This window comes from Ochotona princeps, chromosome 2, assembly GCF_030435755.1.
Source record: "Ochotona princeps isolate mOchPri1 chromosome 2, mOchPri1.hap1, whole genome shotgun sequence".
Lineage (NCBI taxonomy): Eukaryota > Metazoa > Chordata > Mammalia > Lagomorpha > Ochotonidae > Ochotona > Ochotona princeps.
This window is the reverse complement of record NC_080833.1, coordinates 112197501-112269589: the sequence shown is the minus strand read 5'-3', so window position 1 is coordinate 112269589 and position 72089 is coordinate 112197501. Positions and strand designations below refer to the sequence as shown.

Here is a 72089-nt window from a genome sequence, read left to right as displayed (position 1 = left end):
GGTTATCCTCCACTGCTTTCCTACACACATCAGTAGGAAATTGGATCAGAAGCAGAGCACTCAGGACTCAAAAGGACCCATATGGGATGCTGGCATCACAGAGGCTTAAATCCCACACACACCACAATGCCAGCCCCCAAAGGGTAATCTTTTGTGTCAATTTAATTTTTATTTTATTTTCGTGATAGAGTTCCATAGGCTTACAGCCTTCCACCCTTCCCAATCCTCCCTCCTGTTTTCCCTTGTAGTATTACAATAATAATTTTAGTCCACGTTTAGTATTAATCCACACCACCATTAAATTTTTTATCACTTTTATTTTTGTTTCAATGTTATGAGCCATTATAACAAAACTTATCAAACATCTAGCATTGGGTGTATCAGTTTGTTGTGTGTATTTGCTGTCGGTAGGGTGATTTCTATTAAGCCCATTTACTCAAGTGTTGGCCTCAGCTGTTTTGTTTCCAGAAAATTCGGACTGGGAACAAATTAGCCTAGCTTGTTTCTCCTGGGAGCTGGATTTGTTACAAGCTAGTCCAGTGATCTTTATCTCCTGCAGCCTTGGAGTTGAGATTGCTGAAAATCAGTTGCAAAACCTTGTGGCGTGAAGGACTGAATTACATCACAAGATTAACAGCTTGCAGAATATCTGGTTAAAGTGCAGTCCCTGAATGGAAATAGGGCGATCCTGTGAGCTGAGTTGGCAATATGTGGGAGATCCTGATGCTGCTAGGGATGTTGAGCTCTGGTATTGTGATGAGCCATTGTGTGTTTTTGTGTGTGTGTGTGTGTGTGTGTGTGTGTGTGTGTGCAAAGGAAACCTTCGTAAGAACAGTGATATTGATCTCTATACCTCCACCTAAAGGGATTGACCCCATATTGCTTGAATAAACTGTAAAGATCTCCTCTGCAGAGCAGATCAAATAGATAGGAAAGCTATGAAATTAGCATTTGATATGTATAAGCAGAAACATTCTGGAAGAAGGAGGGAAGGTTATCCCAACTGTAAGGACAGATGACATAGAACACGATACTTACTAGTTCTCCAACTCTTCACAGCCAGTCCTCCTTGCTTCTAGACCCATAACTAGACTTGCATCCCAGATGGTACTGAAGATAAGGCACAAAGCATGATCAGAGTGAAGGGTCACTTGCCTCTACAAGAAGTACTGTTCTTTTTGATTTCTATAGGCATAAATCTGGATAATGTGGGTAGGAAGGGTTACCAAAGACGTAGGGTCAAAGTACAGAGAGCACAAAGTTGGACCAGGCTCAATGTGTTGATACGGGCTCACTGAGACTGTACCTGTGGTAAAGAGGGTAAAGCCACTGCCTGCAATCTCAGCATCCCATAGGTGCTCCTGTTCACATCCTGGCTACACTGTTTCCAATCCAGTCACCTGCTACTGGCCTAAAAGGCAGCAGAAAATGGTCCAAATGTCAGTCCCTCTGCTTGGCCCACTGCTGGCCATCACAGCCATCTAGGTAGTGAACAAGCAGATGGAAGATTTTTTTGTCTCCTCTCTCATCCTGTCTATATTTTCAAAACAATCCTAGAGCAATTAATCAGTTTTCTGGGTTTTTACAAATGATATTATGATACAATTCCATAGACTCTGGGTTTTTCCTTCCTTCCTTCCTAAATCCCCGCTCTGGCAACTGGTTTTCCCTATATTATTACTAAAGTAAAGTCCTTCATAAGCATTCATAATTCTATCACTCTATTATTTATATGTATTTAGACATTGCAGGTCTGAAAAACAGCAGAAAGTCTAGCATCTTATTGTCAAGATAGATTTAACAGTTTCATTGGGCATCCATGTTTGCTTTGGAAGTAGAGATGCATACTGCATTGTATCTTCACATGTGGATATGATCATCTCTATTACACCATCACTACACATTCCCTTAAATGAAAAGCCATGAAAGAAAGTCAACAACAGGAATGAATTCAAGAACCAATAATTTACAGCACCACAGAGTTAAATAACATGCTACTGAGTAACTATTTTTAAGGTAACTTGCTTACTGCACAAGATATGTACACATAAAGCCCTTCCCTGAATTCAACCTTGGTAATATTCAAGGGGATCTACAGTGGAGGAGCTCATTCTTCCAGATGTTTTGTTGTTCATGACCACATGGTTCACTGCACATCTTATCTCCCACAGCTGTGCTTACATCTGCGATTCCTACAGGATCAGATCAATTTATATAATGCATCTGTCTCTATATCACTGTAACACTAAATGAAGTGACTTTCAAATTTCAGCACTCAATGAATGGTTGCTCGATGAAAGTCATTCTGTTGCAGTAATTCTCTAGAGGAAGAAACAAATCCGTTGTTTGACACTTTATTCAAGCTTTGAGTATAAAAGCAAGACAGACTAACTACATAACCTCTTAAAGTGCCATGTATACCTCCATCCACCAATTCAAATCTCTTTTGCTTTATCAAATCAGTTCCCATGTATATCTTTGTAAATCTCATGATTCTAGGCCTTAGCTTCTACAGTTACCTCAATGTTGTGCAACATTTTTATCAGGAGGTAACTAAATCCACCCATAATGAAAGAATACTTATCTGTATTCTGAGTGATTTACAAAGTTGGAAGATTTTGGGTTCCTTTGTTTATTTTGTTTTTGCAACATGAATTCTGGTATTAGATAGATGGCCTTGTCCAAATTATTTCATTTATTTCCCCTCTTGTATAAGCTCTCCTTAAATCTCAGAGGTCATTAGTACTTAGAATTCCAGAAGGCTATAAATGCTATCCAATCCAATTATAGAATGTGAGTTGATATACAAATATAGATTGGAAAATTTTCTTTCCGTTATTTAAGGCTTAGATTTGGATCTAAGCACCCAGGTAAATCCTTTTTGAAATGTTTCAAGTTATTTCCTTCCAATCACTCAATCTCACACTATGGATGTTAATCCTCTTACTACTTCCCTCCTGTTGCTTCTTTCAACATCAGAAAGACTTTCAAGACTGAATCATCAAAGCCAAAGTCACCTGTAACCTTTCTGGATATTTTGGATTTAAGTGGGTAAGTGTAGTTTCTTTGCCATCTTATTTAAAGATGAAAAACTACTTTTTAAAAATTTTCAACTTCCAGTACACTGCATAAATAATTTGCTATGAAAATTTTCTGGCCATTTCTTGAGATGAAAGAGACGTTCACTCTGAGTAAGTGCATGGTCACAAATAGATTCACACATTACCTTCACAGAGCAAATTAAAATGCCACAGAGCCAACTAATTGAATTAATGTAGATGGGGGACAGGAAAGCTCATCAGTGTACATTTGCTTAATTAAAAATGATTTTGAGAAAAAACATTAAATGAATTATAGAGGAACAGAAAACATATTCTAGAAAATCAGTCTTCTGATATATGAGAAAGTGCACAGAAACAAAGAAAAAATGTTATGTCTTTATTAATTATTCAGATTATAATCTACAGACAATATCGGTATACAGACTTTAGATCATTTAGAATACATTGCTATAGTCTCTGCCCCTGAAGAAATTATTTCAGTTGGAATATGAAGCATGTATGGGGCAATTTAATTATTCATAAATGCAAGATAATTTCTAACCAACTTGTAATAGAAGTATGATTTTTAAGGTCTCTGAATGTTATGTATAAAAAAAATCTAAATGGACTGAAGCGGTCATGGAAGGCTCATTGAAAAACATGGAGCATAAAATAGTTTGCCAAAAACAATGGGGAAAATCATAGGCAGAACATTAGTAATAGTACCGTGGCAGAAATAGTACTGCGGCGGATTTGAATGGGAAAGCAGTACTATGCTGGTGGCAAACAATTGAGGATGTTGGAGTGAGTGTTTGGAGTACCAGCAGGGATACACCTTGAGATGGACCCAACCATGTTGGAATCTCCTAATTATATTCAGATTCTGCTTCCAAGTCCAAGCTATATTTTTCATTTCAGCTTTGTTCTGTTGTGCATCATGGGAGGCAGCAGCAATTTATGGTTTAAGTATTTGGGTTCCTTCATCCTGTGTGGAACTGGATTTCTGGATTCAGCCTGGTACAGATGTTGCATGCACTTGAGAAGTGACCCAAAGGACTGACGTCTTTCTCTGTTTTTCTGTATTTTCCAATATTTTTTAAAAAGTGAACGTTTTGCATAAAATCAAGAATCTCAGAAAAAGAAGCTCATTAAATTATGGGGCATAAAATTACTTGGTAGAAAACTCTGATTAAAATAAAAATCATCCTCTTGATCTCTAAGTGTGTTCAGTAATCATGCCTCTCACATACTTAATTTCCTGGCCCTGTGTCTTTTTCTTATTCTCATCCTGCAGAGAAAAATATTCCATATTATACAATGTAGTAGTTTTAGAATATTGTATTATTTCAGAAATATCAGCTGGCAAAATAGATTTGACCTGAACAAACAGTATTGACCTATGCTTTAACCCCTTGGGAGAAGTACATAGAAAAATAATACTGTGTCAAGATAAAGAAAGTGTAACATGAAAAAGTGGATATTAAGTGAAATGAAGATTTGACGACTCAAGTTATGCTACAGAATTTACCACATGAAAGTGTGTTTGAGTGTGTCCGTATATTTACAAATATACACACACGTGATTGTATCATTTAGATTAATTAGATACACTTATGTCACACAAAGCTGTGTTGAAAACACTGTGAAAATGGAGTTACAAATAACTTCACTTTTGCCCCCCAAAATTGCAACCCATTCATAGATTTTTCATTATGCATATTTTAAATACTTGTTGAATACCATACCATACATAACATGATTTGTTATTGTTTGCATTCCACAAGTAAAAAAATAAATAATTTCGAGTAATAATGAAGTTCCTGGATATAAGTAACAAAGTTAGGATCCAAACTCCTGCCTGATGGCTTCTGAGTCTGTACTGAGACACAATGTTTTAGAGCTATTACATTAAGGCTAATGTAATGTGATGTGGATGTGGATGTGTTGTGATAGTGGGAAAAGAAAACAACATGTTAGAACAGCACATACATGTTAGGATACAGGGAAACACATACCTTAAGGAAAATAATGTAAAATTTATCGTTTATAAAAATAATCTTCTTAAACTGATAAACTGAAAGAATGTTATTGTATTAAGTAATTTTTTAAAATAGTAAATGCTTTCGTTTTGCTTTTCATGTTCCTATAATGTAGGTAATTGTTCCTCTCTTGATACAGATCAATAATTTCCTTCACAAAAAGGATGCATATATTCATATTTAATGGAAAGGTAGATTTACTGAGTGATGGAGAGACAGAGATTTTCCATCCTTTGGTTCCTTCTCAACTGACTGCAATGGCCAGAGCTGAGCCAATCCAAAGCCAGGAGCCATAGTCCCAGGGATTTGGGCCATCTTCCACTACTTTCTCAGGCCACAATCGTGCAGCTAGATGGAAAGTGTAGCAGCCTGGACACAAGTAGGTTGTTGCAGCTTAAAGGGGGGGAGGATTAGCCAATTGAGCCATCGTGCCCGGTGCCAGATTAGTTATTTCTTATAAAATAATCAAAAGGTGTATCTATCTAAGGCTTTGAGACAAAGAGACATTAGTATGTTGTCTTATAATACGCACAGAGTGAAAGTATTAGAAAATGCTTTCATTGCAATGACAGTTATCATTTTCTTTCCCACATTCATGCACAGAAGTTATCCAGATGCAAGGTTTTAACAGGACCACGACGGTGACTCAGTTCATCCTGGTGGGTTTCTCCAGCCTAAAGGAGCTCCAGCTACTGCTCTTTGTCATCTTCCTGCTGCTGTACTTGACGATCTTGTTGGCCAATGCAACCATCATGGCTGTCATCCGCTTCAGCCACACTCTGCACACGCCTATGTATGGTTTTCTATTCATCCTTTCATTTTCTGAATCCTGCTATACTTTTGTCATCATCCCACAACTGCTGATCCACCTACTGTCGGCAACCAAAACCATCTCCTTTGTAGCCTGTGCAACACAGCTGTTCTTCTTCCTCGGTTTTGCCTGCACCAACTGCTTCCTCATTGCTGTGATGGGATATGACCGCTATGTAGCCATCTGTCACCCCCTGAGATACACACTCATTATGAACAAAAGACTAGGATTGGGCTTGATTTCTCTATCAGGAGCCACAGGTTTCTTTATTGCGTTGGTGGCCACCAATCTCATCTGTGACATGCCTTTCTGTGGACCCAACAGGGTGAATCACTATTTCTGCGACATGGCACCTGTTATCAAATTAGCCTGTACTGATACACACGTAAAAGAGTTGGCTCTGTTCAGCCTCAGCATCCTGGTAATCATGGTGCCTTTTCTCTTAATTCTCATATCTTATGGGTTCATAGTTAACACCATCCTGAAGATTCCTTCAGCTGAGGGCAAGAGAAAGGCTTTTGCTACCTGTGCCTCACACCTCACTGTGGTCTTTGTCCATTATGGCTGTGCCTCCATCATCTACCTTCGACCGAAGTCCAAGTCTGCCTCAAATAAGGATCAGCTGGTGGCAGTGACCTACACAGTTGTTACGCCCCTACTTAATCCTCTCGTCTACAGTCTGAGGAACCAGGAGGTTAAAACTGCACTGAAAAAAGTAATTGGAATGACTGAGACAGCCAAGTTCAGGTAATGAAAAATTAACAAGAAAAGTCATCAAAGGCAAAAATTGTTCTCTGATCTTTTAGAAATGATTTGTGCAGTTTTTCTTGACTGCTGTTTTTTTTTTCTTTTCATTGTAGAAAAATGAGCAAATCAATTTGTGTAGAATATTATGAGATGTTTGCTTTAAAAAATATACATATGGAGCTGGCATTATGGCTCAGTGGGTTAAACTATGCCTGTCAGTTTGAGTTCTGGCTACTCCACTTCTGAAAAGCTGTCTGCTAATGTGCCTAGTAAAGAAGTATAAGATGGTCACCCACTTGGCCAACCTAGACAAAGTTCCAGGCTCGTGCTTTCAATGTGTCCCAGTCCAGGGTGTTGTGATTGTTTTGAAAGTGAACTGAGAAAAGTGAAAAGCAAAAGAGCTTTTTCAAGGGAAGATAATAATTTAAAAATCAGAGCAAACATTACTTTTCTGGTTAGAGAAAATATTTTCTAGCAACTGGGAGTAGCATGTGCAGGACATACACACTTATCTCATAAACTTACTGTGTGAGTATCCTCGTGCCAAGAGGAAAAAGTAAGATGAACACACACACACACGTAAAGATAGCTTATGAACACAAGGAAACAGGTAGACAGAAATAAAATAATGAAGAAAGAGTGCAATAGACAATGCAAAATGATTAGGTCTGTCAAAATACATTCACAAAGAGTTAAGATAATCAATGTTACATATCCCTGTTGAAGTAGGGAAAGGTTTGAAATGAATGAGTTAAGAGGGGAAAAGAGAAAATTTAAACTGGGCATTCAAGGCAGAAGAAGCTGCCAACACTAAGGAACTATGTTGACTCATGTCAATTTTTCAAAATTTAATGTTAGATTGATGACTTCGACATTTATACTTCTACTTTGTATTTTGTTTTTCTACTGTGATACGTTTAAAGGTTTTTTTGTAGAATATAAACTTGTTTATCATTGTGTCAAAAAAGTTATGTCAAAAAACTAATAATGACTTCCTCATGCTTGCTACCAGAAAGTATATTGTTTTGAAAAGCAGACAGCGTTATCTTTCAGTTGACCCTCTCAATGTTGGACCTCATGTAGAACCCTAGTCAGTTTGTAAGTCAAAACAGTTTGTATCGGGGCTGGCAGCATGGCCTAGCTGCTAAGATCCTCACTTTGAACTCTCTAGGATCCCATCTGGGCTCCAGTTCTAATCTGGCAGCCCCGCTTCCCATCCAGCTCCTTGCTTGTTGTTTGGGAAAGCAGTCGAAGACAGCCCACCCTGTGCCCCTGTGGGACCAGAGGAAGTTCCTGGCTCTTGACTTCGGATCAGTGCAGCTCTGGACGTTGTGATCACTTGGGGAGTGAATCATAAAAGGGAAGATCTTCCTCTCTGTCTCTCCTCCTCTCTGTATATCTGACTTTGCAATAAAAAATAACTAAATCTTTTTTTTTTAAAGTTTGTATTATGAACACTAGGGATGACTGATACTCAAATCCTAACTTATCATTTTCAAGCCATTTTGTTTGAGACACATTGAATCATGACTGAACCCAGTGAGCATTGACTTGTCATCGGAACCACTGAGTTGTGTTTCTGATTGTAGTTGTGAATTTTCTAGTTGGAACAATGCTTATTAACTATACCTACTTTCTGTCCACTGAGATGCATAGTACAATAAAACCTTTCAATTTAATGAAATTATATTGGATCACACAATTTAAAAAACATGCTACTATTTATGTGACTGTGAAACTTAAATATAGATGAGGAAAATATTTTTATGTAACAGATTAATCAGCATGTCCGTTTCTTTTACAAACACCCTCATTCATGTGGCACAATGAAGGCTCTTTAACAGTTTAATTTCTAATATGCCTGCTGTATCTCGTCTTTTACACGTAGAGTAGTATGTTTCTGTTCTGAAAACCATTTATTATTCTAGTTCATTCTACCAAAAATGTAACTTTATGCTAGGCAACCTGATGAAATACAATTGCAAAAAAAAAAAATACTATTTGTTTCTATTTAAACCAAGATGAGTGCTTTGTAAAAACTAATGTGAGAAATAAAGTTAAATAAATGAATGTAAAAGTATTATTTAAATGGATTATTTTGCATTTCCTGATCAACTTTAAATTTGCCAGTATTTATACAATGGCTTATGAGTGGGCTTAGGTCAAAGGTCCCCTGAGCAATTTCAATCAAGTATGATACTTCTCAAAGTATAAACCTTACCTCTAAATGAAAACAGAGGTATATAAAAAGGGTTGGGCATTTGATGCAGTGAACAAGATAACACTTGGAATACCTTTGTCCTATAATGGACTGTCTAAACTTGACTGTGCATCTGATTTCAGCAGTCTATTAATGTGCACCATGCAAATGTTGCCTGGAACATTCGGGTTTCTGCCACTCATGTAGAATACCTGATTAAGCGTATGGTTTCCTGGCTTCAGTCTGCCACAGCCCTAACTGTTGTGGGCATTGGGGGAATGAAGCAGCAACGATAATATCTCTTTCTTTAGTACATGTGCTGCCGAAGCGAGCACTCAACAACAATCCCTCTCTCTCTCTCTCTCTCTCTCTCTCTCTCTCTCTCTCTCTGCAGCCCTCATCTAAATTATATATACATATGTTTAACCACTTTTGTTATAATAAATCATTTTCTTTATAAAGATATTTTAATTACAGTATTTTGGATTGATCAACTAATTACCTACTAGGTCAGGTGAGAGGGTTCTTTTTTATGTCTGCAAATAAGCAAGAAATATTTTCTATAGGTGAGAATTGTAACACATATGTGAAAAAAATGAAGTGAGCTAGAATACATAATTATTATTTCCATATAAACTAAGCCATATGTGTGACTGTATTCATTTTGTATTATTCAAGGCACCCATACAATTCCAATTGCTGTTTGTCTAAATTGTTGATAACTTCTCCCTGTCTCTGCACCCATTCCTGCAATTTATGCCTTGTTAGAAAAGAAATTCACAATGTGCCTTTGGACACTTGCCCAGAACTTTCCAGAATCCCTAGGGAGTTACCCATTAATTAAGAGAGGCAGGGTGTTCTCGTAACGGAACAGAAAAAAGATTGAGTCCACTGCGTTGGTGGCCCTGCTTGCCACCCACGATTCACTGTCAGGGCTAGCACTATGGAATTACCAGGCAGAGCTGCTTCATTCACTCCTTTTGACAGGATTCCCAAGGCGCATGCTTAGTTGAGCAATATTCATCTACTTCTGGCACACAGATATAGTGACTCACTATCACTTATGCTCCCTGGGTTTTAGCTTAAATTTCCATACACAACGGTGACCAGCCAGCTGCTGCAGGAATACTGAATAATAAATTGTTTTGTTGTATAGATGTCTCAGAATCAAGATGCCACCTCCGACAAGGAGAGGTGCATGCCTGTACTTGCGAGCTTTCCTGTTCAAACACTCAAAAGACAAAGGTAGAACTGCCCCTTCTTTCTGACACACCAGTCCTTTGAGGTCTCCTTGCAGTTTTTATATAGCCTTAAATCACATCAAATGTGATGGGATCTAAGGCTACAATGCCCAATTTCTGCCAGTGATTTATAAGCGCTGTCTTAATAGAAAATTTGGGAAATTATAGGTAAAAAATAATTTAGATTACCTGGCACTATGCTGTCTCTATGAGGATATTCTATAGTAGCTGCCATCTTATGAGTAATACACAGCTAAAATATAAGCTTGAAAGGGAAAAAGACTAAATGTGATCTATAAAATATTACTAACTAGGATGTCTCTTTTAATTAACCCAAGAAAACATCTGTTAATGTCTCAAAAAAGGAAATTTGTTGTAGTCTTTTGCTTTGAAATGCTGTTCATGGAAGATATGTGTTATTTAAGCATGGTGTGATTGCTTAGCAGCTAAATCCTTGCCTTGCTTACACCGGTATCCTGTATAGGTGCCCGTCCATGTCTTGACTGCTTGGGCCTGGAAAGACAGTCAAAGATGATCCAGAGCCTTGGGACTCTGTACCCATGTGAAGACTCGGAAAAAGCTCTTGGCTTTGGATCTGCTCAGGTCCAGCTCTTGTGGCCACTTTGGGAGTGAACCAATAGACAGATCTTTCTCTCTGTCTCTCCTTCTCTCTCTAAATATGCCTTTCCAGTAAAAATGAATTAATCTTTTTAAAAAAGATTTGTGTTATGGAGAAAGGTAAGCTTTTCTTAAGAAAAGACCGTAAGATTCTTCATTTATCTCTATCATACTTTTAAAAAATTATGCAACAAATCATATTTTTATAAGATGTATAGATAGTTGATTTATAGGTATTTTGAAATGTGAAGTATTCTTATGTGCTTTTATTCTTTCCAACTTAAGGTTAATTTTTTATCATCTTTAAGTTGTTTTTAAATAAAATTAATACATTAATTTTGGACCTAATAAGCAAATTAAGAAGCAATCCATTTGTGTTGCAGCATAAATGCAGAATAATGTCATCACTCTATCATCAGTTATTTTACTAAATAATACTATGCTTATTACTCATCTTTAATAGAAAATAAAGAACCAGAGGTCACCATCAGATAGTTGATTCATACATATAGCTTTGCAGCATTTAGTCTTGAGAGAATTTCATGTGATTTAGCAAAGTTCATCGTATCAGCATGTATCCCACACCCTCAGAATACCTCTTTGATGTTGTTGAAACACACTCCTACTCTTCTTTCAGTCCACAACTAAGGCAGTGAAGGGAGTTCCAGGAATGTATGTCTAGCCATGAAATCCCCAAGCCTGGGGACATTCCCATACAATTCTAGCTGTTACAGCTGCATCTAGAGGATTGGTGATTACTCAGATATGTTACTGAACAAAACTGAAAAGACCTTTAAGTAGAATATATTTTCTTGCTTCCTTTGGTGAAATTTAGGGGTGAGACCACATCAAATCCAAGCAATCTCTTGTAACTTCTTTGCTGAATTATAAGAAACTTGGAAGAAGGTTCAAATAATCAAACACTCGTGGAAAATACAGATAGTAATGTCTCTAAAAACTGTTCTTGTGTGAAGTATACTGAATCCACATAAATGGTCACCAGTAGACTCCCGACAACACAACAAAGTTTTATAGCCTAAACTCGGATATTAACTCATTCTGAAAATATCAGTCACTCTCCTGTCCATCCAGCTAAGTACATGTTCAGTGGGACGATGGACAGATTGGCCAGATTAGTAATGGTGAAGCTATCTGTGTGCCCTGCAATATTTGCATGTGAAGCCCTAAGCACAGGACAGGGCACAGAGATAAATAACCTGAAAACACAAGCATCTACTGCTCTTAATTCCCCATGTAGCAATGGCTTGCCTGGCTTGTGTAGCTGCCCCTTGAAGCAGCAGGGTTCCCTACTTCGATGATTCCTGCTGTAAAATGTGATTCACCAGTGTCTGACTTCACTTTGCTGCCATGCACTTTCCAGGAAGTAAGTCAGAAGGCCTCTTTTTTAGAGCAATGTTCAAGAAGAAATGTTAAATATCATAAAAATACATAAAGTGCTAGATCTGAAGTGCCAAGAGCAGACATGGCATGCACATGCTGCTACTTGCTTCCTTTTTAAGCTTTGTTCCAGCCAGGGTGACCAGAAATGTGTCTGTGTGTTTACCACAAAATGATGGTAAAATTATTACAAAACACAACTCTCACTTCTCCTTTTCTATGACTTAACAGAAAAAAAAAAACATGGTAGAGGAGTTCACAATCAGGACAAATCATCATTTGGGACATGATAAAAATAAGTACATAGCCGTGACAAGCGAGTTGATGTTTTCTTAACAAGAAGTTTTTAATGTAGTACCTGTTTAATTTTTATTACCTTAGATGGTTAACTTGATATTGTTATGATCTTAAGGATGAAGCAATTTTATGAAAACACACACACAGGCAGACCTCGTCTTCCACAAAATGGATTATTTTACTTTTATTTATCAGTCAGTGGGGGAACAAATCAGGACTACAGCTTAGATAGATTTTTATGGGTTTTCAAAGGACTTGAAAAATATATGAAAAAGTATGCAATGTTTCAAACTTTTTCTGTGAATGTAAATTTATTTTTTAATTTCATTTTCTATGAACCTAAAATATCCACTTAAATCCATGGGCTTGCCTCTGCTCCTCTCAATTTTGTAAGCATCAAGAATACACTACAGCACCTTTTACTGATATATCAAGTTGTGAGGGCTCGTGTTATGGCACAACAGGTTATGCCAAAGCCTGTGGTGCTGGCTTACATATCAACTACCAGTTTGGGTCCCAATAGCTCCATTTTTGATCCAGCAAAAAATTTCTCACATACTTGGGATTCTGCCACCCATGTAGAAGATCAGGATAAATTTTTAGACTTTCAGTTTCAGTCTGCCCTAGCCCTTAACGTTACAACAATTTTGGGAGTGAGCCAGTGGATGAAAGATCTCTTCTTTCTCTTTCCTCTATAACTCAAACAAATTATTTAAGTCTTTTAAAGCATCAAGATAGCTCCCAGCTAAAGGATTCTTTCTAGAATTACATAAAACCTTATATAAGAAAATCAAATATATTAAGATATTAACATTTTTCCACTAGGCTTTTTCCTAACTTTCTGGAAAATATGTCACACTGAGCTTTGCAGAACTGATTAACACTCTTCATCTGAGTTTGAACAAAGGATGAGTGGTGCAAACAATGAATGGTGCAGTAGTATAGTTATTTGTTATTTCTTTTAAAATCAAGTAAACCAGAGCCATGTTTGCAGTAAAACAATTAGGCTGCCCTTAAGCACTGGCATCCACTACAAGCACCTGTTCAAGCCCTGGATGTTCCATTTCCAGTTCAGGTCCGTGCTAGTGAGCCTAAGAAGACCTGAGTATGTGGGGACCTGACACCGATGAGGAAGATCTGGGTAGAGTTCCTAGCTCCTGGTTTTAATCTGGCCCAGGCCAGGCAGTTGATAACATTGGGAGAGTAAGTCAGCATTTGGAACATCCCACCCTTTCCTCATAACTCTACTTTTCATATAAATAAGTCTCAATTAAAAAATAAAAGTAAGGGCCCGATATGATAGCCTAGAGGCTAAAGTTCTCACCTTGCCTGCTCTGGGATTCCATATCAGCGCAAGTTCTAGTCCCAATGGCCTTGCTTCCCATCCAACTTCCTGATTGGAGCCTGGAAAAGCAGTCGAGAACAGCCCAAAGTTTTGGGAATCTGCACACATGTGGGAGACCAGGATGAAGCTCCAGGCTCTTGCCTTCAAATTAGCGCAGCTCTGGCTGTTGTTGCTGCTTGGGGAGAGAATCAACAGACAGAAGATCCCCTTCTCTGTCTCTACTCCTCTTTGTATATTTGACTTTGCAAATAAAAATAAATATATTTTTTTAAAATATGAAAGTAGAAACAGAAAATATAATAAAATAAAAGCAAGTTAACTTGATCAGATATAAGTATTTAACTATTGTTGGTGTACTGTGGTATGAAAAATAAATAGCACTTTCTGAATTTATAGAATCTCAGACTAAATGGTAGCATAAATAAAATAAAATAAATGTGGCAGAGTGAAATAAGAACTCCCTACGTATGTTCTTGCTTAATTCAATCATAGCCTTTTGAAACTAATATTGCTTCTCCAACTCCCAAATCGCACAGGTTTAAGATGAGCAATTCCCCATTACCAATATACTAGAGCGTCCTGGATTTAGAGAACTCCATCCGCGGGAGACGTTCTTCACCGATCTCAACTGCATATTTCTCTCAGTCCTTGACATTGTTTTACGCACAGATGTAGACATCTGAATTCTAGACAGATATAAATAGATGGATTCAGTATTATTTCGCATAATTACTGTGAGACAGAGCAAAGCAATGCAGATGAACCCTTCACAATTATCCCTCAATGGTCTAGACTATAGGAGGCATCACATCTCTAGCACGTACAAATACATACCTGCAAAACTCAAAGTTTTCTCCACCATGATTCATTCTGTTCACTGATAAATGGTGTACATTTGCACATTATTGAACATTAAAACCCTAAAGTTTTTTAAAGATTACTTTATTTTTATCTGAAATCAGATACACAAAAGGAAGAGAGACAGAAAGATCTTCCATCTGTTTATTCACTCCCCCAAGAGGCTGCAACAGCCAGGGCTGAGCCAATCTGAAACCAGGAGCCTAGAGCCTCTTCTGTGTCTCCCACACAGGTGCAGGGTCCCAAGGTTTTGGGTAGTCCTCAGCTGCTTTCCCAGAGCACAAGCAAGGGGTTAGATGGGAAGCATGGCCACTGGGATTAGATAGAACTTGTACCCATATGGTTTCATAAATAAAAAATAAAATTGAAAAAATAAATTAATTAATTTTAAATTCAAGACTCTGACTTGTATATTCAGTCATGTAACCAAACCACATTCAAAATACAGAAGAAGTCTGTTAACAAATCTCTGGCACGTGAGATCAGATATAAATGAAGTCATTTGTGGTGAAGTTCCATGTCACAAATCTGAAACTGGTTTAGCTAATCTTCTAAAATTAGGGACAGTGGGAGATTGGCAAATTTCCACACAGGCTGGTCATAGTTGGCACGATGGGTAAGTTCCTTCTGTGTTAACCTTTACAGAAAAGCGTAACTTTAAAATGCTCAGTAGGTTTTTGTTCTTTTCTGCTTCCCCTCGTTTTTCTGTCTATAGTGTCAAACACCTCTGCTTAACGCAATCGAATCCTCATTCTTCTTTTTACCATGAGATGTTGTCTAATTAGAGGAAAACACGTAAAAGCCAAGGAAAACCTTTGAACCTTTTTTCTTTTAAAAAGATATAATGTTTTTTTCCAGTTGCCTCATTGCAGTGTTTCCAAGCAGCCTTTACTCCCCATGGCTTGTTCTCCTTATGGCTATAAACGCTGATCTGCTTTTCACTGCAATTTTGCCTTTTGTAGAAGTTCATGTAAATTAGAACACTTGATGTGCACCTTAGGTGTCTGGATGTTTTGAGTCAGCCTGATGTTTTTGAAACCCATACATTTTTACTGAGCATAGCAATTTCAGTACTTTTTCCTTTTTATAGCAGAATATATGTATGAATATATATATATACACACACAAATATATATATATACTACATACGATATATATACATGTATTGCATTGTAATTATAAATTTGCAATTTTAAGCTTCTTTGGGACATGTCTAGTTTGGGATAAGGTGTCAAGAAAAAGCTGCTATGAATATTTGCCTAAAGGTATTTGGGTGCAGGTTCTAATGGTGCCATTTTTCAAGTGAATGCATTTGTAACTTATCATGACACTATCAAACTGTTTCCAAAATAGCTGAATCATTATGCATTTGCATTAGCAATATATAAGAGTTTCTACTGCTTTACACCCCTCTTCTGCACTTCATGGCACTGTGAGAAATAACTGTGTTGTTTAGAAGCCATCCTGATCATGTTTCTTTGTGCAACAGCCTAAATAATAGTTTCAGTCTTTTCAGTTATAACCATTCTAGTGGCAGACTGTCATATCACAATGCATTTTTCAGTCAGCATTTACATAATGACTAATTATACTGACCAACTTGACATGTGCTAGATAACCACTCACCCATCTTCTTCAGTTAAAAAAAAAAAGATCTGTGCAAGCCTTTTGTGATTTTAAAAAGAGAGAAAGTGTATTCTCTTATTGATTCCCCAAATAACATCAACAGCCAGACCTGTGGCAGGCTGAAGTCAGAATCCATGAAAACTCTGTCTGAGTTTCCCACAATGGCAGGAATCCAAGTACTTGGGATGCTAGGGATTATGGTCCAAGTACTTGGATTCCTGCCTTTGCGGGACACTCAACTCAGATAGAACTTTCATAGGTAGAAAGAGAGAGAAGTATGCCCCATGCATGCAGTACAAGGATGGACTCACAGCGAAACAGCAGATAATCTCCTACCTTGTTGGGAGGCACCTCAATCGCAGTATGATGGACTTCTGAGGGTACATGAAAGACACCTATTGTAAGACTGGAGGAAAGAACAATGGGGAGGGGAGGGGAGGGAACATAGGGAGGTGGAAGGCAGACCACAGTGCCTATTAAACAGTGTCATAAAATAAAGGAAAAAAAAAAAAAAAGAAAGTACAAAGTAGCTGAGTCTTGAACCAGCCCTCCAACACACAGTCACAATACAAGCCGCAAAATGTGCCAACAATTTTACATAGAAGTTATTTCATGTGTGTCTCTTCTGTCTTTTCAGAAGTTGTAAAGTGTTGATGTTATTCTTTTCTTCAATGTTTAGCAGACTGCAAATGCAACATTAAAGACACCTTGACATCAAGCTTCCTTGAGTTGTATATTTTCACTACGAATTTAATTTTATCAACAGAAGCAAGGCTATGCCAGTAAGGTTTATTTTTATTGAATGAGTTTTGTGTTTATAAGGTCTTTGCTTATTTAATATCATGTTAAACTTACAGGCATAAAGTTATTTATGTTTTTCCTCCAAATCTTTAGAAAGTTTATTCGAAAAAGGATGATGAGAGAGAAACAGAGGAAGAGACAGGGAAAGCGGGAGGAGGAAAAGATGGAGTGCTCCCTACATTTACTGCTTCACTACTGAAAAGTGGGTGACCCTTAAGACTGGGGATGGGGCTGGTAGGAGTTCAAGTGTGGGAATACAATCTTGGGCTCCCACCTAAAGGACAGAGATAGACTAAACTACTTGGGTCATTCTAGTTGCTTTCCGGGAGTGCACTAGCTGGAAGCTGAATTAGTGGAACCAAGGCAGGTCTCCAACCCAGACAGCCTCATATGGAATATAGTCAGTCTAAATATTGGCTTTACTGCTGGGTTGAAAGCCCACATCACCATCATTTGATGGGATATAAATAGTGTGCCAGTGGCCTTATTTTATAAATAAGCAAATGAAGAGAATGATATTTCCTAAAAGAAGGCCAGGTAAAGAACCATTTTTTTCCAGAGTATTTGTTTATTTCAAGCATGAAGTTGAGAATTCCTACTCCTGATTGCAAATCAATGAACCCTCCACAATGTTTTCAGGGCAGGCATTTGGTTCAGCAGTTAAGATGCCCACATCCCTCATCAGAGCACCTCAGCAGGATTCCCAGTTGTGGCTCTAGTTTCCAACTTCCTGCAAATGCAGACTATTGCTGCCTTCAGAGGTGACTCACATGGTTCAACATCTTTCACAATGTGGGAGACCTGGAATCAATTCCCCACTCCTGGCTTTGGCCCTGGCAATCACAGGCCTGAGGGAAGTAAATCAGTGAGCGTAAGGTCTGTCTCTCTCGTCTCCTCACCCCCACACATACACAACATGCATGACTTACAAAGGAAAAAAAAACCGTTCAGTGTTTGCAAAGTAGAAACCATGTACATTTAAGCCCACAATCATGCATTAGATCATTTTAGATAATTTAGGGTATAACAGTAGATGGAACAATTAAAGGAGGATAAAGATTATTATGTTAGCCCTTGAAAATGATGTTTAATTGTTAAGCAATAAAAATTTCTTTTGGAAACTGTTTGCACCTCAGAGACTTTAATTCAGAAAGTAGAAACCCATTCCCTCATTCTCTGGTTGAAGGTCCCATTGATTGGATGGTGATTGTTTTAAATTGTGACAAAGTTTCTTTCATATGAATAAAAGGTAAAATTTTCTCATATTCTTCACCAATGCAGCAGAAATGTACAATAATCTGATTACATTAACAAACTTTTGTCTGATGTTTTGTATCTCCTGGATTTTTTTTTGGTAGAAAGCTCAAAACAGTTATCTTACTGTTTTTCCTGGCACATCTATTTCTGACAGTTCATTTATTAAATATTTTCATATTTTCTGGTAGACTTGAGACTAGAAATCATCCTCTTTATCACAGGCAACACTTGATTTGAAATAACTGGAAAATTACTTTCAATATATTGTCAAATCTTTTATTTCTTCAATCAGAGAAAAACTTCAAATCGGCTTTCTGCTTTTTCTATTGATGCTTTCAAACATGTTATCTTGGGGGGCCCTTAAGACTTTTTTTTCCTGCAGAAGAATAATTCTGATGAAAATAGTCTACCTTGGATCCAAGTATAGACGGTGATCCTTACCTTAAACTCTGCTGCAGTGACTGCTGAGACGGAATTGAAACTCTTGAAATGATTCATTCAAATTTCAAGAATGAGGAAGGCAGAAACCACAGGGTAACTCTTCATCCGTGCAGTGGCTGGCATCATTTTTTGACAAGGTGCTATTTAATGAATAAATTAAATCAGATTGTGTAGTCCAGAGTTATCAGCCCTATTTTTTCAGGTTTCTTTCTCTAGCTGCAGCATAATTACTGCACAGGTATTTTATCCACACCCTTAAAACTTACCCTATATTGAACGTCCATTTATGTTCCTAAGAAACAGCTACTCCCAAGAAGATATTGTTTCATGGGTCAAAAATTAAAACAAAATATCCCCCAAGGAAGAAAGAGGTCACCAGTATACTTACGAGCAAAAACTCCATGACAATGATGTGCTTCAGCAAGTTACATTCTTTCGTATCTCTGTTGGACACAGTTGTATGCTCACTCATGAGTGACTGAGGAGCCAGAACCCTTTAGATAGTTTAAGACACATTTATATCTCCATAACTTGCTTCATTTTTTTCTCTCACACTTGAATAAATGCATACTTGGCATCTCAATCTTTCTGTTGCAGACTACCTGTTTGAAAGGGAGAAAGGTATACCATTACAGTTCTTTCATGACCCTTTGAAGTGAAATCACAATCATTCTTACTTCAGCAGCATTATTTCCTAAGTTTATTAATACTCCATGCTTGATTCATCTCCGAAATTTGTCCTTCTTAACCTTTTTCCATCAGCTCATGTTTTTCTTTAAGACTTATTTTTATTTTTATTGAAAAGGCCAATTGTGAAGGAGAGACAGAAAGTAATATCTTTTGCCCACTCGTTCATTCCCCAAGTGGCTACAATGGCTGCAACTGAGCTGATCTGAAGCCAGAAGCCAGGAGCATCTTACGGGTCTTTCATGCATCTGCAAAGTTCCAAGGATTTGGGGCTGTCTTCCTCTGCTTTCCCATGCCAGCAGCAGGGAGTTCAAAGGGAAGTGGAGCAACGAGGACACGAAGCTGGACCTTTATGGGACCCTGGCACTTGTAAGGCAAGAATTAAGCCACGGAGCCAGCATGCCAGGCACTCAACCCGTGTTTTGTTGTTTTTGTTGTTGTTTTGGTAAGTTTGACAAATTCTTGAAAACAATTTTTCTATTTTTGAAAACTCTTGTAGGGATGTATGGCTTTTGATGACTTGCAGGATCATGTAACATGTAATGACTTTATGTCCTATCCATCATATCTAACCTTACGTATGGTGATACTCTCACAGTCAGTATCTGTGCTTCTTAGCTAATAAAAAGCTGAAGAGGGTGAGAATGAAGGCTTTCCTCAAATTCATTTGGACTTTAAAAGCACAATTAAAACTAGTTATTTTTAGATGACATAAAACAGAACATATAAGAGCCTTTCTTGTTTTATTGCTAGACTACCAGACACAGCTACTTTTCAAAAAATTTCTGTAAATTTCCTGAACTTTTGGTTTTAATTTCAATAGTACCTTGTTGCAAATGAGTAACAAATATTTCCTAGTCTGGCCCTGTCCCTTGGGTCGCTGTAGAATTTCACTGTTCTGTGCTTCAGAAATTTCCAAATTCTTAAAATTCCCATGATAATGAAAGGTAGAAAATTTTCTTTTCTTTCCTTTTCTCTCCTTTTTTTTCTTTTTTAACAATCTCTGGCAGGTTTTATTAATGAAAAATCATGATTTACTTTTCATCAATCTGTTCTGGCAAGCTTCTAATATCAGTCACTTGGATCAATGACAGAATGAGTACACACTCCCTAGTGTTTTCTATGTACTGTGGCCAGTTCTGTATTATTGCCATTGTAGTGCTGGACACCAGTTTCGGCCAACACGGGATAATAGTCTATTTCAGATTTCCTCAGGCCTTTTATGTCCAAAGACTTGGATGTAGCCCAACAATAGCTCAGAACTCCTTCCAAATATGCTCAATTCATAACCCAAAATGTTTGCTTCTGACTAGAAATAAAAGCCATTTTATCTAACTTATTTGTTTTCCCCATCTTAAAGTATTTCTAAAGTTTCTTCCTTAAGTGTATTCAGAGTAGATACATCATGATTTCAGAACTGTGCCTCATCATGTTGAATCCTGGCAAGCATCTAATGTTAATAAGATTCTAAAACTACACATCAAAAATCACATTGTACTCCATGAATATGCATAATAATTTGTGTCAATTTGAAAATAAATAAGTTGAATATCTAAATTCTACTTTAAAAAAAGATATTTTATTTTTATTGGGAATTCAGATATACAAAGAGGAGGAGCGACAGAGAAGACTATCTTCTATCCAATGATTCACTCCCTAAGTAGCCAAAACTGCCGGAGCTGAGCCAATCTGAACCCAGGAGCCAGGAGCTTCTTCCAAGTCTCCCACACAGAGAGGCTTTGGGCCGTCCTTGACTGCTTTCCTAGACCACAAGTAGGGAGCTGGATGGGAAGTGGAGCCACCGGGATTAGAACTGGCACCCATATGGGATCCTGGTACATGCAAAGTGAGGACTTTAGCCACCAGGCTACCTTGCCAGACCTCCAAATTCTAATTTTAAATTTGTTTTTTGAAATCCTTCATTTATAATTGTGCCTCACTTAATTGTAATTCTAGCTAGAATCCCTGTGGCTCAGAATGAAAACTTAGAGTCATTTTTCACTCTTTTTTTTTCTGTAAGGACAACAAATAGAGCATTATCTTATTAATGCTATTTTCTCATTAAATATTTAATATTTATTTAAAAGGCCAAGATGCAGTGAGAAGTAGAGACAGAGAGAGGAAGAAAGATGTGGAAGAGAGAGAGTCTTTCATGTACTGATTCATTCTCCCCAAATGACAACGCCCAATGCTTGAAAGGTCAAGGCCAGGAATCAGGAATTTCACATGTGGATGGCAAGGAACCAAGCACTTGGGCCATCTTCTGTTTTCCAACATCCATTCACAAGTAGCTGTTTTGGAAGTGGAGCATCAGGAACCAGAACTAGAACTCAATCATATGACATGTTTCCATCATAGGTTACAATTCAATCCACTCACCACAACATCAGCCCCTTAAGTCACTTTTCAAGATGCACAGTATTGTCTCTTTTGCTATCTACACATCTAATGACATAGTGTACTACTATGATTATCTCCCTAACATAATTTATCCTTTTGCTGCTGTCCCCAAGTCTATCTGAAATAAAGAAATAACAATGATCCTTTAAAGAGAGGGATTATATTTCTTTGCAGTTTGAGCTCTTCCAATGATCTACACTATATTCAAAGAAAAAGGAGTGTTTCTGGAGCCAGTATTGCATAAATCGCTAAGCCTGTGATGTTGGGGTCACATATGGATACCAGTTGAAGTCTCAGCTGTTCCACTTATGATCTAGCTCCCTGCTAATATGCCTGGGAAAGCAATAAAAGATAGCCAGCTGCTTTAACTGCTGAGCCAACATGGGAGATCCTGATGGTGCTTTGGGCTCCTGGCTTCTACCTGGTCATGGTTTGGCGGTTGCAACTACTTGGAAAGTGAACCAGCTGACTGAAGATTTTCTGTTTCTTTCTTCCTCTTTTTGTAACTGCTTTTCAAATTAAAAAAAAAAAAAGAAGGAAAAGGAAATAGATGTATGAGGGATCTATCATGTCAAGAATTACATGCAGACTCCATTTCTGTCAGCCTCACTTTTAATCGCTGTTCCAGATAGAAGTTGCAGTACAAAAGGAGTGGTGGAGAGAGTGGCTTCCATCTACACGAGTGACTTTGTACTAGTTGATCAATTTTTAATTGTTTAATGAGGATTTTGCTTGTGGATAGTAAAGCTCAGGAAATTTGTGCTTACTTAATGTGATACTAGTAATGCATGAATGTCAAACTACTTTCCTTCAAACATCAATCACATCCGTTCAATGTATTGACGAGTTTAGTATTCAGTTATGAGGTATAGAAGACAAGAACAAAAAGCAGTGAAAACAAGGAAGAAAAGTCTAGAGGAAAATAAACCAGGAGTTGACATGAATCTCCTATAATGAAAACAGGAATGGGAAAACGTCCCATTTGGGAACAAAATGCTGGTAAAATACTACTAAGCCCTTAAGAGGGGAAAAAACAGATTTAATGAGAATTGGCTAGACAGATCTATTGTTCTTGCTCATCAGGTCAATTTGACTTCAGTTATATGCACAAAATATCTGTTTTTCCTAGTCATTTTGGACAATACTGCACAAGTATATGTTGGATCTATGAACATCCTTTATTCATTAGCAGAAAATGCTTTTCTTAAATGTAACCAGCAGGCTTCTTTTCAATAACTCCTTTTAAGAGACAATATCCCTCCTTGTTCCTGAAGATGTTTTTAGTCAACTGTGTTCTGTCTGAAATCAGAAAGAAATGTACTCCCTTTTTGCCAAACCATTGGATTTTTGCTATGCAACATATAACTTCTGACTAGAATTTGGGGACAAAAGGGCTATAACACCAGTTTTGTGTGTGAAGAAAAAACATGAGCTGTATATGTACTCATTTACCAAGTGACATTTGAAAAATAGAACAGAAATAAAATTCTCATGCTGATAAGGGTTTTTCCAAGAGAAAATAGCCACCACATGTTGAGTACAGCAACAGAATGGATATAGATGTTCACTTTGGTGCAAAAACCAACCAAGATCTGAAGAATGATTATGGAAAATGTTGAAACTAAGGACATGATACAATTTTGTGGCTCTTGTCAATAGACTCAATTATCCTCCCAAAAGAAAATTAGGACACAATAGTCAAGGGATAGAACTTTCATGATTCTGTTAGATTGGTCATTTCAAAAACCCTTTGCACTCAGCTGAGTGCACTCATGCTACCTCACTGGCATTTCTGGAGGCATTGGTATTTACATTACGTTTCAGGATGTGGGTTGTGGAACTAACATAGAACCCTTTAAAACCTTATGTCATACTCTCATATACTCTTCGAAACTTTTCTCTGACCAAGAATATACCAAGAATTCTTTTTTACAGTTCAAGCAAGACATACCAGGTTTATTCTCAAAATACATTGGACTCTTTCCATGTGCCCTTTAAACTTCAAAAGAATGGAGCCATTGAGTGATGGGATGCTGAACTCAAATAGGAACAAGTGAAAAGTCAATATGATGATCTCCTGATGCAGTGGCAGCCCCATTTGACTAGGGCAGTGTAAGCACAAGGTGCTGCAAGTATTTGCCAAAAGCAGCTCAGTAGCATACATTTAAATATTGAGCATTGCAGTTGTTGCCATGAACCAGGTGGCCACCTAACTAGGCTGTGCCTTCAAACTCACAATCAAAATCTCAACAAATATTTAGTTATTTTCTTCCTTATTACTCCATGGAGTATAAATCAAATTGGTGATTTGTGGTTAAAATACTTGTTCAAACTGACACCTTCAGTTGGAAGGCTGTACGCTTCTGACATATTATAGAATTTGTTGAAAAACACGGCCAACAAACATCTGGTTTCATTTCCTGGTTTATGTCTTCACACTTGTCATAGGTGTGCCTGCTCTAGAGAAAGGCTACACAAGATATTATCAAATATGACAGAGACTGCCGATGCCTGAGTCCTTCAAACTCATAGTACTATGATTCACAACATTTATAGTCAAGGTGGTGAGAGAAAAGCAGATAGCTTTCAATATCTGCTAACGGAGAGGGTGAATTCTGCTATTGCCACCACCTCTTGTTTTGTACATGTCAATTATGCAGGGCAGGTATACACCTAGATAGAGAAAATCCACACTCAGGTGACGTGGTTGTTGTTTTTAACATAACAACCCAATAACTACCTTTAAAATTTTTCATTAGTTGTTTTCATTCAGGAGCTTGAAAGTTTGAAGTGAAGGCACACCTCTATGGAGTATGCTGACAAAACGGCAGAGGCTCTTTGGGCACAGTACATCCATATGAATTGTTCAGAAGCCGTACAAGAACCAATTGCACCTTCCAATTAAGCTGGGTGAATATCCTATTGGATTTAATTGATGTTTCCTTGGCTAGAAAAAGATGGAAGGTTAAATCACGAGAAAAGACAATCAAACACAGTCTCTCACTGCCCTACATGATCACGTTAGAGCTAACTTTGGCTTAGGATTTTTTTTCCTCCCAGGAAATAAAATGCTCAAAAAGCCTGGGCTGGGTTTCCACTTGTTTAGGTGCATCCTTTCCCAGTTCGGATTCAGGATGTATTTTTTGTGCCCATATATGTGCATCTGTGATCTCAAAATGTACTTCTAGTTTTCAATATTTCAGACTCCAAAGGAGAACGACAAAATATTGCATAGCACTCAGAGGGTATGTGCAAGCCAGTGGCCCTGGTCTGCCTGCCAAGGAAGACCTGCTTGACATGCAGGATGAAGGTGCACTATCAAAGCTCTTCTTGTTGTACCTCTTCTCTGTGTAAGAAAAGCATTGTTCTACCTACTGCTTGACAGGTTGAATATTCCTTGGCAACTCAGATGTTATGTTTTTTGCTTGTTTGTTTGTTTATTAATTACATTGCATTATGTAACATAGTTTCATAGGCTTTGGGATTCCCCCAACCCCTCCCCGTGCCCTCCCCCCATGGTGGAGTCCTCCACTTTGTTGCAGTATCACAGTTCAAATTCAGTCAAGATTCTTTCTTTGCAAACATATACCAAGCATAGAGTCCAACATCTTGCTGTCAAGATACATTCAACGGTTTCTTGGGGAGACCATCTCTGGCTTGAAGGTAGAGCTGGCAGAATATCATCCCGATCAATTAAAAGCCCCAACACAACATCAACAACAATTTACAACATTATGGAATTAATTGACATGGTATTGAGTAACCAATATATTTAAAAAAATGCAAGTTCTTAACCACATCCTGTGACTACTTCATTGACTTTTCAATTTTAGTTTATATATAGAACCGGCTGCTATACACATTAAAATGGCTATAGGGTAACGTTTAGCTGTCTCATGTCTATTTTCATTTTAGTATTTAGCAGTTTATAGTGTTAAAGCATAATTTTGCTGAACTTGGCAGATTTTAGGGTAGTCTAAACTGGCTTATAACTCTAACAAGACATTTGTCAACAGTTTAGGTGCAGAACAGCTTTAGGAGGGGTGTGCAGAGAAATCTTCAATACCTTAGTGAGGAGTAATTAATTTCTGTGTCCTACCTAGTAAGGTATATGTGAATCCACGCTGACCATTTCCTGTCTGATTCTAAGCTTTCCTTGTTGTTATCTGTCAATCTATTCTAATTTTTTTCCCTTTTTTTTTGGTGGGAGAGGGGCCCTCCAGAGCAACCCTGATGGTCATTGCAGGAGAGGGTGGGGATCCAAAGTTGGAATAAAGCTCTTCTCCCAAGTCCCGAAGGAAGTTTACTGTTCCTTCTGTTTCTGTGGAGCGCTCAGGGCTCCTGGCTGTTGTTCCAATGACCTTGGATCCTGCAACGAAGGATTTGGGTTTCTTCCATCCCATGCGGTAGATCCAAACGGGAGTGGACGACCTCAGAGTTCTCAGCCTCCGAAGGCACTCCAATTCCCTGTGGTCTCCTTGGCAGTTGGGATGTAGTCCTTGGTGCTCGTACTGATAGTCCTTGGTGAGGATCCGGGAGTCTCCAGGGTTGGGATACAAGCCTCCTCCTGTCCACTGCTCCACTCTGGGGTCCCTCCCTGCTCTGTGCATATGACCTCCTGTTAAGAGGTTGTCAGGATCACTCTTGATTCCCCCTGTATGTCTTTGTAGTTTAAGTATTGTCTAATGCTGATTCGAATCTGTTGTCCATAAGTTACCTGTTATGTGCCTATAGGTTATACTTCATGTCTTCCTCACACATTCTAAGGAGATGAATGATTTCTCTGCTCATCCTCCCCATTTCCGAGTAGCTTAGGGTCTTAAAAGTATATTGTGTTTTACAGTTCTTTGATGTAGATCATAAGCAGCAACTCAGATGTTATGTTACAGTGGACAAAAGTGTTTGGACTTCTATAAAAAGTGATTAACATAAGGTGTTTGCTATTCTACATGTATGCAAAGCTCACCTCTGGCATTGGTCATTGATGCATGGTTGCTGCTCAACTATGACTGCACTGGACCCAGGAACGCTTTAAAGAACAGCATAAATTGTGACCTTTTATATGTCTTAAAATATTAATTTTGGGCCTGGCGCAATAGCGTAGTGGTTAAAGCCCTCACCTTGAACATGCCAGGATCCCATATGGGTGCCATTTCTGATTCCAACTGCCCTGCTTCCCATCCAGCTCCCTGCTTGTGGCCTGGTCCAAAATTTTGGGACCCTGCACCTGTGTGGGAGACCCAGAAGGAGCTCCTGGCTTCGAATTGGCTCAGCTCCAGCCATTGCGGCCGCATGTGAAGTGAATCATTGGACAGAAGATCTTCCTCTCTGTATCTCCTCTGTGTATATCTGCCCTTCCAATAAAAATAAATAAATCTTTAAAAAATACTAATTTCAAATTAATATTTTCTGGAAACTTTGCAACTTCTGTGAGCTCATTTACTGCTATGACTTAATTAGCTAATTTGCCCTAGCCAACAGAAATGCAAACAAAAATTACCAAGGTTCTTCAGTGAATCCAAACAGACAAGTTAAAAGTGTATGGTTTTATACACAAGCATGTAAAGTCTGACCATGAACAAAGCAGCCTCTGGAATTAGATATGAATTGCAACAAGAAAAGGAAACCTCCTTATCTGATTCCTCTTTGTGGAGCATCCCTTCATAAAGACACTTGTGTATCAGTCAGTAGCTTTGGCAGGCACAGGTGCTACAACCCTTGGTATAGATAATATCTTTATATAATGTGTGTCAGCAGCTGTGAGACTGGCAGGAAGCAGACAGCTAAGAAATGGAAGTCTGAACTGTGGAGGAAAAGCAAAGCAGATACTTCCTGCTAACTACTACTAAAGGATGAAATGGGGAGCACAGAGGAGGTATACTTGTATTGACTCTAAGCTTTACCTCATGCAGATAAGCAGACTGGGGTTTTATAATGTGAGTTTATTTATAATTGTGCCTCACTTCAAGGCTAGCACTACAGTATAATAGACTAATCCTCCACCTGTGGTGTCAGCACTTAATATGGGCACAAATTTGTGTCCAGGCTGTTCTACGTTCCAACCCAGCTCCTTGCTTATTGCATGGGAAAACAGTGGAGGATAGCCCAGGTCCTTGGGTCCCTGCTCCTACATGGGAGACCTGGATCTCAGCTTTGGAACAGCCCAGCTCTGGCCATTGCAACCATTTGGGGAGTGAACTAGCAGATTGAAGATCTTTCTCTCTGTAACTTTTTTCAAGTAAAATAAATAAATTTTTAAAAATTGTGCTTTTTTCATTGCTACATGGATAGGTGATTTGGGGAGAAAATTGTGTTTCAGAGTTTCATCTCATTTTTTATTTTAGATTATTTTATTGAGATATAGTTAACAAATATAATGCTGCCACTTGTTTAATGGATACAACTCCTTGAGTGTCTGAAAAATATTTACTGATTTAACTCCTTATTTTTAAAGGCTCTACATGTATCCATCAGCTCACAACGTTTTCTCCTACACCCTCTGTCAGCAGTAATTTGTAAATACATGGCAAGAATACTTAGCACAAGATCTACTCTCTTAACAAAGTTTAAACATACAATGCATTTTCATTTGCTATCAGTCTATGCTGTAGATTAGATCTCTAGAAATTATTTATCCATGTAGCTCAAATTGATTTACAATTTGTGATTCATTCATTTCTTCTTCAAAGACACTATTCCATTTTGCTTCTAATAAGTAGGGGCCAACAGTTTGGTGTAGTGAGTTAACATGGCACATGTAACACCAGATCCCCATATTGGAATGATAGTTCAAGTCCCAGTTGCCTCATTTTCTGCTCTGCTCCCACCTAATGCTCCTGGGAAAACATCAGAAGATGGCTCAAATGCTTCAACCTTGCCAACCATGTGGGATATGCAAGTGGAGTTCCAAGCTCTTGGCTTTGCTTTGACTTTGTCCAGTGAAAGCATTTGTGGATACCTGTGGATTGAGCCCAGGGTAGGAAATTCTATTTCTTTCTCTCTCTCTTTCAAATAAATAAGCAGATACATACTTTTGATCTAAATAAGAATGAGTTTTCTTGTGCTTAACAACTGCTATGCACTTATACAAAATCCTGCAGTAAATTTTAATCCCTCTGAAGAAGACTGTAAGGCCCCTGTCTGATTCCAACAAAATGATTCCATTCTATGATAGAGAAATGTGCTAGAATATTAGAGATTTTAGAATCTGTTACATTCTTTTGGATTACTAGTCAAACCACACTAAAATTTTGATAGTTTTATGAAGCGCACACTACATTGTCACTTTTATTTGTAGTTCCTTTGTCTGGAACACTTTTCTACCAGAGATTGCCTGCCTAGTTGGTTTTTGATTTGTTTTGTAGTGTTTTATTTTGGTTTTGTTCATGATTTAGATTGTATCTAAAAAGTTAACTTCTCATATTGGCTCATTCTGTGCACCATTTTAGAAATAGCAAACCCTAATTGGATCCCTTTTCCCTAGTCCAATTATTGATTGAATCATATAACATCCTTTTGTATATAATACAATTATTTAATTATTATCCCTCAGCGCATTCTCCATCAAAGAATGCTCTATAAGGACGGAAAATGTTTATTTGGTATTTTCATTACATTTTGTCACATAAAATCACATCAACCACACGACAAGCTTCCCATAATTATTTGTTGTACACGCAGGCCAGTGTTTAAAACAAAGAATTTGGGAAAAACTTTCACAGTCCATTCTGGTAGGTGACTTCACCTCTCCTCATCTACAAAATGTGAAAAAAAAAAAACATTGACTCAGGCTTACTATAAAGATTTGTGAGTTAGTATGAATAAAGTTCATAGAAACTGTCAGGCCCACAGATTTCAAGACTTGTTGTTATTTCATTATCTCATTTATAATACCACATCTTATTATACAATGTCCTATTACAAGCCAAATTTCAAAAATCAAAAAGGAAAAAAAGTAAGTAAAAAAATGAGACTAGTGTAGTTCAGGGTAGAATGAGATGAATGTCTTTATGAAAATCAGCCCAATTATGGGAGGGAATAGTAGCTTTCACGTGGGGGATACTAGGAAGACCCCATGAAAGCAATATCTGAAGAAAGTACAGAGAACACTTTGTTAGAAGATGAAACAAAAATATATGTCCTTAAGAACTAGTATTTCTGCCATAGAAGAAAGTAGTTGAATAAAATCATATTTTCTTTACTAGACACAGGCAAGTTTAAGAAAACACAGAAAATAATTTTATGCCTAACTTAATGCTAATGTGATCAGAGTTGGCTTAAGATCGTTTTCCACTTGAAGAACTTGGGTTTGATCCGTAATTTCTCTGTCAGGTAGACTTGCTCTCCTGCTCTGGGATCTTCAGGGCTGTGTTCACTGGCAAACTTGTTTACATCAACACGAAGGAAACTTCCATGTGAGCTGTGGGGGAAAAGGGGCTGAGTCTCAAGGAAGAGAAGCCAGAGAAAGAAAAATAGACCAGAGGAAAAAAGACCAAGAGGTTGCAGACACAAAGAATGCAAGGCTCACCTCTGCTTTACAAACCAAAACTCAACTACAACCAACACAGCCAGAGTGACCATTACAGCCAAACACATCAGTATCAGCAGGATGGAGTGTCCACCTGGTTCGGGTAGAGTAAGAAGTCAGATCATAAAACAATTTCACCAAGGGAATGCTTCTCAATCCAAAGGGCAGGTCCTTTTTAGAGTTTCCGTTTGTACATTATAGAGCTCTGCTAATAAGGATAACTCCACCACCCCACCCCAGGTACTTAAACAAAATCACCAGGTCCTCTTTCTTTTAATGATTTCTAATGCTTGTGTTAGATTTCCTTGGAACATAACTACTTTAATTCTCACCTTTTTTTTTTCACTTGAGTTCCCATTTTTTGAACTTCTCCATATAACATTACTGCCCATTTTCCCACTTGTTCTTCTAAAGCTCTAAGATGATGTCCCTCATTTCTCAACAGGACCCAGCTACTCCTCACCCCAGGGAATGACAATGTCGTGGCCTCTAAGGCTGCTGTGCTTCACTCGACAGGCCAGGCCAGCTGCCTCTCCAGCCGCCACCTCCAGGGTTACTCGGAGATACCATGTGCCATCAGAATTGGGCAGGACATCACCTCGTCGAGTGCGTGTCTGCTGCTTTTCACCCCGCATCCACATCACCCACACAGGCTTGGGGTAGAAGCCAGAGACACGGCATACTAGCAGCAGACGACCAGGCCCAGGGCTGGGGCCACTGGACAGCCAGACCTCGGGCCTCACTAGATAGAAGAACAAGCAGAAATCCTATTGCAGGGAGCAGGAGAGGGTTCAGCCCAGGCCAGGGATCAAGGAATCATGTGCTTTAGAAATTTGAATAATTACCTCTTCATTTTCATTGAGAAAAAAAATCACCATCCATCTAACTGTTTCTCCATCCTCACTATATGTTCAAAATGTTAACTGGAAGTGGCAAATTCAAACAAGAAGAATCAAAACACTGGGAATATGAAGAAGGAACAGAGTGGGACTCACCTTGCTGCTCCAGTTCTGACTTCCCTTTTGCAAGGAGGCCTGCCAGAAATTCTGGGCACGTTTTACTGACAAGCTCCTGTTCAAGTTCTTCAATGTCTTTGTACTGATTGAGCACCCTACAGACATCTTGGGCACGACTTCCTGCTCCAGGGGCTCGCTGCCAGGAACCTCCTTGTAAACTCAGGAAATCTGATCCTTGATATGCTCCGTATAAGAAACTTTCTGAGAGAGTTCCAGCTCGCAGTGCACATCCACAGGACAGCTGGATCTCAAAGGGGTCTGGTGGCAGAGATGAGAGAATCAATATATATAGATATATAGAGAGATTAGATATAGATATAGATATAGATATAGATATAGATATAGATATAGATATAGATATAGATATAGATGATATATAACATAGAAAGGGCAAGAAAACCATCTAGAAGTTAAACAGATACAAGGAGACAATCTGTAGAAATCGTGGGGACAAGCAGTGTTCCTGTGGGAAGTGGAAAACAAATTTGTAGAAAGAAAAGAAACCATTTTGAGATAGTTATTGGGGAATATATTAGAGGACAGTTATTAAGACAGAGATGCTTCTAGAAAACTTAGAAAGATGTTCCCATTCCATGTCAAACCATGTGACCCCTGAGTCTAAGGGAATACTATCAATATTTGGTTGGGAAAGGTAGATTCTGACTGTTGTTGATGTTCAAAAGTTCAAGAAGATACAATGATTCTTAGCAGAGAGAGCATGCAAGTGTCTTCAAGGATATGAATGCATGTGCAAAGAGGTCCTTCTGTGTATATAGTGGAGCTGGCAGGTTTGCAGTAGGAAGAAGACAGTGAATATCAGCCCGAAAGAAATCACGAGTAAGGTCAGGAAAGGTAAAAGATACTCAGCATCTACAGCTTCTTCATCCTTGGGAAAAACTCACATTCAAACTGAAATTGGTTCACAAAGGCTTGTACTTCTTGAATAAAACCTTGGAGGTATAACCGGAAGAATGACTGGAAATTCTTCAACTCTGCCTGGCTGAAGTTCCCACGAGACCATGGCTTCAGAAAATGGATGGTGCCCATGGCGCTGTCCCAGCTGTGAGTCTGGATCTCACCTAGCCATCCTGAGCCCTGGTTGTGTGCCCAGCTGTGGTTGGCAAAGGAGGAGATCTGGATGACGCGGAAGGCAAGGGGCTCTTCTGCAGCTGGATGGTGGGGCCTGAGAGCCTGGGGAGCTGAGGGAGAAGGAATGGTATGAGGAGGAAGTGTAAGGGGTGAAAAAGAAGATGCCACATCGGGGAGAGAAGACCCAAGAGCTAAAGTTACAAGATTGCTCATATTTCAATCCCCTCAACCCTCTGGACTAACTTCCACTCCAGCAAATCCCACAGAGCACTTGAAATCTTGAAATGACAGGCAAGAATTTTCATCCTGGACGTAGTCTGACATGCAGACTCTAAGGGCATCTCATAGTTCCTTTCCCCCATTTCCTGCCCAGGGTTCCTTTACCCTTCCTGTGTCTGATTGGTACCATTTCTATTGAGCTTTCTTACCGGTTGTGCCTTTCCCATGGCACAGAAGTCCATTATGGAGCAGGAAGAACCTGAAGAGCAGGAGCAACATGGAGGTTTGAAAGACTTCCCAGGATGAAGTGCCCAAAACATTCAGGATCCCCCTGCCTTTGTAGATCCGCTCACGTTCTGATCTGCCTTCTGTTGCAGCAAAGAAATGCTCTGCTACTCACTTCCTTATATGGGAAAGCCCACTGCCTCCCTGCCCACAATCTCCCCCTTAGTCTCTCATTTCTCCTACATCTCTTTCTCTCTCGATTTTTCCTTGGCATTTGCAATGTCTCATCTATGAAGTGACAGAAGTTGCTTAGCATGCCCACAGCCTGTCTAGTGGCTTCAACCCTCCTCATTCTCCACTGATCTTGCTCACTTGTCTCCTGCCTGGCCTCCCAAAACTCCATGTCTTGGGCTTTACTCTTACTTCTCTAAGCATCCAAAATCATTCCTCTAAACAAGCTACTTCTGCTCTTCTCACTTCTCTTCTGGATTCCTTCTGTTCCCTTGTTTTCTTCTGTATATGCTCATTCTACTCTTCAAAAAAATCATAACAGGTATCTGGACACAGCTGTGCAATCCACAGGAAAATCTCCAAAATCCATGATGGAAAAGTGACACCTGCAGGAACGCTGCTTATCCAGGATTCTGAAGAAAATGCCCATTTCCCCAGTTTCCTCAGTGAGGTCGAATATCATCACAAAAGGTCTCCATGAATGGTCTTCAGTCATGCTGCATGGGTTGCCCTGGGTCCTTGGACACATGGTCTACACCAGGGAGCTGGGCAAATCTAGAAGTCAGTTCACTAGCCATGCCCTGCATGTGAAGAAAGAGCCAGGACAGGCAGGCATTTACAACAATTTCCTGTCTAACATAATAGTAAAAGTGGGAAAAACTGAAAAACAGTCTTCTAAGATTCAGTACATACAAGACAAACATATCTCTTCTCACCACTTCACTTAACATTATCCTGGAAGTACTAGCAATAACACTAAAACATTGAAGTAAGTATACAACTATGAAAAGAACAGGTAAGCCATCTGTGAATATGACATGAGCCTATGTATGTCAACCCCCAAGCTGTTGGAATCACTAAAAATTCAGTATAGTTGCAGCATGTAAAAGTAATAGAATCTCTATCCACAAATAACAGGCTCATTTGAATAGCATTAAAAAGTACTTAGGAATCATATCACTCAAATTGAAAACTATAAATTGATGAAGAAATTTGAGAAAGACAAACAAATAGGGGTTTATGTTTTTATTATGATTACTGAAGATATCTAGGAAACAGAGGAAAAGTTTTGCTTCCTACTTCCACTGCATGTACTGAAATCATCAGATTACTGGAGGAAAACCTCAGGGAAATACTGCGAGTCATTGGTAGCATCAAGGCTTCTTGGATGAGATTATAGAAGCACAGGCAGTCAGAGGCTCGGGGTGGGGGTGGTGGCCGTAAGACAAATGTAATTACATCAGTTACATCAAATTGCGTGAATGACATCAGACACACACACACACACACACACACACACACACACACACACAAAGGGGCCAGCACAGCACGGCTTAATCCTCTGCTTTGTGGCACCCACATCCCATTTGGTCATTGCTTCTTGTCCTGGCTGTTTCACTTCTAATCCAGCTCTCTGCTTATAACCTGGGGAAGCACAGGAGGATGGCCCAAGTCCTTCGGCGCATGCACCCCCTTGGAGGACTCAGAGGAAGATTCTGACTCCCAGGTTCAGATCAGCTCAACTGTAGACATTGCAGCCATGTGGGAAGCGAGCCAGCAGATGGAAGATCTTCCCTTTCTTTATTTTGTATTCAACACTGTTGGTTAAGCATACTTGGAGTTAAGAGATTGCTTAGTCTTATCCTGTCACTTAAATTTTAAAACAAAGGCACAAGACGTTGAGATCATCTTTCAGGATCACATGAGGGCTTTTCCATGGTGGGGTGAGGAAGCTATGGGCAGCAGGAAAAACTGGAGACATAATCAAGAGTTTAGATTTCAGGAATGGGGGGGGAAATGAGAAGCTGTGTAAGGGGCTCAGAGCAATAAGAACACACGTCATTTCCTTGATAGGCAGTTTGGATGAAGAAGAGATTCATCAGCTGGGAGAGAAAGGAAATCACTATGGAATACTGAGAAAAGAAAGAAAAGAAAGAAAAGAAAGACAAAAGAAAAGAAAAGAAAGAAGCAGGAACTGAAATGCTCTTCTCATTATGATAACTCTATACTTCTTTGGTCCTGGCAATATTAATCCTACTTTTATTTGTATGAATTTGATATCTTATCCTATTTCCTCAACATAAGTGAGATCATAGAATATTTCTTCCACTGTGCCTAGTTCATTTCACTGAGTATAATGTCTTTCAGATTCAGCATGTTGTAGGATGTGTCACAATTTCAGATTGAATAATTATCAATGCATCATCCACTTACATGGCAGTGCACACTTGAATTGCTTCCTGTTTCTCTGCTTTGGACTAGGCTTAAATATCTCTCATATGTATATGATTACATCGCTTCTATTTTTAGCATGTCCTGTCAGAATATCCTGTGAGACTTCAAGACATCTTATTTCCCATTTTCCATAAGTACCAACTCACAGGAGTTCAAGATGTCAGCACATGAGTCTATTAACCATATTTCATCAAATAATTAGTATATTTGAGCAAAAAAGCTGTAATTATTATAAGACTAATCTATGACAAAATAAAAATAGTTAATTAAGCATTAATAATTAATAATTATTTTAGTTGCTTATTCTTCACTTTTTGGATAATCATTTCATATATCATGTTCTCTTAATATCATGAATCATACCTATTGACTTCAAATGATAAGAACAAAATGGTGACTTTCTTCCTTATCTGTACTCTTTGAAAGCATACATGTGAATTCAATTGAAAATGTGTTTTGCTGGACAGCGCAGTAGCCTAGCAGCTAACATCCTCGCCTTGCACGCAGCAGGATCCTGAATGGATGCCAGTTCTAATCCCAGTGGCCCCAGTCCCCGTCCAGCTCCCTGTTTGTGGCCTGGAAAAGCAGTCGAGAACAGCCCAAAGACTTTGGAGACCTGCACCTGCTTGGAAGATCTGCAAAAGGCTTCTGGCTCCTGGCTTTAGATCAGCTCAGCTCCGGCCATTGCAGCCGCTTGTAGAGTGAATCAGTGGACAAAAAATCTTCCTCTCTGTGTCTCTTCCTCTCTGTATGTCTGATTTTCCAATAAAAAATAAAATATTGATTTAATGTGTTTTCCTTATTACTTAACATCTGTGTCCATTTTATTCTTTCCTTGTGCCTGCCAGATATTGACATTTAGAATTGTTTTGCCGAAAAATTTAGCTGAAATATTTCATTTATGTGCAAGTGGTTTACATAGAATTTTTACACCCAAATTCAGTAAAATGTGTAATCCTATATGTTGGGAAATGTAATAGCTAGTGTGTAAAAATAAACATATTCAGATTACTCTTTTGTGTCAGCTTTGCTAAATTTTTTGACTGTTTGTACAAAGTGCTGAGTTATTATCAAAAGCTTGCCTTACACTCACAGACATTGAATTGTTTATGCATGCTCATTAATCCTCAAAGGAAATAACATGTTTCTTGACAAACTTGCATTCTACATCCATAAAATAGTGCATATTTTTATGAATGTGCAAAAATTATAGGCAAAAGTTGCAAACACTTTTGGACAGGATGGTGGAAATTTATTGCATTACATATGAACTAAGCCAATGAAAAAAAATGAAGACATAAAGAGAGAAAGTGAACGGATATCAGTTAAGCTATACCACCGGCTTTTGTTTCCTATTTGGTTTAACATTATTACTATTATAATATGTAGTATGTTTGCCATTTGCTTTTATTAAATTCTCTATTTACTTTAATATTATATATGCACATTTAATTAACCCTGTTGAAAAAGAGGAGGTTATGGCAGTGAAGGGTTCATATAGAAATCCAATGATGGGCCCGGTGGCGTGGCCTAGCAGCTAAAGTCCTTGCCTTGAACGTGCCGGGATCCCATATGGGTGCTGGTTCTAATCCCGGCAGCTCCACTTCCCATCCAGCTCCCTGCTTGTGGCCTGGGAAAGCAGTCAAGGACCCTGCACCCGTGTGGGAGACCCGGAAGAGGTTCCTGGTTCCTGGCTTCGGATAGGCACTGCACCGGCTGTTGTGCTCACTTGGGGAGTGAATCATCAGATGGAAGATCTTTCTCTCTGTCTTTCCTCCTCTCTGTTTATCTGCCTTTCCAATAAAAATAAATAAATCTTAAAAAAAAAAAATCTAATGAATGCCTTTTCTTGGGTAGGGCAGTGGAGCAGATTGTGTCAACCCCTTACAAAAGTTTACAGTGCCCTGAAGGATTTTCAAAATAACCAGACAAGCTTCCATGATCATTTATCTAATGATATGTAGAGAACAAACATAGAATATGCCTATCAACTGTGTTATTATTACTCATGAGTAATATGTGAGACAGGAATTTCAATGTTCAGAGTACATCACAATCGTTTTAATCAACCCCAACAGCCCATCTGAATGCGGGCTTCTATAGCACAGAGTAGAAGACAGAAATCTAATTGTTGTCTGAGGCAGATGTGCGACAAGTCTTCCTCAATTAGCAATGATGTGGATCAAAATAAAGGACCTCCTTTAAGGATCTTTCTCTTCCCAGTTGAGGATGTGTAGCTAAAATAGGTCTCAAGTGCTTCCCATGAGATTTTCCGTTCTGGCTAGTGGTTTTGACACAGTAATTGTTGCACCCCTGATGTAACTCAAGCTAACTTCTCTGACCCCGTATCCTTTCCTCACTGCATGTTATGCTTCTCTGATATTATGTATTTTTTTGCACCCAAGTTGTTTTAAATTTGTTATAACCAAACTTAATTTCCATAATTTTTGTTAGATAAGATTGCACACTGTCTCAGTATGGTCTATTCAATACTCTGTTTATTTCGAACATTCAAAGGAATATAAACTATATAAAAGAAATACATAAAATTATATATTAATTTTATGTGCTTATTGGTTTTTTCAGTTAAAATATTTGTTATTTAAAATATAATTAATTATGGATTAATTAAATCTATCTTAATCTGCCAGGGTCCGTGCAGTAGGTGTGAATAACACAAAGGTGTGAAGAGAACAGCTCCTTGCATGGCAGGGCCCAGGGAGCTTCCAGCTACTTGGCAGGGCCTAGCGGATTCATCTCTGACCACCTTGACGCAGTTTTCACTCCCTTTCGCATGGGCACTCAACCACCCCACTAAGAATTTTGTATTGAGGCATTGTCTGCCCCTGTGAGATGGCTTTTACAACCAACATGAGCTTAAGAGTTAATGTTACTGATAATGTCCTGGTGAGTGGGCCTTTAACTACACACAGGAGTATAATTAAGTCTGTGCTGTTTACCCATTGCCATAAAATCTGGCCCAGATATTTAGCATGCTTCCTGGGAAATGGCTTGATAAGAATTTTACAAACTAATGGAAATGATGGGAGTATGGGTTAAAACTGTCAGGACAAAAAATATAGCTACTGGGACCCTAAAAGCTATCTTGTTACTGGGACCCTAAAAGTTATCTTGTTACTGTGACCCTAAAGGCTATCCTGTTACTGGGACCCTAAAGGCTATCCTGCTAAAGCAAAAAATTATAGTTACTGTGACCTTAAGGGTTAGCCTGTCCTTGCAACTCTTCAGAACATAGAAACTGTAGTTGCTTTAGCTGCTTTCATAATTTCTAACTAGAGGAAATATAGGCTGATTTCACTAACATCACAAAGATATGCTTTTGATTATTGTTTGATCACTTATGAGGTTGTAGAACCTGCAGTTGTAGAGGAACTTAATGTTTGGAACCTTTTGTCTTAGATCTTTGTTTTTTCTCTTTTAATGTATTTCTCCCATTAAGTGATGGATAAGTTGTAGAATAAGAATTGTAGTAAGAGTGTATTACTGAATAAGATGTGTTGTCTACTGAGAAATTCTTGGCTGCAACGTTGGAATGGATAATACCCTGTCTTAAGGTGAAACAATTTGTAGAATTATCTTTGGAAACACTCACTTGTCCATTGTAGAATTGAAACTTAAATGGAGTAAACTTGGCTCATTGCTAATTACGATTCTTTCCGCCGTTATAACTGTTGCTTTACTTGTTCAGTTAACAAACTGTGTGAGCTTGCTGATCTAATGGCCTTTAGTGCCAATGGCCCGTAATCCCCATAGACCAAGACCCCGGACTTACTAACCCATACATAATTCAAGGTAGGGGCCTGGTTGTCACAGGTGGCGCCAAGGTTAGAGCCCAGATTTGAGGAGAGTAGATGAAGACTGGCAAACCAAGATAAGCAAGGAATGTGGAATCCTTCCTCAATCATCTCTCAGGAAGCTGTAAATTGTGCCCCCCTGAGGCTATGTCAAAATGCCCCTAAAAGAAAACCTTGTACTGCTTCTGTATAAATAAAACGGACAGCTTTCTCGCAATGTCCACAATGATCAAGGAATCCTAGTGGTCCGTCTCTCCTTTCTTTCTCTCTTCTTCTTTCTATGCCTAGCTCACGCACCCTTCCCGAGCTCTGAACTCTCGGCTGGAGCTGGACTCCGGCATTAATCTATGTCCTAACGAGTAGGTGGTTAAAACCACATTTTTGAATGAATAAACAATGTTTGACTTTCCAATATGGAAGATCTCATTTTCTTTCTGTTTGCCTCTCCTCTCTGTGTCACTCTGCTTTTCAAATATAAATAAATCTTTTTCAAAAGAGCCTGAAAATTCAGAATCATGTTGGAACAAATGATGAGGTTACCAATATTTTGATGACAACATGTTGAACATTAGGTAAATTATAATATAAAATACAAAATATACTGATTTATGATGAAGCTGATACACTAACATCTATTTTTAAAAGATTGATCTATTTTTATTGGAATGGCAGATATACAAAAATAAAGAAATACAGAGAGAAAGATCTTCCATCCTTGTCCAAGACAAGGACTTTAGCCACTAGGCTACCACACTGGGACCCACTAACACCTATTTGAATGAATTCTGCTGTAGGTCAAGAATTACTCTGCACGTTTTATGCCTGTCAACTGATATATCCCTTTATAACAATCCTGGGGGGTTGCAATTATTTCCATCCTACAGAAGAGGAAATAAAGGCTATATAAGTAGAAAAATATATAGGCTGTTTTTACTCCAAAAGCCATGCTTTAAATACCACGGGACACATTCTATAAGTTATTTTGGAAACCCACCACGCGACAGACACAATATGATATATCAGTCACAAAAGACAGTCATTCCCTATAAAACTTACCCTGAAAGAAGCAGCACTGAGGATCCAAATAAAAACATATGTAAAATGCTAATATACACAACTATTTGAGTGAATCAGGAGAGGACAAAGAAACACAGAATATTATTACAAAGTTCACACAGAAAATGAACCATCATGAGAAAATGATTTTGTAAGGATAATGAAAAGGAGTAACAAGCCATGCAGTATCTGAGGAAAATGAACACTAGATATATACTTTAAAAGATGTATTCATTTATTTATAGTTTGGGGTTATGGGGATAGGTAGAGAAAGAGAGAGAGAGAGAGAGAGAGAGAGAGAGAGAGAGAGAGAGAGAGAGAGAGAGAGAGAGAGAGAGATCTTCCATCTTCCAGTTTACTCCTCAGAAGACTGCAACTGGCCCAGTTAGCACTGGGCCAGGCCAAAACTATAAACTTAGAACTTTTTCCAGGACTTCCAGATGGGTGCAGGGGCTCAAATTTCTGCTGACTTCCTAAGTCACAGAGCTAGATCAGAACTCAGTTCTGCTTCATCTACTTAAGTAAAAAAATTCATCTCCTAAAATTATACTTCCTGTTATGCTCATACCAGCCTTTCAGCATCAGTTCACCAGGATCACCTGCTGTGTTTTTCCTCTGCAGGTCATGCTTTCATTTGCCAACCATCTGCTGCCCACAGCGAGGTTTGCAGCAGTCTCAGAGCTGCTGGCATGCATGATATCTAAACGTGTGTTGCCACCAGCTGCGTGTGCCAAGTCTTCTGCCTTTGTCCAAGTGCCTTTACAGAAGAGGTGTGGATTCACCTCAGTTCTTTTCTACATTGGAAATCCGGTTCCAGAGACTGTTTTGTTTCTGTTCAGTTTTCTTAGGCTTCTTGTATATGATGTCCTAAGTTTCTCTTGTCTTTGAGGATTCAATAAAAAGTATCCCAGCAACTCATTTGGTATTTGGGTTGACAGGCAAAACAGCTAATTAAATCATGAATTTCCAAGGATTTGCATAAAATTAATTAAACTTAATAGGCTTCAAAAACTCCAGAGTATTAAAAAAAAGTAACTTACATGAGTAAAATAGACATTTTGATATTTGATAACTACTAATAGCTCTTGTATATACTCTTGAGGAATCATAGTGATTTTTTTAAATGGAAGGCTAGGTTTGTAGTTATAAAGCAAGTTCAAAGCAGATCATTGTCAAAGTTGAAAGAAAAACATGAAAGAAGGAGGAAGGATATGAGGTGGGCAGGTAGTGAAGTTAGAATGGGAAGTATTACTATGCTTTTAAATTGTGCATGCAAAATATGTTTTCTTTATAAGAATAAAATTCTAAAACATATTTCTTTCACTCTTACAAGTATACTGAAAACAACAGCAACAGTACCATTGATACCAGCAAAGACATATCACAACACTAAGACTATACATTAAAAATAGAGAAGTTCCCTAGTTCTTTCATCAGAATTAATACCTGGAATACAAGCTTCCTTCAAATGGAGAGTCACAGTAATTCTCAATATATGAAATTGTACTATTTAGTATTTAGTTTTAAATAGAAGTTAAATAGAAGTATTTAGTTTTAAATAGAAGTATTTCGGGATGTTATTATGCATGGTTAATTTTAATAAGACTTTTACACAAACATGCCATTCTATTATGCATACATACATTGTAATTATCTGTTTTTGTTATTTCCTATTTTGTTTTGCCTAATTACACTAAGAGGTACATATGTAAATAAACTCACAATAGTAATTCTTTGGAAAAATCCCAGTGAAACAAAAAAAGAACAATAAATGAGGGAAAAACGCACAAAAAAGTGTCAAAGATTTATGGGATATCATCAAATGACCCAGCATACATGTCTTTGGAGTTTCTAAATGATGGAAAGAATGACTGGATTAGATGGCACAGCCAGTGAAACACTAACTGAAAACGTTGCTGATGTGGAGAAAGGCAGTGGCATGCCAAGTACAGGAAGCACGTAGAACTCCTAATAGACATGAACAGAAAATACTTTCACCAAGACACGTCACAGTGACAATTTCCACACTTTAACATAAAAAGATCCAAAAATAAGTATAAAAGAAATAACAGGCTATCTTTAAAGGAACTCCAATCGGACTTACAGGTGATTTCTGATTAGAAATCCAGAGGTGTATTCCAGGTTTTAAAGCAATAACTACCAAGGCAAAATAATAAACCCAACAAAGTTCCCATTTTCACATGAAAGAGAAATAAAGACTTTCTGAGACAGAAATTTAAAGAATTTGCCACCACCAGCCCAGCCCTACAAATAATGCTGAAGAATGTGCTACAAAGGGAAAATTTTAAAAAGTGACTATCACCATTATGAAAGAATATGAAGGTGCAAAGTCTCTTAGAAAAGTTACAATGGGGCTCGGCAGCGTGGCCTAGTGGCTTAGGTCCTCGCCTTGATCCCATATGGCCACTGGTTCTAATCCCGGCAGCTCACTTCCTCTCTATCTCTCCTCCTCTCAGTATATCTGACTTTGTAATAGAAATAAAATAAATCTTTAAAAAAAAAAAAGAAAAGTTACAATGAAAATCCAAAGTGAATGATGAAAATACAGAAAAAAATCATGGGAGCAATCATCACCTATTAATAATAACCCTGAAGGAAAATGGCCTAAATTCTCCAATCAAAGAATATAGAGTGCTTTTCTCTCTGTTTCTACTTCTCTCTATAACTCTGTCTTCCCAATCAAAATAAATCTTGAAAAATAAAAAGACTCATTTATTTGCTGCCTCTGTAAGAACCAAAGAAATGAGCCAGAAGACGCTAAGGTACCATTACAATTAATAAGAGAGTTCAGTAAAGTTGTAGGTTATAAAATCAGCACACAAAAATCAGTAGCCTATGTACACACAAATAATATCAAGATTGAGAAAGAACGTGTAAAATCAATTCCATCCATAATAGCTGCAAAAAAATGTAAATATCTTGGAATCAATTTAGGCAAGGACATGAAGTATCTCTTTGGTAAAGATTACAAAACACTAGAGAGAGAAATAGGAAAACATCACCGATCCATTGCAGAATCGTAGTAGAATTGGTGGAAAACCAAGTTGTACATACTACCCAAAACAATTTATGAGTTCAATGTGATGTCAACCACAGTATCTGTAACATTCTTCTTATCTAGAAAAAAGGATGGCAAAATTCATATGAAAGCACTAGAAACCCCAAATAACTAAAGAAATCTTGAAAACCAACAACAAAAGTATCTAGAGACTTCATGACACCAGAAACCAAGAGTACTAGAGGGTATTAGTAATTAAAATAACCTGCTCCTCAACAAAGCTGAAGATCAATAGAACAGAGTCCAGAATGAACCTGGACATCTACAATCAACTAAATTTCTTTTAAAATATTTTATTATTGTTGTTGTTGCTGCTGTTGTTGATGCTTTGTGATACAATTCCATAAGCTCTCAGATTTCCCCTCTCACTTTCTATTTTCCCTCCCCAACCTCTAATGATTTCCCCTCTAGTATTACAAGCAGCGATCTTGCATGAACAGCCGTAAGCTCATCATCACCTATTGAAGTGTTTCCGGACTTTATAGGCATGGACAATGTCAGAGAGCCCAACATCTTACTGTCAGGATATATTCAACAGTTTCACCTGGAGTCCATCTTTGGTCTGGATGCAGGGTTGTATACTGAACTATGTCTACACCTGTAGCTTACTTAAAAGTCAGAGTTACAAAGAGAGGGAAGGAAAGAAAAAGATAGAGATCTTTCTATTCACTGTTTCGTTCCCCAAATGGTCACACTGGTCAGAGCTGGGCTGATCCAAGCAAGAGCTAGGTACTTCGTCCAGGTCTCCCATGTGGGTGCAGGGCCGAAAGCTTTGGGTCATTCTCTATAGCTTTCCAACGCCATAAGGAGGGGTTCCATCAGCAGTGGAGTAGCTGGGATAGGAACCTGTGCCCAGAGACGATACCCACAAGCTTGCAAGTCACCATAATATGAACCAAAATCAATCCAGAAAGAAAGCAGAGTCTCTTCAACAAATAATGTTTGGAAAACCATACCTATGTGTATAGAAATATGAAATAAAACCACTACCTTGCACTTTATGCAATAGTTCACTCTGAATGGATCAAAGACATAGATTTATGCTCTAATTCTATGAAATCATTGCAGAAAAATTTCAGAGACAATTGGCAAGGCATAGGTACAAAAACGAATTCTTGGAAGAGACCTGAGAAGTTCATGCAATGAAAATAAAAATAAATATATGAGATTACATCAAGTAAGCAGTTTCAGCATCACAAAGTTACCTGTAGAATGGGAGAAAATATTTGCAAACTCTGCAACTGACAGAAGATTAACATTCAAAATCTAGAAATGGGCTCAAGAAAGTCAACAACAGCAAACAAAACAAATCAATTAGGAAAACACATTTCTCAAGAGATGAAAGTCAAATACCCAACAAAATTGAAAAAAAAATTCAAGAAATTGTGCAAGATCATTAGCCATCAGCAAAATGCAAAGAGAAACAACAATGGTTTAACCTCATTGCAGTCAGAAGTACTTTCATCCAAAAAGCAAAAATAAAACAAAACCATAAATCCTGTGATGGATGTGGGGAAATAGGTGCCCTATCAATCATTGAAGATATGCTGGAATTTCCCCAGACATTTGAAAATAGTTTTGTCACAAAATGCAACAAACCCATTCTTGGGAATTTATCCAAATAAAATGAAATCAGCACATGACAGTGTCATCTGTAACTCATGTTTATAGCATTTCGATTCACAATGTCAAAAAAAAAAAAGAACCCAGATGCCCATGAATTCATGACTAGATAGAGAAAATGTGGTATTTATTCAGTATGGACTAGTACTCAACCATTTAAAAAAATGAAATCCTGTCTTTTACAAAAAAAAAAAAAAAGAAAGAAAAGAAAAAGGATGCAACTTGAAACTATTACACTTACTGAAATTAGTCATTCCCTAAAGACAAAGACTATTTTGTATTGCAGGATCTGTGATAATCCACAGAAAATAAAATCTATAGGAGCAAGAATGACATTCTCAGATTTAATTTTTGTAAACAGCCTTTATTTGTTCGCCTAAAGAATAGTGGGCATTGCAACTCCTCTTGCAGGACACAGTCCCTGCAGGTAAGCGCAAGAAGCATGATAGGAAACAGCCCAGAATAGGCCATGGAAAGTTTCCCACTGGCACACATTCGGCATGGGTCAGGGACAGACCAGGCTGAATCAGTTCATGTCATCCACTGGCAAATCCGAACACCAGAACAGAGTGAGGGTCGAGCCAGGTTTGGTTGCGACAAAACCAGTACACATTATGGATTGCCAGGGTGAGGTTGCCTGTACTGGATTTGACTGCAGCACCCAACCAGCACACGTGAGATCCAGGAAGGGAGGGAAAGAGCTGGCAGGGGGATTAAGGGACTGGTCCCCTCGCCGGACAGCTACTCCGACTGGAGAGCGTGGACTGGGATGGGGACAGACCAGACTAAGCAAGGCTGCAACACCTGTGCGCTGCATGTGGACTAGGTCAGGGAAAAGCCAGGCTGGGCTGATTATTCCTGTGGGTGCAAGCATAAATTAGAGCGGGTTGAGGGATGTTTGGGCTTGGCAGCAGCATCAGCTGGCAGAAGCTGGCACTGGGGACTAATTCTGTCAAGTCAAATCACAGAACAACCTAAAGAGTGCATAAACCGGGACTGAGAGAGACCTGGGAGGGAAAAAGTGGGTTCCCCCTTCTTGGGTCACTAGTCCCGCGGGAGGGCATGAAAACTAGGATGGTGGCTGGGATGGCTAGATAGAGAGGCACTCAACAACATCCGTGAGGGCTGGATGGTTGAGTTGGTTAGATGGAACTAAGCTTTAATACCCATTGACAAGTACAAGAGCCAAATGGGATGGGGGACAGACTGGTCTACTGCTACACATACTGGCAAACCAGGGTAAGGGGTGGGCCTGATGGGAGTTAATGTGGGTCGCCCCGAATAGGCTGCAGCTCCCACTGGTTGATGTAAGGGCCGAGTATGTGCTGGGCAGAACCAGACTGGACTGCAACACCCATTGGCTCCAGTGCAACTCGGGACTGAAAACAGAACCAACCCAGCAATTGCAACCACCAGCTGATCGGGGTGATGGACTATGCCAGGCCCTGTGCTTGCTAGAACATACAAGAATCTGGTCTGGGAATACCTCAAGGTTTCTTTGGAGATCTCCCCAATCGAACTGCTGGACTCAGAACTCTAACCAAGAAAAGACAGAAGACAGAACAGGTCAATCATTCATCTCAGCTATATGTTGGCAGCGAAATATGGGGCAAACGGAGACTTTATGATGGACCATATCAATCAGTGGACGACCTCATCGAGCGAAACTGGCAGTGATTCATAACTGGAGAAGTATTAAAACCACTTGAGCAAATATCTCAGAGCATGCCCCACATCCGGGACTTGGGGTGGGCGGGAAACTGGGTGGGGCTTCTCCCTCAATATCCCCCTTTACCTCAGATACATGATGGAAACAATATGGACATAATAGTATTACCCACTTCCCTATAGCCCCTGAACCTTTTTTTTTTTAACGGCAATTAACCATGTAAAGATTGTCAACAACAATACAATAAAAAAAAAAAGTGCAAAGCACAAAAAAAAAAAAAACACAAAAAAACCAAAAAAAAGAATAGTGGGCATTTTCAAAATTTATGTTTATTATTATTTTGTGTTCATCATGTGTGATATTCTTACTTAGTTGAATTAGATTAGCCCTGTGACTATGAAGTGAATTGAAACTGTGCTAGTAAAAAACAGGAAAAAAAAAAAAGAAATAAGAGGAGGGGAGTGGATGGGGAATATGGGCAGGAGGGAGGGAAGTGCCAAAATCTGTATTGCAATACATGTGAAACTTGTCCGTTTCTTGAATAAAAGAAACAAAAATGATAGAAATAATAAAATCCAAGCAAGTTGTATAAAGCTCATGTTTGGCTTAACCATGAGGAAAGGAGCAGGGTAAAGTTACACACTGTGGAGCTTCCCATATTGTATGCAATACTTGAAGGCCAGTTTCAGCTTTACATCTGTGTTCCAAGTTAAAATAATAGTCTTAACTTTCATGCAGATCTGCCAGGCTAATCTTTGCTAGTGCTTTGTCAATACTCAGGTACCAGGAGATATACTTTCCTCATTCCGTACTCCTAGTGCTTCCAGTGGCTTGAGGTACAGCTTGGTTAGCTGATGTGTACTAGATGTCCAGACCTCAACCCAGGTTGTGTGTCTTAGCTCAAAGGCCAAGCCTTTCATGGTACCTGTTTTCTTCACTGGTTGACTGGGATCTGATTTAGCTCTCCAGAAAGGAGATCATGTCATACACAAATTTGACATCTTGAGTAATATTACCTTTCAGAATGGAAAGGTCCAATGCACCCGTGTCATAAGAAGGAACTTCAGAACTGTAGTCAGCTTAGTCTCTTTTTGCAATTAAAAAAGAAAAAAATGTATATAAACATATATATAACATATATATTCTATCAATAACTCCCATCTCTTTAATTGTATCCTATGTAAAATGCATCAGTAACTTTCACATATAAACTTATTTATTGGAATCTTTCTGAAAAGTCTAATACTTGAGCAACATCAAAGATAATTCCACATGAGATTTTTAATTTTAAGAATTATTTATTTTATTTTGATTTATCATTTATTTATTGGAAAGACAAATTTGCAGAGAGAAGAGACAAAGGGAAAGAACCATCTGCTGGTTCACTCAACAAATGGTCACAATGCTGGGAGCTGAGTCAATCCAAAGCCAAAGCCAGGATCCTCCTCCAGATCTCCCACATAGATACAGGGTCCAAAGGCCTTGACCGTTCTCCACTGCTTTCCCAGGTCACAAACAGGGAGCTGGATGGGAAACAGAGCAGCTGGGACATAAACTGGCACCCACATGGAATGCCAGTTAAACCATGATACCAGCTCATTTTGAGTTCTTTATTTCCTCCACTACTTCACTCTTTTTGTGCATACATCCTTTTGGCTACAAACATCAATATAGACAAAATATAAAGATTTATGAATTTTGTAATATACATGGTCATAAATATTGTTTTTTACTGAATAATCATTGCCATGAACCTGACAGTACATGATATAGCTATTTATGAAGAATAATAATTTATATGTGCATCTATAGAATGTCTAAGTGTAATATCCATATTCAAAATAATAAAAATTGTTAAATAAATTTCTAAAGTATTTTAGAACAAAGAAAAAAGAAATGTTACACTGTACTTATAGTAATTTAAACACATTAATTATTAAAATAGAGAACACAATTAATACAGATCATATATTGATCATTTTTCCTCAAAATTACTGCTATTGTGATATTAATATCATTATTTTTGAGGAAAATAATATTTATACACAGACACATAATGTTTCTGTGTGTATAATGCCTACAGCTGTGGTGAATTTGGCAAAATGTAAAAATCGCTAAATTTTGAAACTGAAACAACAAAAATAGTAAAAAAAAAAAAAAAAAAAAAGGATATATAAGGACCTGAATAATAATGCAGTAAAAAGGTTGGAATGATATATTTCAAGCATTATTGCCAAAATCAGTGTTCCAATAAACAAACTTCAAGACATTTATACAATAATATGAACTAACAAAGAAAACAAATTATTCCGCCTAATATTGTGATATTGTGTGAGTTAAGATAAAAACACCCGTTTTTAAAAAAATGCTGGTTTTAAAAGCTACAGATAATGGCAAAGAACAAAAATTAAGTACAAATAATCTCTTATATTCACCAAACAACTATTAGAAAAATTCTAGTGTAACTTTTTCTAAATTAAAATAACCTAGAAGATAAATTCTAGAATAAGTTGGAATTTATTTTGATTTTTAGCAGATTGCATGGTATAATTATTTCCTCCTTGTTTCACACAATTTCATAAGTACCTAACCACATTTTGGATGAAAAATATTTGCTTTTTGTGGTCAGGTTTTTTTTTGAAGAGGAAATCTCCCCTCCCATGCTTTTCTCTGAATCTGTCCAACATTTACATTCACAGATCCTCTTTCGTCAACCTGGTGCTAAAACTGGAAAATTCTTTTGAAATATATTGCAAAATGTTTCATCAGACCACTCAATTTTAAGTGTGAAAAAATGACAAAAGGCATTTTAACTAAACCAGATTTGAAACATTACTTTTCACTAAATTACCAAAATCTAGGGAAGTGTCCTCTCTCCGAAACTTTGCATAAAATATTCAAGTTAGTTTTTAATTATTCCTGGGCTTATTTAAATGAAATATAATAATTTCTTAGGTACTTATTTTCCTGTTTTTATAAATATCACATTAACTTAATATTTATTCTCATTATCTTAGCATTTCTGAAGTGAAATCAACAAACAAAAGTGAATATCATCAATGTTTACAGCATGATGTCTCGATGTGTATGGACTGTGAAATCAACAGCAAAATGCAAGTTTTTATGAACAACAGCCTCATTATACTGCAGCATGAATTATTCATTCGATCTCACTGATATTTGTACATATTATTAAGTTTCCCTGTGATTCCTTTTCCATCATTTATAGTCTTAATTATTAAAAGGTAATATAAATAAATAAATAAATATGAAAAGACTCTGGCAGCTTTCACAGATTAAAATCATGTAGTATGTGTTCTTTATGTTCGATTGACTTAATATAATCTTTGCCAGTTCAATGGGCTTTGCCACAAATGATAATTGTTTGTATAGAAAAATATATGTGTGTGTGTGTGTGTGTGTGTGTGTGTGTGCCATGTTTTAAAACTCCTTTCATTCATTGATAAGCTTTTAGGCTGACTTTATGTCTGGGCAGTGAAATCTCCAGTCCCTTTTAATGATTTCAGCTGTTTTTATGAAGTTCTGATTCAATGTCGAGTTAATATGAATAATAAAGCAAAAATTTTTTAAAAATCATGATGGTGAAGGTATTTGCATGATATGCTAATTCCACTTTAATTCCATTTCCTTTGGAAATGTAGCTGAAAGCAGGAAATCAGGGCAGTTTGTAATATGTGTTTCAGTTTTAGAGGAAAGTTCATACTGGTTTTCATAAAATATTTATTGCTTTCCATTCTCATCAATGAGGTATGTGTTTTTTCTGTACTAGGATTTGTTTGTCTTTTTTTTTCTTTTTGTTAGTAGACATTCTGAATGAGGTAAGATGATTTCTTTTTTTTTCCCCCTGGTGGCTTAATGTTGATTACTTTTCCATAAATGTGTATATCAGTTGAAAATCTTCTTTGAAATGTGTCAATCCAAGGCCTTTGAATAACCTTACACCGTAGCATGTATGTCCTTTTGATCATTTTTGAAAAGTTTTTATTTTGATTTGAAAGGCAGTTACAGAGGGAGAATAAGAGATAGAAAGAGAGATTTTAATACAATGACTCATTCCACAAGTGGCTGCAACATTTGGGGCTGGGCTGGTCCCAAGACAGGAGCAAGTTTATTCTGGGTCTCCAAAGTAAGGGCAGGGGCCAAGCATTTGCGTCCTCTTTGCCTTCCAGGGTCACCAAAAGAGAGTTGGATAGGAAGTAGAGCAAGTGAAACTCAACTGATGTGTATTCGGGATGCTGGTGTTGCAAACAGACTTAAGCTGATATTCCACTCTGCCAGTACCAGTTATCAATGATTTTTCCTTAGGTATTATAGAGATCAATTCTTCAGGAGATGATTTTAGAACATTTTTTCCTAATCTGTCCAGTGTCCCTTAACTCTGTTGCTTGTTTTCTTTCCTGAAGTTTCTTAATTTTATGTAATTCTCTTGTTACAGTTTTATTTTTATTTCTTGTGCTTCTGAGGTTTTACCCCAAAGGTGATTGTTTATACTTATGACTCCAAGATTTCCCCTACATTTTCTACAAGTAGTTTCATCTTTTTGCAATTACCTTTATAATCCAATTTGTTCTCAATGTTTTTAAGGTGAGAGATGGTGTTGAATTTAAGCTTTTACACATGGCTATTCAGTGTTCCTAGAACCATTTACTGGAAATGTTATTCTTTCTCCAGCAAAATTTTTTGTGACTTTATTAAGATTCTCTTAGGATTATGGGTCCTTATATTATGCTACATACAAAAATCAATTCTTGATTCTAAAATAGCCAGGATATGAACAAGAATCTATATGGGATCTCGATTGTGCAAGGCCAGGATTTAGTCAGTGAGCCAATATGCCAGGCCCAGAGGTTTCAAGTTAGTTAGCATTTAAAAATGGTTAATGACAAATGTTCATGTTTATGGTGTCTCTTATGATGTTTCTACAAATGTACACAATATATACAGAATAACCATGGTTCTTAATATTTCCCACACCATGTATTTACCATGAAACTCTCAAGCTTTTCTTCTATGTTCTTCTATATAGAAGATTGTTATGGACTCTAGTGACCCCACTGTGCAGTGTAATGCTCAGAATATATGTTTTAAAGCCTAGTATCCAATCTCCCTCTGTTCTCCCAACCTCTAATAATCATCATTCTGTATTTGGGTTGAATTCTTTTTGCTTACACACATGAAAGAGAACGTGCTATAATTTGCAGTTCTGGTTTTGGCTTAATTCACTTACAATGTCACCCAATTTTATTCATTTTACCAATGATGGCATAATTTAATTCTGTTATACAGCTGCGTAAAAAAACCATTAAAAATACTCCATTGTGGGGCCCAGCGTGATAGCGTAGTGGTTAAAGTCCTTGCCTTGCACACGCTGGGGTCCCATGTGGGTGCTGGTTCTAATCCCAGCAGTCCCGCTTCCCTTCCAGCTCCCTGACTGTGGCCTGGGAAAGCAGCCAAGGATGGCCCAAACCCTTGGGATCCTACACCCATGTGGGAGACCCAGAAGAGCTCCTGATTCCTGGCTTCGGATTGGCTCAGCTCCAGTCGTTGTGGCTACTTGGGGAGTGAACCATCGGATGGAAGATCTTCTTCTCTGTCTTTCCTCCTCTCTTTATATCTGCCTTTTCAATAAAAATAAATAATTCTTTAAAAAAAATCCATTGTGTATATACATACAAATATATATATATATATGTCTACACACTACATATATATATATATATATATATATATATATAAAACCACATTTATTTATCCTTTCATCTTTTGATGGACACCTTTAGTGATGATGTGTATCTTAACTACTGCAAATACTGCCATAATAAACATGGTAGGATAGGTATCTCTCTCTTTTTTTAAAAGAGTTATTTATTTGTATTGCAAAGTCAGATATACAGAAAGGACGAGATACAAAGAGGAAGATCTTCTGTCCAATGATTCTTTCCCCAAGTGAATGCAGTGACTGGTGCTGAGCCAGTCTGAAGCCAGGAGCCAAAAACTTCCTCCACATCTCCCGTGCGGGTGCAGGATCCCAAGCCTTTGGGCTGTCCTCGACTGCTTTTCCAGGCCACAGTCAGAGAGTTGGATGGGAAGTGGGGCTGCCGGGATTAGAACTGGTGCCCACATGAGATTCTGGCATGTTCAAGGTGAGGACTTTAGCCACTAGACCACTGTGCAGGCCCGGATAGTTATCTCTTTGATATGATAATAATTTCCTTTAGACAGACTCTCAGAAGTGGATCTGCTGGATTATATGGCAATCCTATGGCTTGTTTGACAAGAAATCCACATATTATTTTTCACAGTGGCTGTGCTGCTTTATATTCCCATCAACAGTATAAATGAGCTTCCATTTTTCTGCACTTCTCCTAGAATTTGGTATTGCTTGTCTTTTTGATAAGTCACTCTAACTTGGATGAGGAGATGCCTCATTGCAATCAACGTTAATTTGCACTTCCCTGATGACTAGCGCTATTGAGCTTTTTTTTTTCAAATTATGGTTGACCATATTTTTTCTTGTGAGATTCTATATTTGCCCATTTTAACTGCATTAATTTACATAGCTGCTGAACTTTTTTGAGCATTAAAGTATATTTTAAATAGTGTTCTATTACAGATGCAAATATAAGACCAGCAAGTGCAAAACCATTAGAAGGAAATGTATAGAGAAATCTTCTGTGAGTTATTATTGAAACATTTTTTCAACAATTTGATGACCTAATAACATTTCATTCAAAGCAGCATGTACAATTTTAGCATATTAATCAAAGGTTACCAAATCATAGAAAATAATGTCACTTCTTCATCATATGTTATCCACATGACTTAACCACTGCTGTTGTTAATACAACCAATACGTTAAAGTGTTTCTGAGATTTTTCCACTATAAAATTATGATTTTTCCCTTAAACATGTTTTTCATTGACAGATACCAAGTTGAGCCCAATTTTAAAGAAAGGAGAAATAAGCTTTATGTTCTCAAAGTAGATTACCCACATATATATTATCTGAAATTCTTTTAATAGACTAATGTAAGGAAAATTTACCTCCCTTCCTCCTTTTGGTTAGTTTCTCATTTATTTATATTTGCCTGCAGTAATATTTACTTAGATCTTTTTTTTCTGAGATATTTAAGATCTGCTGTCAATTCTTGCCCAAAAGTGACAGTTACCAATCCTGTCTCAATTTATATTATTCGTAATTTCCCATTGCATGCTGGCTACCCAAACTCTGATCTGTCTTCACATTCTAAAACCATTTTTATCATTGATATGACTCCATGTGGGAAAAAAAAGGCATAAGTCACTCTTTTTCCAAAAGTAAACTAAAGATATTGAAATTGAAATACTTATTAATGTTTGTTAAACCATTTTGTCTTATTCTGTGAGCTGTTGAATCTGTGGGATGAAAACAATTATCTTAATCTTAAAATTATTGTCAAGATAAAATGAAAACAAAAATAATATGTGTAAACTCAGAAACAGAGCCAGCCTTGACTCTTTCAGGCAGCGTTGTTGCTTGGAATGCTTGTGATCACACACTGGAGTGCTGGTTCTAGCCTTCACTGTATCCAGCTCTCACAGGTGTTTCAGTGGTATCTTCCCTTGCTTTCTCCACGGATCAGCAGGGGCTGGATAAAAAACAGAGCAATCAAGACATGCCCCACCCCCCGTATGGGACTGTTCAAGCAGTTATGACACAGCACAGGCCCTGGCTATCTGTTATTGATCTATCTTGTATTCTGCTAAGGTACCTTGGAAGGCAGGGCTGGGTGACACAGAGCTTGGTTCTATTCCACCTGCAAGGGAGACCTAGATGGTTTTCCTGGATTCTGTCTTCAGCCTAGCTCAACTGTGGTTTTGCCGTCATTTAGAGTTTCTATCTCTGCCCTCCAAATTTGTCACATCTTTTAAATTAATAAATAAATCTTTCTAAAAACTATTCAAGATGTTTAGTAATTATTAATTACTAGGAGAGCTAGAACTATCACAGCCATTGGTATCATTACATGTTATCTTTGTATCTTTAAGAAATAGTAATGCCCCCATAATAACAATGCCAGGAGATGCCACTGTCACAGACTGATCAGTTGAGAGATTTTTTTTTAGTTTATCAACTAAAAGTTGAGATTTATACTATTGGGAATCAAAGTGCATGTAATAGCCACTCCATTCTCTTCCATACTTCACTACTAGTGCAAGGGAATAAAGCAAAAATGGTTTATTTGTGTTCAGCCAGCTAACATGGAGTGTCATCAGTTGGATAGTACTAATGGAAAGGTAGAACTTTCTGGTGACAGATTCAGTGTACTCCTTATGTTGTCTCAGATGATCAAAAAGAAGGGGTACAAAACTGTATCATTGACAGTATAATACATGTAGATAATTGCCCTTATCCCTCGTTGTTTGACCTTCAAATTCGCTAAGCCTTACATAATGTCCTAAAAGGAACACTGGATTATTTGTGAAGTTAATAATGAGTCCCATCAACTACTTCTTAAAAGACTGTGTGCAACTTCCTCTGTTCTGTTTCCCATGCCTGCATTCATCACCAGATACGTATCTTTATCATCAAGGTTACTGGATGGTACTGATTCCACAGTCTCTAATATTCTTTCAGGTGCTATAGAAAAGCTAATTCCACACAGGAATCCTTATATTCCATCTTCTTTTAGTTATTTTCAGCCAAAAAAAGAGAGTAAATTTAAATTACACTCCCAATATCTTTAAAGTCCTTCCCTCTATTTGTCCCCTGTTTTATCAATATCTCCACTTTCACTGCCAACACTACACTCTTTATTAAATAACCATTCTTCTCTTTGAGTTTGATCTTATCAGATTCTACATGCAAGTGAGATCATTTAATTCTCTTTCTTTGACTCATTTCACTTGGCATTAAAATGGAGTACATATGAATTTAGGGCACTATTCAGTCCTTGAAAATAAAGAAATCCTCTCATTTGCAATAACATGAGTTAGTGTGTTTCATGTAAATTTTAAAAAATCATTTCTTTTATTTGAAAGGCAGATTTACACAGAGAAACAGAGATAATCAGAAAGGTCTTCCATCCACTGATTCTTTCCTGAATGGCTGTAAGGTTGGAGCTAACCCCACCCAAAAACCAGGAGCAAGGAGCTTCATCCCAAGTATCCCACATCACAGGAGGCGCACAAGGACCCTGTCCGCAATCCTTTGATTTCTTAGGTCATAAGCAGCGAGCTGGGACTGGAAGCAAGCAGTCAGGAAACCAACTGGCATCCATATAGGATGCAGACAGTATAGTTAGATTAGCCTACTATGCCACAACAAAAGCCTCCAGTCATATTCAAAACACAACTGCAACCTCAGTTTGATATTGTATGGATAAATTATTTAGAGAAAATTTATCCTGCCAAGACAAATTAGCAAAGACTGATTTTGCTGGAAAACAAGATGGCAAATAGGGTAAGGACATGATTAAATAGAAAATCATTAGCCAGGGTAATACAGAGAGGCTGCAATCCCGGGAAGCAGGAGGAGACAGGCTGATGTCAGAAGAACACCTGGAGATCTGTGAACACAGGGAAGCAGCAAAGACAGCAGAGCAGTGTTGAGAAGACCAGGTACTCCAGTGGTGGTTGGTGATCAGAGCTCCATCAGTGGCCAGGTGGGAAGGGGTGTTCACTGCGAGCTCAGCAGCGGAACCCAGGCTTAGGATTACCAATCCTGTTGGTTTGCTTTTAGGTTTTTTTTTTTTTTAGCTTCAATTCCATTTATTTTGCTGTTACCTTTAATATTTCTTAATGTCTGCTTATTTTTCCTTTCTAGTAAGTGCTTGACATGCATTATTAGAGCATTTATTTGAGATATTTTGACTTTTCTATAAGCACTTGATGTTATAAATGTCCTCTCAACACTGTTTTTGCTACATCTCATGGGTTTTGGTGTTTTTCTTATTTTCATTTCTTCAAAAAGGATTTTTTAATTAATTCTTCTGTGACACATAGGGCACACAATAACATCATTTTCTCAAAGAAAGTTTGATATTCCTTTTTACTTCTTCTGACACAATGGTCATTCAATTGCATGCTACTTAACTTCATGCTGTTATAAATTCCTATTTTGCTTTTTTTGTTGACTTTGTTACATGGCTAATTATTTAAAGACATGTATAGTAACTGTGAAATAAAGGTTATCATATCCATACGTGAAGACTAAATGCAGTATGCATCTCTACTTTCAAATCAAAGATGGACTACCAATAAAACTGTTAATTACATCTTGACAAAAGGATGCTTGACTTTCTTCCATTGTCTGTACCTACAATGTCAGGATACACTTAAATAACAAAATAATGTACTTTTGACTGCTTATGAAGGACTATGCTACTGTAATAATATAGAGGAGATCAGTGGCAGGAAAGGGACTTGGGGGAGGGGGATGGGAATTCCCAGAGCCTATGAAACTGTATCATAAAATAATTTTTAAAAAATTTTAATATCTAATTTTGAAAAATATCATCTAGTTGAATATCCATATGAGCAGCAAGGTCAGAAATTAGAGGCCTCTTATCTGGAAAAGAGAAATCGTACTAGAAGATGCCACATTGCTTTACCTACAGAGATTTCCAAATTCCTGATGGTAACTGGGTGAACCAGAAGTGGAGTAAAACATTCCAGAGTCATGGGTCTAAAGAGACAACAGCTGAAACTGGAGGCCTTCTAGAAAGAGAAGCTCTTGCAAACACATAGGCTTTAGCTTGCAATTCCATAACTTTATATCCCAAAGTCTAATACATTGGGATTAAAAATAAATCATAATTTTTAAATATTGTAGATACATTAAAAATCCATGTAAGTGTTTGAAATTCAGATTAGAATAATTGCCATTTCTGAGCTGACTAAAATCAAATGACATTTCTAGTCACCAATCTTAACCAGGAACAATCAATGAAGAAAATAAATCAGAATATTTACTGCTTAAAACTTAATGTAAACTTGATATAGCAATATCATATACACAAGTGAAGGATACTTAGAATTAACATAACTAAATTAGCAGAAACTGGTAATGCACGATTTCTAATACAATTTAATGATTAAAACCTATAGAAACATAATGACCAGTAGAATATTCATAAGAGATTATTAAAGTAACAAGGTATAAGTGGGAAAAGAGTAAGATAAATATACTTAATCCAGAAAGTAGTAGAAAGCAGGCAGCCTATATCGGAAAAAGAAATGAGGGAAGTAAAAATATGGTAAATGTAGAGATGATGCTAATTACATCAGTGGGGTGTTGAAGGTATACTAGATAATTTAAAAAGGATTTTCAAACAACAAAAAACTATGCTACATTGACAAGTATCATGTGTATATGAAAAAATCTTATAAATAACCTCCCATCTTAACAAAATGAAAAATCACAATTTGATAACGACATTTTCTACAACTGCCTTACACCTACAAAGGACCTTACCACTGTAATAATATGGAGGAAAACAGCAGAAGGGAGAAAGATGTGGGAAGAATGGGAGAGAGAGCAAGGAATTCCTACACCTATGGCACGCTATCATGAAAAACAACAACAATTAAAAAGAAGATGCTCAAGAATGAACAATGAACAACGCTTATTGCATAAAACTAAGCAAATTTAAATGCTAAAATTTGTGCTTACAATAAAATAGAGCGTCCCTAAATACATGTTGAAACCACTTAGTTAACCAGTAATATTTACAAAAAATAAATAAAAAATAAAACAATGCCTTAAACAAAAGGAACTTTTATTAGAAACGAAAGAAGAAATATACACTTCAAGATGGTTTATGCAAGATGTAATGTTTGTGCACATTTGTTCATGCACATTTTCAAGTCAAGACCCTAAAGTTATAAAGCAAAATTATTTTTTAAAAGAGCAATATTAAATGTATGCTACATATGAATCTTTAGACTTGCACTTGAATGATCTATACATTGAATCACTATTCATAAAACTAGAGCAATATAATTAATAAATAATACCTAAGTTAATACTTTTAAGATTAAAATATTTCTTCAGAAAAAGGGGACAGACAATTGCAAACTAGACCTCCACCTGCTGTGCTGGCATCTCATTTGGGCTCCCTTTCCCTGCTAATGATTTGGGAAAGCAGCAGAAGTTCCTGGCTGCCAGTCTGGACCAGCCCAACTGTAGATTTCACAGACATTTGAGAAGTGAATCAGTAGATGGAGATCTCTCTTTCTCTGAATTTCAGGTTAAATAAATAAAATTTTTAAAAATATGCAAAAATGTATGTTCGTTTCAAGTGAACATGGAACACTTAACAACACATGTTCCTCCTAAAGCAGCATAAACAGATTCTAAATCTAAAATCATGCAAACTTGTTTTTTTACATTTTGGCATGTAGCTAAAAATCAATGAATAAAATGTAATGACCAATTAGTTCAAAGAATGCCAGAAATGAAGAGTTTTATATTACTAGTGCATCAATAAATGGACATTAGAAAATTGGTAAGATAATGTGGCATTTCAAATCACTGATATGCAGATTAAACCATTCTTCCAAAGAAGGTCTGTATTTAAAATACACCAGGGAAAAACAATGATAAAAAGAGATTACTCTAACAATCTAAAAATTAAAGATACATAGGAACTTCAGAGTGTCTGCAATCTGGATTTAAAGTCTCATTTCTCTTTTTTCAGTAACCATTTTCCTTTGTTTTTAAAGTACATTTCCTTGTCTTAGCTATAGTCTCTCTAAGCAACACAGAATTAAATGTTTGGGTTTCTTGGCTTTATTTGTAAACAATCAAAACTTCTCACTTTAAGTCAGGAATGTAACATATTTACATTGTAAAACTGATGTTCCTAACTTTTGCCCCTTGTCATTCTTTCTGCTCCCTTTTTGAAATTATTTTCATATTTGACTGCAGACACAGACAGAAAGAACTCTGATTCTGTAAAATGATTCTGAAATCCATGTACAGTTTCTTAATATTTATCTTGCAGCATCTTTTTTCATAAGATCTCTCTTATGAAAGCAAATGAAACAGACAAAGGAGAAACAACGTGAAGAGGAAAATAAAGCAGATAATCAATAAAGCCAAGATTTGTGTCTTTCACAAACTTACAATATTGATAATTTGGCAAGATGGGAGAAAAAGCACAAGAAACAGGGGAAGAATCAATTACCGACACAGAGAAAGGGTATTACAAGGAGCCCAGTAAGCACTAATGTCATACAGATACTGTAAACAAGCTTTAGGTAATAAGCAAAGAAATTTGCAGAACTCACTCCAATACATGGAAAATGTGCCTTAAACAAACAGTTAAAACAAGCAGTCAAGCAATAGATTTATTTTTTGGACTGGTCATGAGATTAAGATAATTTCTAGCATTAACCCCTCAGTTGTGAATGTTTGCCACTCTTCATGGGGAATATACACATTTATACGCAAAGCAAAGCAAAAACCTCTTTAAACCACACATTAGGAATAAGGACAAAACAAATAGTTTCTACTTCACATATTGCAAAAATTAAATACACAGATATAAACTCTGAACAATCTACCATCTGCTTATATATGTATATACGTATAAATAATCATATATCTATTTATACACAAAAAATAAACAAGAAAGATAAGCAACAGAGTCACATCTCTACCATTTTCAACCCAGTATGTGATACATCTACAGAGTACAAGATATAAAATATGAAGTTATCTCAAAAAGCTCAGAACAAGTATTAAATGTTGATATAATGAATGCTATTATTGATAGCAGCTAATAATTCAAAAGTTTAATTACTTTTATACTGGTGCAGAGAATATGATATTTACAATCTCAAAAATATGATTTCACCTAAAATATTGAAAAAAATACTTATTTCTGGGCTTCTCACAATTTATTGCAAATGAGGAAGATGATGTAAAAAAACAGTTCCTATGATATCCTGATAGGACCTGCCAAAAACATAAGATAGTTTTTATTTATATATATATTTAAAGAGAAAAACAGACACAGAGACAGGGAGGCAGATTGAGGGAGATAAGTTTGTGTGTCTGTGGTTTTTACACACCCATATGTATTATGTCATTATTCAATAGGCAAATGTTGAAGAACTGGAATGAGCATTAACATATGAATGGAAAAACAAAACAGAATGTGGTACAAAGATAGACTGGAATGAACATAAAAGAGCCTTAAGAGGGATACAAAGGCTGACATGTGCTCCAGCACAAGGCTTGAAGCCATTATACTAAAAAGATGAGTTAGTCACAACAAACAGATATTGTATGATTTCCCTTGCAGGATGGGCCTAGAGTGAGGTGTTAAACTCAAAGAGACAGAAATTCTAATGGTTCTTGCCCAGTTCAGGGAGGGGGAGGTTAATGGAGGGGAGTGGTTAAAGAGTTTCAGTTTTGTGAGAGGAAAGGGGATCTGAGGCATGTAATGGTAAATGTCTCACAAAAATATGAATTTAGTAACACACCTGATCTGAACATTAACAATAGGAAAAGTGATAAACGCCACCAGTGCATGTTACCACAGAGGAGACAGGGAGTCGGGAAGACAAGGAGGAGGTGCAAAGTCTTCTTACAAATCATCAACTACATGGAGTGGTGGAAACCACTGAGCAGGTGTCAGAGGGAGACTAAATAGAGATACTCACCGGCGCCTCCAATACCATAGGGCCAGGAACAGCAAAATGGCTAAACAGAGCATAATTGCCAAAAATACCAAGCCAATGGAGACAGAACGTCCTGGTAATTGAAAAAGAACATAGTGACGTCATTGCAAATTCCACAGAGCCCAATCCCTGGATTTCACTGGCTCAATCATGACATCATCACACAGAAAATGCTACAAATGTATGATCATCTCTTGTTCCCTGTTTCCTATTTCCAACTTTCTCTCTCAACTCTCTCTGTCTCTTTCTCAGTTTCTGTGTGTTCAAGGCTCTGCCCGTCTCTCCTTATTCATTCTTATCCTCTGGTCAACACTAACTCTTCCCAGTGCTCCTGTGTTTGTGTGTGAAGACTCTCGATTACATTTCCACACCCAGGCCCTGGTTCCTTCTCACCCCAGAAGAGGATGATGTCTCGCTTTCCTAGGCTGCTGTGCTTCACCCGACAAGACAGGCCTGTTGCTTCCTCAGCAGGAACATCCAGGGTCACTCGCAGATACCACGTCCCATCAGCAAAAGGAAGGATTTCATGTTGCTGATCCACCTTCTCCTCCTCACCCCGCATCCACATCACCTGCACAGGCTTTGGGTAGAACCCAGACACGTGGCAGATCAGCAGAAGACGGCCAGGCCCAGGACTGGGGCCACTGGACAACCAGGCCTTGGGTTTCACTGGGGCAAGGAAGAGCAAGAATGATGTCATCTTGTGATCCTATTGCAAAGCATAGGGTCCCAGGAATCCACAGGTTGGACAGCATCATCATGTATTCCTTTGAACAGCAAAGGGAATCCTCTGTCTTTGACTATCTCCCTTTTGAAAGTTACAGGTGGTGGTAGGAAGTGAAACATGATGGGACTTACCTTGCCTGCGCAAGTCAGCCTTCCCTGCTTCAAGGACACCAAGGAGATAGCGTGGACATGTTTTATAGAGCAGTATCTCAACAATTTCACAGATTCCCTTGTATTGGGAAACTTGTGCACATACTTTCTCTGCGCTGATACCAGCTTTTGGATCAGGCAAACATGAATAATTCTTGAAGGTCAGGAAACTCTTTCCTGCAAATGCTCCACTCAAGAAACTTTCAATGGCACCCCCAGAATGCAGCTCACAGCCAGCCATGCCCTGCATCTCAAAGGGATCTGGGAAAGAATCAAACACTTAGTCACTCAACAGTAAACATCAAATACAGGCAGGCGTGAGAACACGAGTTTTTGCTTTTTTTTTTCTTACAATTGTTTAGAGTTGTGGAATAAGCTAAAGTCACTAACACCATTGAAAACAATCTCTCTGCGGAGAAGTGTTTGTGTTATGCATGCAGAGGATTGCAATGAAACTGTTGGGACAATAAAAGGAGAGAAAGGATGCGATGAACTTCATGGTGGAGAGAGAAACACACTATTTCAGAGTTGAATCTTTTGGAGGAGTGCAGGCAGAAAATTGAGGAGCTGGGTTAGAGGAAGGAGCCACAGGTTAGGTCACTCAGACCCAAGAGAAAAGAAATAAGGGTGTTTGATGTTCAAGTTACCGAGAGACAAATTTGAAGGGACGCCTAGAACTCCTAAAGATTGAAGAGTTTTCAAGAATAGGAATCTTTCAGAAGGTGTGAAGATGCTGTGAGAACTCATTATAAGTAAGAGTGTGTAGGATGTTGAGTACAGCACAAAGGAGGGCAGGAGGATGCCAGGGAGTGACAGCCTGAGTCAGAAAGTGAAAGTAGCCATGCAGAGTATATCAAGCAGAGGTTGAACTCACAGTGCATCTGGAATTCAAGGAGGTGGTCACGCAGTTCCCGTGTGAGTCCAGAGAAGTAGATTTTGAAGAGCCCTACGAGCTCAATAATCTCCTCCTCACTGAAGTTACCCTTAGCCCAGGATGTCAGGAATATGGCACTGCTGTTATCACTGTCCCATCTATGAATCTGCAAGTCTTCCATCCAGCCTGAGCCTTCAGTTTCTGTCCAGGAGCTGTTTATAAAGGATGAGATCTGGATGACATGGTAAGATGTCGGTCCCTGGAGGGCTGTAAAGAGAGGAAGAATTATAAGGTGAAAAGAAAAAGCAGGAGGAAGTGAGAGAGAATGAAAATTGAAGAGAATCAGACACAGAACCCACAGCCTACAGATTCCACAAGCCTGAGACTCTGGGATACTCCAGAGCTGTAGAGAGGACTAGAGGGAATAGCACCTGGTGTGAGTGCAGCACTGACTTTATGCAGACCCTCCTTGGCACCAGTGCTGGCAGCTGCCAGTTGTTCTTACCGTCCTTATTGTCACCACCTGGGAGGAGAGCTGCCAGGACTAGGAGTGGCAGCAGCAGCAGCATTTCACTGTGCATGTAACTCCTCACTCAGAACTGGTGTCTGATCTCTAGGTTAATCAAACCTCTTCTTGGCCCTGTGCAGTGACTCAGGTCTCTCCTGGCTGACAAGTATCTTCATCATCCAAATCACATATTGAAGGCAGAAAAGAACAAGTGCCCTCCCCACCCAGAGCCTCCTACCTCTCATTTCCTCTCCAACTCTGACTTGGAAATTTTCTGTCACCACTGCCCTTGAGTGACAGTCCTCAACTTCCTCAGACCACGGAGGAAAAGCACACATGTAATTAGGAAAGATCATTCAGTTCACCTGCTTGACATCCTGTCCTACATCTTAAAATAGGAAATTACAGACTCTCCCAGCTTCCAATCTCTTCAACCTAGAAGGATCCTCCAAGTCTATCTGACCAACTCACTCCCCTGTCCTCACTTCTCTGGCGTAGTATTCTTACCCATGGCCAGTGTCTTCAGTATCTCCTCGTTCTAAACCTGCCTTTTTTGTCTTGTGTCCATAACATCACATTTAAATCTGATTGTGTGTGTTAATATTCACATATATGAAGGCACAGCATGTAAAGTACTACCTGACTACAGTAACACACCTAGGTTTCACTGTCAACTATGAATAATATTGCAGTTTAGAATCCAAACAAAAGTTTTAGCAAATGTAGTGATCTTGGAGGATAAAAATGATCCTGAGGCCTTTCCTATCACTGTCCAGGCATGATCTGTGGGGCAATATTCTGCCAACAATTCCTTTTCCAATCAGGTGTTCACAGATACTCTTTGAAATGTCACCTGCTACACCAATTTGCATACTTTTCATACTTTTCAACACTACGTTTTGAATATACTTAGCCAAAACACTGTGCTCTTACAAGTATCTTAGTATAAGTCAGAGTTTTCTTCCAATTCAGAGCAAATGTCTATATAAATTGACATAGATCTAGATTTCATCATGCTGAAATGTATTGGTAAACCATTTTATATAGGAAGTGAGTTCAATAGCAAATTCTGTTATATTGACAAGAAGAGACACAATGAGTAAAGTAGCATTTGTATTCCTGGAAATGTATGACTCAACATTAGTAATGAGAGCCTCAGGTTTCTGCACGGAGGAGACATTTCAGGTCAAGATTCTGTGGTGCTGCCAGCATCCTATCTGGGCACCAATTCATGTCTCGGTGTCTTAACTCTCAATCCAGCTACCTGATAATGTGCTTGAGAGAGAGCAGCAGATGGTGACCCGGTGGCTGGCTCCTGCACTCAACGTGGGAGACCACGGGAAAGCTGCTGGTCTCAGACTGGTCCATCTCCACCTTTTGTGATGATTTGGGGAGTGACCAAAGGCATGATGATCTCTCCTATCCTTCTCTATCTGTAACTCGGCCTTTCAGATAAAAATAAATAAACATTTTAAGAATTGCCTGAAACCAGCTATCACTAATTGGAAAGTTCACAATAACTGCTCAAATTTCAAAGAATCTTTTCTCATTATTGCAACTTCCCAATCAATACATGATATAATCTAATTCACTTTTGGTAGCAACCATAGAAAGAACAGCCTTAAAAGTAGCTGTCATTCAACCAGGAGCACTGAGCGGTCTGCAGAAACAGAAGAAAAGAAATTTCCTTAGGGACTAGGGAGATGAGCTTGCTCTGGTCCTTGCCTTGTTCCGACTTTGGGTCCCCACCCTCTCTTGTAATGACCATCAGGATCGCTCCAGAAATCCCTCAAAACTAACAAAAAACCAAACTAGAATTGATAGATAGAGAACAACAAGGAAAGCTTAGAAACAGACAGGAAACGGTCAGCGGGAATGTATTTATAACTCACTGAGTGGGACATAAAGATTAGTCACTCCTCACTGGGGTATTGAAGATTTCTCTGCACACCCCTCCTAAAACTGTTCACCTAAACTGTTGACATATTTCTTGTTAGAGTTATAGAGTTAGACTACCCGAAAAACAGCCAGGTTCAGCAAAATCATGCTTCAACGCTGTGAACTGCTGAATACTGAAGTTAAAGTAGACATGAGACAGCACCTGGTTTTATATAGACTAATAATTCGGATGTCAATGTAGAAATCACAGGATGTGGTTCAGAACTTGCATTTTTTTTCCTCTATTACCATATTGGTTACTCAATACCATGTCAACTAATTCCATAACGTTATAAATTGTTACTGATGTAATGTCGGGGCTTTTAATTGATCGTGATGATACTCTGCCAGCTCTACCTACAGACCAGAGATGGTTTCCCCAAGAAACCGTTGAACTTATCTGGACAATTAGATGCTGAACTTTATGCTTGGTAGATGCTTGTAATGAAAGAATCTCAACTGAATTTGAACTGTGGTAATGCAACAAGGTGGAGGAATCCACTATGAGGGGGTGTTGGGGGAGGGGTCTGGGGAATCCCGGTGCCTATAAAACTGTGTCACATTATGCAATGTAATCAACAATAAAAAATAATTTTTTAAATAAATAAATTAGCCCTGTGCCTTAAATTTAATAAATAAATAAATAAATAAAAATTTTCATCAGTTTCTACTCATGTAACAGTATGGTTTTCAGGATAAATAAGTGAAATAAAAGAAAAAAATAAAATTAGCTGTCATTGAGAGGGACATTAAGATCTTGATTCTATGTAATACATTTAAAATATCTGTTTTTCCCATATGCTATGGATTGTCCTGTATAAGCTCATTGTAAGAATGTAGTCATAATGTAGAACATTCGCACAAGCATAATGAAAACATGCATTCTCCGGCAAATAAAAACACCGCTGACAGCAATGTGACAGTGACAACAGGGAGTAATAACAGCCACCCCTGAGAGGAAGCCAAACGGACCAGCAGGAGTATGCGCAGATATATTCTGAAAATCAGGAATTTTGAGGGAGCCATTAGAATTTTCTTGACACTTGCAGTCAGTGAATGTGAGTGTTCAGCTTACACTACCTTTTAAGGATTTCCATTTCAAATACATAAATAAGCAAAAATAGATACAATTTTAATACAAATGAAGGAGTGCATAAATAACTGGCCAGAATAAATATATGCTTTTCATAAATATTAAATATTATATGATAACGAAATATACTTTATACATTGTTAATTATTACTTTAAAACTCTACAATAGAATTTTTTAAAAGATTTATTCATTTTATTACAGCCAGATATACACAGAGGAGGAGAGACTGAGAGGAAGATCTTCTGTCCGATGATTCACTCCCCAAGTGAGCCGAAACGGCTGGAGCTGAGCCGATCCGAAGCCGGGAACCAGGAGCCTCTTTCGGGTCTCCCACACGGGTGCAGGGTCCCAATGCATTGGGCCATCCTCGACTGCTTTCCGAGGCCACAAGCAGGGAGCTGGATGGGAAGTAGAGCAGTCGGGATTAGAACCGGTGCCCATATGGGATCCCGGGGCAGCGCTAGGCCACGCCGCCGGGCCCTACAATAGAATTTAATAGCATTATCCAACTGTTTTCTCTACTTAATGCAGTTTTGTTTCATACAGTGATAACTGTAGAATTGCCTACAGGGCAGACCTAGGGCAACAATTAAATTCCAACTAAATGTGTATCTGTCTTGCACTTTTGAAGACGGCCCACTATTGCTCTCATATATATGAAAAAAAAAAATTACCCTGTACTCCGGTCCTTTTTAAGGAACTATTTCTTTTTATTGAAAGGTATATTTACAGAGAGGGAGACAGAGAAGGGAAAAGATCTGCTGGCTCACTTCCCAAACAGCTGCAGCAGCTGGAATTGAGATGAACTGAAGCAATGAGCCAGGAGCCTCTTCTGGGTCTCCCATGCAGGTGCCGGGTCTTAAGGCTTGGGCCGTCCTCCACTGCTTTCCCAGGCCACAAGCAGGGAGCTGGATGGGAAGTGAAGCAACTGGGCTCCAACTAGCGTCATTATGGGATGCCAGCATTTGGAGGTGAAGGATTAGCCAGTTGAGCCAATATACTGCCCCTAGGACTATACTTAATATTGTTTTGTATTACCAGGTTTACTGAAGCATATACATTTCAGATAGTCTTGCTGCACGCTGAAAAAACAAAATGAGTGAATTCCTAAAGGAGATGAAGAAAATATTAATTTGATTTACTACAATTTGCATCTCTCAGTTGATATGTATATCAAAACATTGCGCTGTTGATATTAAATATATATATATAGGATAATTTAAATTAAAAATCAAAAATCTATCTTAATTTTGCATAAAATCTGTATTTTCTCTAAAATATAAAACCTTGGTCTAATTCAGTATAAGTATTAAGCCAACTTGTAAAATTATAGTAACGACTCATTTTTTTTAAAGATTTATTTTTATTACAAAGTCAGATATACAGAGAGGAGGAGAGACAGAGAGGAAGATCTTCCGTCCAATGATTCACTCCCCAAGAGAGCCGCAACGGCCGGTGCTGTCCCAATCCTCCGAAGCCGGGAACCAGGAACCTCTTCTGCGTCTCCCATGCAGGTGCAGGATCCCAAAGGTTTCCCAGCTGCTTTCCCAGGCCACAAGCAGGGAGCTGGATGGCAAGTGGAGCTGCCGGGATTAGAACCGGCACCCATATGGGATCCCGGCTCGTTCAGGGTGAGGACTTTAGCCACTAGGCCACGCCACCGGGCCCATGAGTCACTTTTTTTAAACCTTGATAATGATTGTTTTGCATTGACAAATTAGAACAAGGTTAAAGAAATATTTTTCATTACCCAGCATTGAAAAAGTTATCAATTTGTGATTAAAGAAAATTTCAGATATAGGTTCATCGATCATGTTTGTGCATATTCTTATAAAATAGATTATACTTACGTGAAATTGAATTTTGCATGGAAAAAGTTTTACCATAGTTGCAAATCTAGTAATTATTCTGGGTTCTCCATCTACAACATTGTTTTTTTTTTTAATTTATTTATTTTATTTTAAAAGCTGATGTACAGAGAGGAGGAGAGACAAAAAGGAAGATATTCCGTCCGATGACTCCCCAAGTGACTGCAACGGCCGGTGCTGTGCCGATCCAAAGCCAGGAGCCATGAACTTCTTTCCGAGTCTCCCACACAGGTTCTGGGTCCCAAGGCTTTGGGCCATCCTTGACTGCTTTCCCAGACCACAAGCAGAAAGCTGGATGGGAAGTGGAGCTGGCGGGGTTAGAATCTGCGGTCATATGGGATCCTGACATGTTTAAGGCAAGAACTTTAGCATTACACTACCACGCCAGGCCCACAACATTGTTTTAAAAGTTTGTTTTATCAAATGGTAGTAAATTTAAGACCCATGTACTCATATTTATTAAAATTTCATTAATCTTCCAAAGAAGATGTTTGCCATTTTTAGACTACAATTCTTTTGAAAATGTTGTAGCATTCATACTGCAAAATCTCACATAATCTGGACTTTAAAGATTAGATAGCCATTATGGTTTTAAGATGTTCTTTTTGCCTCTTAATTTCTGTATGTTGCAGAACTTGTGCTGTGATCCAATTCCAGTTTGATTGTAATGTGTGTGTCTCTCAAGAGGTTTATATTGTGTGGTCATTACACCAAACCATTTCACAGATTTTGCGGTTTTAAAAATTGTTGTTCCAGCCATTCATCCCTCTAGCTGGTTTGGGGTTGGTCCATTCCCTGCATCATCGATCAGGTAAAAAGGCACTTAGGCCACCAGGATAAAGCTCATGAGATTCTTAATGAAACTGAGTCACCTGTTATCATTGAACTGAAGAATGGAACATAGGCCCATGGAACTCTCACCGGTGTAAATGTCAGCAGTAATGCACATCTTAAAGTTGTAAAAGTGAAGAGAGAGCCCGCTCAGCTGAAAATGCTGACTATCTGAGCTAGTAACATCAATACTTAATTCTGCCAGACACCTACCATCTGGACACACTACTTACAGATGTTGAACTGGAGGTGAAACCTAAGAAAAGAAAAAAGCTGTTGCAGGAAGAGGCCGAGGAAAATACACAGGAACAGGACGCAGCTGTGGAGGAGGACGAGGTGTTCCCAGGGTATTATGCCTCATAAGATTACTCCTTCAGAGTAAAAAATGATTCCACATATTTTTTGGTGCAGGTTTTGTATGTTTGTCACTTTTTCATAACAATAAATGTTGCACATAAAAGATGTTGGAACTATCAAAATAGTGCATATATATAACGCTAAGATATTGCCATTAAAATGGCAAATTTTATGTAATGGATATTTTACAATAAAAAAGGATGAGAACACCATTTTTCCTAATTAGATGTCTTTCTATTTATATAAAATATGACTATTTCGAAGATTAAAAAGGATTTAAAACTAAAATGTCTGACTAGAAAGCAAGAAATATGTCTTAGAAGTAAATTATACACATACAAAATAATACATTGATTATATGTCAACAAAGATATCTAATTCATTTTTTTCCACATTATTTAAAAAATGGAGAGAGAGGGGGAGACTCGCAAGATGGCCGACATAGGAGGAAGACTGTGAGAGAGCTCACAGACAGAGAGGGCTAGAACACGACAAAAGCGTAAGTGGAGCAGCATAGAACTACAGGGAGAAGAATGTGAAGTTCCCTGGACAGTGTGGAGCCAAAAAAATCCACACAACTCGGAAGAGCAAGCAGGGAAAAACAAAACAAAGCAAAGGACAGGGAAGACGACTTTCCGCTCCTGACCTGCTGAGTCACCTCTGAGTGCAGACGCTGAAAGCCGCCGACGCACCCAAAGACCGACCCGCAGACGCTGTGGCCGTGAGGACTGGCGGTGATTGGGACCCGCTGGCATCTGCTCACCCTGGTCACCAGGACTCGCCAGGACCTGCCCCGCTGCGGACACCAGGACCCTGAATGACCGGGACCCGCCGGCATCTGCCCACCCTGGTCGCCAAGCCCCGGGACCTGCACCAGCCGCAGCCTCCAGGCTCCATCGCGACCCGCGCGGAGACCAGCAACGGACGCAGCAGTCGGGAGACGCACCGGCGGCCAGAATTCCCACCAGAGGAAGAGGCAGACTGCAAGAACCTGAGGTTTGAGTGAGTTGGGTGGGGACAGTGGTGGGTTGGAGGCTTCGGGAGTTGGCCCCCCAGGGGCACGGACAGAGCCTGAACACAGGGCGAGTGCCTTGAAACTGCCAAAACTGTGTCTGGGAGAAAGGCAAAAGGCACACTGGATACTCTCCTGTGCCTTTGCAGTCTGGCACTCAGCTGGGCGGTGCTATCCCACAGGAACCCAAGCACGCCTCTGGGCTGGGCAGTTCCCTGCTAGCGCCGGGGCGGTCGGTCCCCTGCAAGTGCTGGGGTGGGCGGGCCTGCGCAGGAGGCGTTTCCAGAGAGCACCTGGAACACCCCACGCCCTATAGTCCCTTGCTCCGAGCCCTGTGATCCAGTGCACAGGGGGCGCGCACAGAGAGTGCCTTCACTCCCCCACGCCCTGTGGTAGCATACCTGTAGGGGACGAGCTGAGAGTGCGCTTTGAATCCTCTGGGCCCTGGAAGTGGCGCCCTGAGGTCCAGTGTTCTGGAGACGCACCAAAAGTGCCTTGAAAATTCCCACACCCTGCTACTCCACGCCTGCAGACTCCGATCTCTACAGGATAGTGCTTGGAGACCCCTCAGCACACTGGTGCCTAGGTCTCTCAAAAAAGAAACACTAACACAATGGGAAGAAATACCAGAAAAGGTAATGATCCAGATGAGAGTGCCAACACCCTACCAATAAAGGATCGAAAGCCAATGTCTATTTCGGAGATGCGAGATGAAGACATAGAAGATCTACCAGACAAGGAATTCAAAAAAATAATGTTAAAATATGTCAGAGACAATGAGAAGAATTGGGAGGACTTCAAGGAATTCAAGAACCACATAGCCTCAGAAATACAACAAATGAAAAGTAAAATCCTTGACTTAGAGCACAAAATTGAGAGCCTAACCAACAGAACAAATACAGCAGAAGAGAGGATCTCTGAAAAGGAAGACACACAAAACGAACACACCCAGTTCATTAAACAGCTGGAGACAAGTCTGAACAAAGCCAATAAGACCATACAAGAAATGAAAGACAACCTCAGAAAATCAAATATTAGGATTATTGGCCTTCCTGAAGGAGCGGAAAAAGAATCAGGAATGCAAATGGTGCTCGACGAAATTATACAGGAAAACTTTCAAAACACTTGGAACATGAATCCAGCTCAAATCCAGGACGGTCAGAGGACTCCCAGCAGATATGACCCAAAGCGATCTTCACCCAGACATATGGTGCTCAAGTTCCACTCCAACGAAGACAAAGAAAGAATCCTGAGACAAGTACGAAGCAGAGAAAAGATCACATACCGGGGAAAACCAATCAGGATCACTGCTGACTTTTCTGAAGAGACCTTACAAGCAAGAAGAGAATGGACAAAGATCTTCCAAATCCTGAATCAGAACAACTGTCAACCAAGAATATTGTACCCAGCAAAGATCTCATTCGTATTTGAGAACGAAATCAAATACTTC

General features: G+C 38.4%; 3 protein-coding genes and 1 pseudogene across 3 annotated transcripts; 2 read left to right on the top strand and 2 right to left on the bottom strand.

Annotated features, from left to right (window-relative positions):
- The first annotated feature begins 5694 nt into the window (after positions 1-5694).
- LOC101524721 (olfactory receptor 10T2) lies at positions 5695-6642 on the top strand. Its single transcript, XM_004589054.2, has one exon. The coding sequence runs from the start codon at positions 5695-5697 to the stop codon at positions 6640-6642; it is 948 nt and encodes a 315-aa protein (XP_004589111.2).
- Positions 6643-29628: 22986 nt separating this feature from the next.
- LOC101532629 (T-cell surface glycoprotein CD1e, membrane-associated) lies at positions 29629-33006 on the bottom strand. The gene is made up of 6 exons (XM_058660942.1): positions 32868-33006; positions 32253-32549; positions 31330-31608; positions 30798-31076; positions 30335-30428; positions 29629-30226 (listed from the first exon to the last, which is right to left on the bottom strand). The coding sequence occupies exons 1-6, from the start codon at positions 32935-32937 to the stop codon at positions 30073-30075; spliced, it is 1173 nt and encodes a 390-aa protein (XP_058516925.1). The 5' UTR covers positions 32938-33006; the 3' UTR covers positions 29629-30072.
- Positions 33007-60255: 27249 nt separating this feature from the next.
- LOC131479520 (T-cell surface glycoprotein CD1b-like) lies at positions 60256-63682 on the bottom strand. The gene is made up of 6 exons (XM_058660487.1): positions 63537-63682; positions 63032-63298; positions 62140-62418; positions 61675-61950; positions 61264-61354; positions 60256-60553 (listed from the first exon to the last, which is right to left on the bottom strand). Exons 1-6 carry the CDS (start codon positions 63610-63612, stop codon positions 60496-60498), a joined length of 1047 nt encoding a protein of 348 aa, XP_058516470.1. The 5' UTR covers positions 63613-63682; the 3' UTR covers positions 60256-60495.
- A 952-nt stretch (positions 63683-64634) lies between these two features.
- LOC101532388 (small nuclear ribonucleoprotein Sm D1-like) lies at positions 64635-69659 on the top strand (annotated as a pseudogene).
- The last annotated feature ends 2430 nt before the right edge of the window (positions 69660-72089 follow it).

What these genes read in the sequence shown, in the direction of transcription:
- LOC101524721 (XM_004589054.2), top strand. Translation starts at nt 5,695, where the DNA reads ATGCAAGGTTTTAACAGGACCACGACGGTGACTCAGTTCATCCTGGTG.
- LOC101532629 (XM_058660942.1), bottom strand. Translation starts at nt 32,937, where the DNA reads ATGTTGCTCCTGCTCTTCAGGTTCTTCCTGCTCCATAATGGACTTCTG. An exon ending in CCATGGGAAAGGCACAACCG is followed by an intron (nt 32,550 to 32,867) that starts GTAAGAAAGCTC and finishes CTTCTCCCTCAG; the next exon opens with CTCCCCAGGCTCTCAGGCCC. An exon ending in CGACATTGTCATTCCCTGGG is followed by an intron (nt 30,429 to 30,797) that starts GTGAGGAGTAGC and finishes TACCCGAACCAG; the next exon opens with GTGGACACTCCATCCTGCTG.
- LOC131479520 (XM_058660487.1), bottom strand. Translation starts at nt 63,612, where the DNA reads ATGCACAGTGAAATGCTGCTGCTGCTGCCACTCCTAGTCCTGGCAGCT. An exon ending in AGGTGGTGACAATAAGGACG is followed by an intron (nt 63,299 to 63,536) that starts GTAAGAACAACT and finishes CTCTCTTTACAG; the next exon opens with CCCTCCAGGGACCGACATCT. An exon ending in CCTTGAATTCCAGATGCACT is followed by an intron (nt 62,419 to 63,031) that starts GTGAGTTCAACC and finishes ATTCTTTCCCAG; the next exon opens with ATCCCTTTGAGATGCAGGGC.